Source organism: Pongo abelii, chromosome 16 (genome assembly GCF_028885655.2).
Source record: "Pongo abelii isolate AG06213 chromosome 16, NHGRI_mPonAbe1-v2.0_pri, whole genome shotgun sequence".
Classification (NCBI taxonomy): Eukaryota; Metazoa; Chordata; class Mammalia; order Primates; family Hominidae; genus Pongo; species Pongo abelii.
This window is the reverse complement of record NC_072001.2, coordinates 42,246,392-42,318,480: the sequence shown is the minus strand read 5'-3', so window position 1 is coordinate 42,318,480 and position 72,089 is coordinate 42,246,392. Positions and strand designations below refer to the sequence as shown.

Here is a 72,089-nt window from a genome sequence, read left to right as displayed (position 1 = left end):
GACCAAGAACCCAAAAGCAAATGCAATAAAAACAAAGATAAATAACTGGGACCTAACTGAACTAAGAGCTTTTGCACAGCAAAAGGAACAGTCAGCAGAGTAAACAGACAACCCACAGAGTGGGAGAAAATCTTCACAATCTATACATCTGACAAAGGAGTAATATTGAGAATCTACAACAAACACGAATCAGTGAAAAAATCCTATCAAAAAGTGGGCTAAGGACATAAATAGACAATTCTCAAAAGAAGATACACAAATGGCCAATAAACATATAAAAAATGCTCAACATCACTAATGATCAGGGAAATGCAAATCAAAACCACAATGTGATACAACTTTACTCCTGCAAGAACGGCTATAATCAAAAAATTGAAAAACAGTAGATGTTGGCGTGGATGTGGTGATAAGGGAACACTTCTACACTGCTGGTGGGAATGTAAACTAGTGCAGCCACTATGGAAAATGGTGTGGACATTCCTTAAAGAATGAAAAGTAGAACTACCATTTGATCCAGCAATCCCATTACTGGGTATCTACCCAGAGGAAAAGAAGTCATTCGAAAAAGATAACTTGCACACACATGTTTATAGCAGAGCAATTCACAATTGCAAAATCGTGGAACCATCCAAATACCCATCAATCAATGAGTAAAGAGACTGTGGTATATATATATATATATATACACATATATATATATATATATATATATATACACACACACACACAATGGTATACTACACAGCCATGAAAAGGAATGAATTAACAGCATTTGCAGTGACCTGGGTGAGACTGGAGACTATTATTCTAAGTGAAGTAACTCAGGAATGGAAAACCAAACATCGTATGTTCTCACTGATATATGGGAGCTAAGCTATGAGGACACAAAGGCATAAGAATGATACAATGGACTTTGGGGATTTGGGGAAAAGGGTAGGAGGGGGCAAGGGATAAAAGACTACAAATAGGGTGCTGTGTATACTGCTCAGGTGATGGGTGCACCAAAATATTACAAATCACCACTAAAGAACTTATGTAACCAAATATCACCTGTACCCCAATAACTTATGGAAAAATAAAAAGTATAAATAAAATAAAAAAATAAATGCACACCCCAACCCCATGCCAAAAAGGAAAGAATAAAATATACAGTCCTATAGACTTAGATTCCCTAGAATTCTGTGTGATCATAGCCTTCTGATAATATGTCCATTTTAGTCCACCTGTGGTTCAGATTTCTCTAGGCACGGATCCATCCACACCATGCACCCCTCCTTCATGTCTGCTCTGCTTGCCTTCATCTGTCAAATGGAAACACAGGGGAGAGTGAAGACCCAGGGACAGGCAGCTTTGCTTCTCCCTGGACATCCCTCAATTCACCTGGGAGAGAAGTAAAGAAAATTTTTTCCCTCCAACACTTTTGTTATGAATAGTTTACACAAAACCTGCAAGGCAATTGGCTGCTATCTAGTTCTTTAATCTGCCTATTTAGACTACTAAGGACCATTGCCAAGAGGTGCCCACGATCTGAAATGTTTGAAATGTTTCAATGCCAATGCAGAATGGCTCCTCAGAGAACCTGTGGTCACGTGGGGATGGTTGGATCAGGTCCCCATGTGCAGAAAGGCTGAGTGCACATCGCACTGCTCCAGCAGCATTCTGGCTCTCCACAAGATGGAAAATGCATTGTTGCTGAATTGCCAGTGATAGGATGAGGGTGCAGTAGGGGTTCTGTCCAAAGTGGGGGTCATTCCGGGAAAACTCTGCTTTCCGAATTAAGTATTACGAAGCTTGGCATTTGATTCAACAGTTCTCTTTGTTCTATTGTAACACCTGCCAGAGATATAGTGAATGATCATCTTTTTTGGAGTTTATTAATTCCATAAGCCTCTGTTTATAAATGGCTGCTTTAAATAAAGGGCAAATAGATAAAAGTGAGAGCTGACAGATGGAGCATCAATCCTTTGATGTCATCCTTGGATCAAACAGGCAAGTCCTCATGAGTAACTTTCCAAATTAGCCCAGCCAGGCTTGGTGGAGCAGGGCATTTGGGCCTTTAGGGAGGATAGCTAGGCCTGTTGTGCAGGCCCACATCAAAGCCCAACTCATACCCACTCTCCGTGGACCTGTTGAAAATTCAAATTTAGCAACCTCTTGGACATAATGTTGGGGGCTGTTTTAGACTCTTCTGGAAGTCAAGGTAGGTTTGTTGGTGGTTTGTGAAATATTAACCTTTCACAGAGTCGAGAAGTTATACAAATTCATCAGACACACACACACACACAGAATCTAGAAGTTATATCTAGGTTGGCAGAGAAAACTTGCTGTGTCATCTTTGAGGTGTGGTCTGCCTTGACATCTGGAGGTTTTTATCTCTTGCAAAAAATTCTCTTCAGGTCTTTGGAAAATCCATCTGCTCATTTGTCTTGAGCCTTATCTTCCCATCTAGACGATAGCCTTCTTGAGGAACAGTGATCTTAATCTACATTCTCCAATGAAGCAAGCATAGTGCTTTGCAAAGAAGATGCTAGGTGATATAGTTGAGGCACAATAAACCTGCTGTTTCTTAGTATCCCTAATGAGTCCATGCAGATGTACCAAACAGATAACTCAGACATGTCTTTGACACTGTGTCAGCTGGATTCCCTGGGAAGAAAATGCTGAGATGGAGCTAGAGGTTTATGGAGTGGAGGGATAATGCCTATAAAACGGGAAGAACACAGGATTGGGCAGGGGATGTCTTCAGAGACCCATGCGAATATCATACCTGTGGAAGGAAAAGGGGGAGGAAGTAGGACTAAGAATCGGGAGTCTTAAACTATAATGCAGATCTTACAAAGTCTAGGGAAACCCAAAAGGGAGCTCCAGAGAAAACGATTACGGGAGTCCTGCCTTAGATAGAAAGGAATGGGCCCTAATATCCCTGCTGTGTGCAGTCATTGGCTAAGAGCTTCCTGGGGAAAGTGCAGCTTCAGCACAAAAGCTGAAGCAGATCCTGAAGGTGCAAATGGCTGGAGCTTATCAGCTAACTGCACTTCCTGCAGCAGAATAGCAAGCTCTTGAAGGGACACCTGGTAGCATGCCTCCATGGACACACAGGCATCCTCCCGTATTTCCCCATCTTGCTCCATCATACCCATTCATATGAAATCCATGATATGAAGTCGTTTTAGCTCCCAAACGTTTTTCAAGTTGGTTTATTTCTTCATATCTTAGACACTAGACCAAGTTACTATCCTTTCTGTCCTGGACCCACGACCAACGTGATAAGCATGTGACCAGTGCAGTCATACAGGGACCCTTACTCTAAAGGACTCTCAACTTAGGGTTTTATGCTCTGCGTGAGCTGTCTTGCACTGCTTAATGCCAATTTTATCTCAACTTACATTTTGTAAGAGGAGGGTGATGGGACCATGTGCCTTGGCTCATACACTGTTCCATCTCCTGCTGCCTCTCTGCTTCCCTTGAGGGTTCTTGGCTACCCACTCCCTGGTTCCTGGTGTCCCAGTCTACATCTAACCTCCTCTTGCCCGCCTCCATGGCTGCTGCCTCCTCCTGCCTCTAACAGGTACCTGGCCACAGGTGTGAGGGGGGTTGGGGTTGGGTGTGGGTTCTTGGGGCCGAACACGGTGATGACCATCCCCGCCAGGGACTGGCAATGCCGTGGCACATTTGGCACATGACTCAGCAGGGGTGTGCTTCTTGCACATCCCAGATTTACTTCCTAATGTGGGGGTTACAATTCCTTGTGAGTTCCCCTCTCCTGTGGGTTGGGGAGGCAGGCCCACCGGAACGGGAGACATCTGGCTCAACTTCCCTACTTCCAGCTGGGGCAGGGAACTTCAAGCTGGTGGCTGACCCTGGAGCAGCTGGGCTTTGTCACAGGGTGGTACTCCCTCCTGAGTGCCAGTGAGAATCTGCACTCACCCCAGGAGTATCCCTGTGCCCAAGAGAGCATAATACTAAGTAGCAATTTAAAAACCACAGGACCCATTAGCACAGGAGAAAGGAATAAACTTAATGTTTTCCTACCTTTAAAAGCACTTTTATCCTGCTTTGTGAACAAGGAGCCTTTCATTTTGCTTTGCACTGGTCTTTACACGTTATGCAGCTGGTCCTGCCTGTGGTAACTTCTAGCTGCCTCTTGACATCCGCCCTTCCCTCCCTCCAATCTGTTGTCCACATTGCAATGTTCCAGACCTAAATCTGATCAGGATACAGCCTCACCCCAGGTAAGGTTGCTGCATAGCTCCCCATCACTCTTAGAGTGGAGTTGCCTAAGGCCTGTAGCACAGGCTGACCATGCTCCAGCCTCACAACATGTGTGGCAGTTCCCCCACATGCAGAGATCTCCTGCCCTGGCATTCTTTCTCCCAGGAGGCACACTGGGGTCTCCAGGAGCACCCCTGAGCCTGGGGCTTGGGGATGAGTGGCCCACCTTTCTTGTCCCTCAGTGAGACAACTCTGAAGTATGTTTTACATGGGATCTCAGAAGTCCTAGCGGGATTGAGGCCCAGTTGCTCAGGTGGAAATCCACTGTTACTGTCCTCTTTTCTCTCACTTTCCTCCTCCCTTACTGAGTTCTCTGAAATCATCTGCTAATTAAACTATACTTGAACCCAGTCCTTGTCTCAGAGTCTGTGTCTAGGGAACCCAACTCAATCTGGCCCCACCTGCCCTCATCCTGCACTCCCTCTCGAGGTCCCTCTGTGTTTGTTGACTGTGCCACACTCCTTCCTGCCGTGGCCTCTGCAGGTGCTGCTCATTCTTTCTGAGATGTTTCCCATCTTCTGTCCCTCCCAATTCTGCATTAATTCCTAACCACCCCAAGCCTTTCCTAACTTCAAAGTCATAGGTAGGTTCTTCGATTACATATTTTCAGAGCCTCTGTTTCTTGTGCATCAAGAAACAGTTTGTACATTTAGGGTCATTATGAGAATTTGATTAACATCTACCTTGTCCAGTAGCTGTCAGCTTCCTGAGAGGAAGGACCACATGCCTTATTGCTTTCCACTTTCTCTCCAAAGCCATCACAAAGCCTGAGTCATTACTGGTGCCCAATAAATATTTACTAGAAGCTGGATGAATTCAAAGACATTTAAAAATTGTCACAGAGGCCGCTCGCAACTTACAAAACCTCTGAGTCATTTAAGCTGTGTGACATGGGGCAAGTTCCTTAAATTTTCCAAACCTCAATTTCCTAATGTGAACATGGAATAATAATCATACCTGTCTTCTAGGGCTCTCTTAAGAATTAAATGAGATAATGCATGTAACGGGCTTAGCAAGGTGAATGCTAATTAAAATGCTGTTTGTTTCTCTATGTATACAATTTGTGAAGATATTAGGGATTATATGGAAGGATGACTATAAAGCAGAAAATAAAACCTATGATAAAAGATAAAAATGAAGGAATCAGTGTGTCTGGCAAAAAGGATTAGGGACTATGAATTGCTATACAAAAATATATAGACTTATTCCCCAGAATTGGGGCTCTTCCCCATCTTCACTGAATACGGGCTACAAGAAAATGTTGACAAACTGCAGCATATTAGATAAAAATTAGCTGTAAAGTTGAGTTTCCACTACGGCCCCCAGTTTACTGTTGTCTCCCAGTCAATTCTCTCTATTCTTAAATATTGTCATTATAATTTGGTCATGTTTAGCCTGCACTTTGTGTTGCAACAGGTTTGTGATGTGTCACTAGAAGCTGAAATCAGTGTTTCAGGGCAGTATATTAGTTTCTACTCAGGCACAACTAGCAACACATTCTGTCTTTGCGTGTTTTCTGTTTCATGTGCTCTCCAGATGAGCAATTAACATTTAAATGCTCATTTTGGTGTTCTTTTTAAAAATGAGGAACTGTCAGACATTGAAACATACTTGCGACATGATTCTTAGAAGTAATTGAAAATTGAGATGGGTGAGCTGTTGCCTAGGACTTGAATTTCTACAGGCCAAGCCTTATTTGTGTATTTACTTAATATGTAATACATGTATTTTTGTATTTACATATTTATTTAATATTTCTGTTATACTCTATGTGTATTGACTTAAATGTTTAGACATATAAGCATTGTTCATTAAGCACTTTCTAGGCAGAAGTGATACATGATTCAGAGAAGAGCTAAAGATGTTTCCAGTTCCAGGGAACTTTGATAGGAGAGTGGTGAGTTTACATCATAAATAAATCCTCATTTGATCAACAAGTATTCATTAGCACTTGCTATATTCCACTCTTCTAAGGTACTGGCCATATAGCCTTGAACAAACAAGAGTTTTACTTTCTTAGAGCCTATAGTACATAATTCCAGATAATGGTGATAAATGTCATAAGAGAGGACTAGCAAAGCACTCTGTAAATTTAGAAAGCAAGGAGCACATCCATCCAGGAAGCTTTCAAGGAGAAGATGGGCCTTAAAGTAAAGGCAGGGGTCTGCCAGCTAAAGAAAGGGTCTAAGGCTTCCAGGTGGAAGGAGGGCAAGGATGATGTCCAAGGGTTTGAACTCATAAACCATGTCTAGGTATAGGGGATTGCAAATCATCTATTAAAGAATCATTTGAAAAAACAAAACAAAACAAAACCACACAACCACAGAGGAGTGGAGAGAAGCCTGCAGAACAGGATTCCTTAGCCTCGGCAGTACTTATATGCTGGACTGGTCAATTCTTTGTGGCAGGGGGCTGTCTCATGCATTGTAGGATGTTTAGCAGCATCTCTGCTCTTTATCCATTAGGTACTACCAATACCACTAGCATACCTGGAGTCATGACAAGAATGTACCCTGGATGCAGGCACAATGCACCTTCCCTTCCTCTTAGGGACCACCACAATAGAGTGGGACCAGATTGTGAGGATCCTTAACTATCACGGTGAGGAGTACTGATTATAACTGGATGTAAAGGATCCACCAATATCAGCTGAAAGATTATGCTGTTAGCTTTGTGCATCAGATTGGAGTTTGAAGATATTGAAAGGGCGAGGGGAGATATTTGAGGGAGAACTATTAATAAGAGATTAACCAGGTAGTGAGAGAAAGGACAAAAACAAAGAAGATGGTAGAAATTATATTATTAATCTGCCTTTGCCACTTGTTTCCAGGTCTTTTGCATCTCTTGTTAGTTTGTTTTATTCTTCTGATTGTTGAAGTGCTCAAAGCCTAAACTTGCTCTTTGAGAGGTGTTATAAAACTTCAGATCATTTATTTGTCATAGATGAAACAGGTTCCTCAAAAGATAGTTCTCTCTGGGGGAAGTGAAGGATATGAGAAAACTTGTAATAATCTTGGTTGACTTTTGGATTATGGAAAGTTGAAATGCAAGAGACTTAGCTCCTTTCAGTGCTCCCTCGAGATAGTTTCATGCTGGCAAGAACTGAAACGATATACTCAAAGATAAGAGAAATAGCTAAGTCTTCAGCAAGTTTATAGAGGAAAGAACACATTCATCCAGGAAATTTTCAAGGAAAACACTGGATATTTATGCAGTTTTATAGACGACTTGGGAAGGGCAACTTGATGCCCACATTTATCAGTAGTATGTGGGGTGGGTGTGTGTGTGAGAGAGAGAGAATGAGAGAAAGTGTGAGTTTGCGTGTGTGATTCCTTCCTCCTACCTTACCATCAGTGCTTGAGTTTACTCTGTATGCCTCTTGAGAATTGTCACTCTTAGTGTGGTTATAGGCAGGAAATGGAAACCTAGTGGTTTCCAAGCCCATCGCTTTTGCTGATACACTGTGGGATGTTGGGCAAACCATTTCACCTCCCTGTGCCTCTGCTTTAGGTCATTGAGAATGAGGAAGCAAGATTCCATCAAACATTTAACTTTCAAAATCAGTTGTGGTCCAAGAGGTTGAGTGTCCTGGCTAATTGGCTTCCTCTTAGTTAATCTCCCATTTCTATGTTATGATCAAACTTTGATTGTGGTAGAGTCAATGGCTGCTCTGTGTCTTTCTGTGGTTTTAACGCAAGTCTGATCTTGAGTCTGGGTATGTGCATAGGTCTAAATCTTAGCCTGTAATAAGCCCTCTCCAAATCCTTCCTGAGGCTCTGGGCTAAATATGGCCTGGAAGTGAGAAGCAAGGTACAAGATGCCAGGGCAAAAAGAAAACACCACCTGAATAATCTAGTAGGTAGAGCCAGCTTTTAAAGATAAGTTTGCCTCCCTGCTCAGACAATTGATCTCTGCACTCAAAAGCAAATAAGTCTGTCTTACCCATTTTTTTCTTTTTTTGTTTTAACTCAAAATATGTCGATGAAATGCTTCCTAGGTCTGGGAAATTGGGCAATTGCAGAAAACAAAGTTCCTCTTGCCAGGGAGGTTACATTCAAGTGTAATCTGGGAGGAGACAGAAAATAGAGAAATACGTTTTTTCAGGTGATTAAAAATGATAAAAAATAAGATAGAGGAGTCAGGGTGATGGTGAGATTTTAATCTTTTAGATAGGGTGGCCAAGGGGAGCATTTCTGAAAAGGTGGTGTTTAAGCAGCCATCTGAATGCAGTGCGGAAAGGAATGCCACAGCCGTTTTTTGGGGGAGCACCCCAGGCACAGGGGAGCAGCAAGTTAAAGGTCGTGAGGAGAAGTGAGCCTGGAGTATCACAGAGCACAGACAGCCTTTGCTTGAGGTTAAACTGTCCAGAAATAGGCTGAGGAAGACCCGGTGGTGCTGGGATACAAGAAGAGGTGTTCAATTATTCTGTTGTATCTTTCTGCTTTTATCATTTCCAACTCAGAAGTGCGCGACAATACTATTTGCCCTATAGTTTACTAGAAAAAGCTAGATTGTACTTCTGGATAAATCAACCATCTTGAAAGGAGAAATCTGCAGGGAAGAACTTGAGTGAGGTAGCTTTACACCTACTGGAATGGGAGCCAATACAAATGGATTGTGTGATTGGGGTCGGAGCACTGGGGCCTAAAAGATACTTGAGAATCGTAGTTACTATCTATGATATCAGCTCCAGGACACTGTGAGGCTTTGGAGTGTCCTCTTGACCTAGGGACTCCAGAGAAGGTTAGCAATGATTAACACGTGGCTCCAAATCCATGATATTTCATTTCCTTCCAGATGGGAACTGTGTTGTCATTTATTGCCATTCCTCATTGCAGAGAGCACAGCAATAGGAAAATCATGTGCACGTAGTCAATATTTATTGAACATGTTGTAACTGAGTCATAGACCTAGGAATCTGGTGATACTGGGAAAATCTTGGAGGAGCTTCAGGTCCTGGCCCCTGCTGATGAAAGTATGAATTTCTTCAAGACCAATATGGAAAACATCTTCTAAGCTCATATCAGGATGGACTTAGCGGTCATAAACCTATCACTTGCCATAAACCAGTCAGTAAGAGATATTATTCTGAAGGAGATTTGTTGCTAGAGTTGTTGTGGTCACAGAATTCTAGTGTCATATTAACAATGACTTTTTGATGACCATATCCATAAAACATCCATGTACTTGCCAAAATTGAGAAACACATTAGAGAACATAGCTTGTTCCATTTGCGTAGGCTGTGAGATCTCACTAAGGTATTCTAGATAACATTCGTTGGAGTTGAATATCTCTATTTCACATTTACCTATCTTTTTTGGAAAAATCTCAAGGAGATTCCACAAAGTCACTTGCAGATGTCTAAGGAAATACTGGCTCTTCTTTATTTCCCTTAATTCCTCTTGCTATCATCATTGTTATTATTATGATTCCTGCTACTATTATTTAGAGTTTTTATTGCTTGTAGTGACCTTTTCTTTATTTTCCTTCCAGATAAGTTACTGAATATCCTATGCCATGGGATAGGTTAGTAGATTTCTAGTTTTGTTTCAAAGGAGAATTAATGATTCAAGTTTTATTTATGGGGATAATAGTCCATAGATACTTGATGATACTATCATCCCACTGTCTTGCAAAAGTAACGATGCATTTGTTTGCTATTGTTTGAAATATCTTACTTGCTTTGTGATTTGGGGCATATTTCTTAGCATCTTTAAACCTCATTTTCATCATATGTAAAATGAGGGAAAATTAATAGTAACCATGTTAAAGGTTGTTCTTAAAATTACCTGAGATTTTATGTATATTTATATCATTTTATCTATCTGTCTGCCTATCTACTTATCCATCCATCTACCCACCCATCTACCCACCCACCCATCCATCCACCTACCCACCCACCCATCCACCCACCCACCCACCCATCCACCTACCCACCCACCCATCCACCCACCCACCCACCCATCCATCCATCCATCCATCCATCCACCCATCCACCTATCCATCCATCCACTCACCCACCCACCCATCCATCCATCCACCCACCCATTCATCCACCCACCCACCCACCCATCCACCTACCCATCCATCCATCCATCCATCCATCCATCCATCCATCCATCCATCCATCTATCTTACCAAGCCCTGTGTCTGGCAGAAGTTGGGTTCAGTAAGAAAGAGCTGGAATCATTAGCTATGCTAATAAATAGAGCTGGGAAAAAATGGAAGGTAACTTTAAGATACAGCATTACTACATCAATAAGCTCACTACTTAACTTTGTATAAATTCAAAGAGCTCCTAGGTAGACTAAGTTCTTCAGAAATAGGACTCATTTCCATTTGTTTGGACCAGTGTAGATTCAGTGATTTAAACATTTTTTTTCCTTCTAAACAGTCCTCACATCCGATATCCCAGTTACATATTTGTCCTTTTTTAGCATTATCATCCAAGGTATTTAATTTTTAAAAACTTTACATAAGAAAAGATGATCTCTACAACCATGATTAGATGGTCACTTGGATAATCTAAGGGCTGCCCAACTACGAGACTCTATAAGCCTCAACCCTTATGTAGTACCATTGGTTGGTATATTCAATCATAGCAATTATTATACCCATTTTATAGAAAAGCACACTGAGATGTAAAGAGGTAAAGTAATACCTCACAGTGCAAGTTTGAATATTTCTTAAGTGATATTCATACTGAAGTTTACCTGATAACATTATTTTCTTAAATACAATACTGCCTATACCAGTGGAAATTATAAAACCTCAAAAACTCTCAAACAGTTCAAAATAGCAATATAATCTTAAGTCACAAAATAATAGAGATTTAGAATAACATAACATATTTCATATAATACCTGGAGATAAGGATGTGGGGTTGGACAGAAGTAGACAAACCAAATAATATCAAGATTTTTCAATAATGTTGTCTTTTATTACTTTAGGAACAAATTGACAACCACAAATTACAAGCTAAGAAGAATAAGCAGTTCATCTTAGCATTGTCATTTAATAAAACTAACAATTTTGTCACATTAAAATATACATTACTTCTGTTGTATTTGGCCGTACATTGATGGGTGTATGGTTATATTTAGTATTGCAATGGTTACATTTAGTATTACTTTTATAGAAAAAATAGAACTTTTTTTCTCCCATCGTTTAGTCCACTGGTACTAATAACTTGTCTCATCATGAATAATTTCCCCTGATGCTGCGTTCTTTTTCTTTGTTATTATCACCATGTATATGATCACACTCAGATTCTAGATCTTACTCCCAGTGAGGTTCTCTTGTCCTTGATGTTGGCTTTCTTTTCCTTGAGCAGGGCTGGGTTTTTGTACCCCACCCTAATGCTTCAAGCTTCCTGGTCTTCTACTGAGTTGGAGCATGCCCGATACTGTGATGCAGGCATAATTTCAAATATTCTTTCAGGTTTTTTTTAGATTATGGGTCAGCCCATGGATCTCGTGCGGAAAACTAGAGTCACCATATCAGATTGGGTTTAGTCCTAGAGAACTAGGTGATCAGGAACCTTAGAAGTTGAGCTTCCCTAAGGAATAATGTTGCAAGAAAAGCCCATGACCCTTTTTGAGGGAATTGGGTTGCCCTATACTGGGATAGTGGCCTCAGGAAGGGTAAAGGGCTCAGTCAGAGTGAGCCCTGCACCCTGAGTCTGGCCATGCAGGAGCAGGAAGATAGAAACAGGCCAGGCACCTCCTTGTTCCTTTCAGGTAAGCATTCTGTCACTTCTTTTTGCACTCCAACCCCTAGACCACAGGGCACTGGAGAAGTTTGTATAGGAAGTTTTGGTTTAAAACCAGTTTTAGGTGTAGTGAAGTGTTAAGGGTATGAAGACCTCTCTGCCTTTCACTGAACTCTCCTGCCAGAAATCTCCCCATCTGTTTCCTGTTGTCTGAAATTCCTGAAACAAGTCTTTAATTGCACAAGATTAAAGACTTAAACATGCAAATATGGTAAATGATGAGTCTTTTGTTGAATTTGGGAAGGAGACTGGAAAGAGAACTTTGGAGATATAGAAACAAATGCCTGACCTTTGCAATGTTCTTTGGGCTAGTACTACCTATTTTTATCTTGCTGAGAACCTCTGTGTAGCAACCGGGTTTTTTTGTAGAATGTTTCTTCACCTTCTGAACCTCAAATCACAAGTCATCACCATCTATCCTGATGCTCTTTTCCAACAGTGATTTTTGTTGTCATCAGTGAATATATCTGACACATTGTATTATTCATATGTTCTTTCTAAAGGTCCAGTTAGATGACTTGTATTATCTCTGATAGGTGACAGTGGAACTTAAAGCACCAGCCAAGTAAATCTGGTAAGGGGGCAATTGGGGTATCATCTAGGAAGCTGAGACAAAAATGAGGGAAAAGAGGGACATTGTCTTACATTATATGAACTAGCTGTATATTTTGGGTTGAACTTAGCATTTTATTTATTTGAGTGTTCCTACACTTAAAAATACCCATTTCAGTGCCTGTTATATTCTAGAAATTGTACTTGGTGCTAGATTTACAACAGAACAAGAAAGATGTGGTTCCTCTTTGCATAGAGCCATGGTCTAGTGGCTAGAAGTGTAGCCACAAGAGACTACGAGATCATCTAGCACAAACCACCTCATTTTACACATTAGAAAATGGAAGCACTGAGATGGAAAGGAAATCGCCCTTTGTTACGGCTGATTAGTAGCAGAGCCAGGATTCTAACTTGGCTCTTAGGACTCACAGCCCAATTACCTGGTTAAATTAACAAAGTGAATTAATGCAGGTCTGCAGACATTATGGCTACAACGCCCTCAACAGTCTCCTGTCTGTGGCCTAAAAGTCTCTGCCCTTCCCCTAGCCTCACAGATACCAGATAGGGACATAAATATCAAGGTGAATTTTAGTTGTGATGTTAAATTAGATCATGTTCCTGTGTGATGAAGTAGCAGAGTGATGGAGCATTGTTCCCTTTGGGTGAAAGTCGTCTTCTCCCTCTACCCCTCAGTGCATTTCTGGGCCTGCCTGGGCAGATAATTTTGGCCAACTACTGGATTTTTATTAAAACTGATAATTAAAGAGGGAGCTGGAAGGGAGTATGTTCCAATATGATCCAGAAGAGTCAGCACTTGCTCTGGATAATAAATTCTTTATGCTTCAGGTTATTACTCAACCTGCATTTCAGGTTCCCTTCTGGAATCATTAAAGGGACATTCTCAATCTGTGGATTTAATGACTGACTTCTTGCTTATAGAGCTAATATGCTAGAACCACAGGAAGGTAGGTGGTGGTCTAGAATCATCCATAGTGTGTACGCTCCTGCTCTTTGTAAGACTCTTGCAGGCAACTTTTAACCTTCTTTCAAGGTTGTCTTCAAGAGAGATCCATATTTCTGGAATGTTCCTAGAAAATAAGAGTTTTAAGAATGTACTGGGAGTTTTTAGACTTGTTTTATATGACTTTGGACATGCATTTTAATATGGAATGCTGGCGTTGTTCATGTAGGCCTCCCAAAGTCACCAGAAAGAAGCATCCTTCCTCAAGGCTCCCGACACATTTCATTGATGGTCTTAGCCTGTGTGTGGTGCCCACCCTGTGGTGAACCCAGGGCTCCTGCAATGACTGGACTGCAGCTGCTATTCTCCTCCTTTCTCTCCCATTCAAGGAAGCATATGACCATGTTTCCCAAACTCATTTTACCTGGAGCCTTTTTTTTTTTTTCAGGGATTCCCTGTTAATAATTCTTGGAACTATTCTGTAGAATAAAACTTGGGAAACAGTGACATATAGACAGGAAAATGAGTGAATGCAATGATGTTGCAGGGTTAATCTTGCCACAGTTCAATGTATTAAAGCAAAATGTGTAATTCCTCAAATTCCATAATTTGTATTGATAATCCAGTGCTGGAGTAAACATATATTTCAGGAGTGAACAGAGTGTTGGTTCTATTCCCTTGGTTCTGGCTTGAGAAAGGGCTGAAGAAAATGGTGAGCCCACTCAACTGAGGGTAGTGTCTACTTCTGCCCCAGAGAATTTGTCCCAGGGAGGATGCACCTCAGAACAGCAGGTTTTTCTTAAGTGTGTACTTTCATTGATGCCTCATTTCTGGTCAGCGTGAGGGGAAAAGCGGCAAAAAGATAGTCACTCAAGTTAGTCATGTTGGGAAACTTATCTGTTTTAGGCAGTGGTTCCTCTCAGCAAGGGGTGGAAGATATGTGGTCCAGCCTCAGGCTAAAGTCGTTTCCCAGTACTATCACTAATACTAGTCTTGTGCTATTTCCAGCTCGTCATTTGTCTATTGGCTTGCGAAATTACCGTCTAAGAGGGCAAAAGCATTTCTACTGCCTTGGGCCATTTCCTCCTGACATTCTTTACTGATGACCTCTGAAGCAGCTATGATCACTTCTTGGCATGTCAGACCATCATCTATTGGCTCTTTGTCTCACCAGAAACAGGCCAGCCCCAGCTGGTCCCAGCGATATGCATGTGGGTTAACTTCAGGGATACAGGGTCCTGGGCCGGTTCCCAGCTAGTCTGCATTTAACAAAACAAAATTGGGAGTGGTGATGATCTGGAGGTGTTCTGAAGGGGTGAACTGGCGGAATTACAAATTACTTAGTTCATCCCCTGCCCTCTAGTAGAAATGAATCTAAACTAATCCAGACTGGTAAGAAGAATAGACACATAGTATTAAAGGCCTATTGCAAAGAAGAATCTATAGCCACTTTCCTTCATTTTGGTGACCCCAAACTTTGATGTTTCTTGGTGATGGAAGAACCATGACTGTCCCTCTTCCATAGAATTTTCCTTAGGGTCCACTGAATTAATGAACACATGCACACGCACACACACACTCACACAGTTTACTATTACCATTAGGCACTATGGTGCATGTGGCTATGTGTGCTGAGGGAATAAAAAAAATGCATAATAGCCTGCCTCCAAAAAAATGTATCAGATATGAAACATATGCAAAGACACATATGATAAGAACCATGTGAGTATGGACCATGAGTTAGAGTTATGAGTGTGGGGTATTGTGAAGGAGGTGCATCTGCAGCTGAGCATCACAATACAACAACAACAACAACAACTACTACTACTACTACTTTTTAACGTTTATTAAACAGTTACTAAATTCCTGGTATGGTTTTAAATACCTTGACACACTCTTCTAAGTGCTTTATATATGTGTTTAATCATTGCATTCCTCAAAGGAAGACAGAGGAGGAAATTGAAGCGTTTAAGTAACTTGCCCAAGGTCACACAGCTGGCTAATGGTGGAACTAGATTTGAATCCAAAGCAGTCAGGTTGCACAGCCTTGCTCCTGTCTCCCAAATATGCTGTCAATAATTGAGGAATTTCAATATGCACAGAGAAGAGCAAAGGCTTTCCTGCTGAGAAGAGACTGGTCAGTAAAGGAGTAGGGGTAGTAACGTTTTAGATGGGAGCAGCCTGGCTTGTGGGTGCTTAGTGTAATGACTGGCACAATGCCTGGAATGGAGTAAGTGCTTGTTTGTTGAATTATAGGAATTTGAGTTATTGACTGAATGGCTAGAGAGAGATGTTAGAGAAGTAGGCTGTTATCAAATTGTGTAGGGTTTTGAATTACAGCTTAAGTGCTTTAAACTTAGTACTGTGGATGATATCTTCTCTACAATGCTGGATTTCTGAAGAGGCCAACACACTAGTCTATAAATGTGCTATTCTATACATTCTTCTTTGCATTTTCTCTTTTTCAGTGCTTTGTGTACAATTGCTAGAAAAAAATGGAAACCATGCTAATCGAGCCTATTACCAAATGCTCACTAAATTTTGCTGAGTATTTAACTATAGAAGTTATATGTTAGCTCTAACTTGACAAGTCAGTCTTTGCTTGTGATGCCCATAGTCCCTTCTAAATATATGCTAATGGACAAGTCTTTAGGTAGCCCAGTTATATATGGTGTGACCCTACTCTCTCTGGCTTCTGGTGGGCATTGTGACATGACAATGCACTTGTTTTCTAAATATCAAGAATACAGAAGCATTAGCAGTGGATGTAGAAACTGAAAGATTATGCTGACGATAATAGCCAAAGAGGACACAAAGAACTACATATATAGTGAAATTATGAGGGAGTATAGGTAATACATAGGGAGAAATTATTTTATGTATCTTGAGCCCAGATGTTTTGATTTCAAATTCAGTTCTGGATGCTTCCTGAAATTTTCTATAAAGTTAAAAGTCCTCCCACCCCTTTTCAGTATTCATTCTCCTTGACTTTTCTGCTGCATTTTACATAATTGCTTGTTCACTTTTTTTGGAAACCCTTTCTACTGAAATGCAATATTCTCCTGGGTCTTCCCCCTTCCCCTACCGCTCCTATTCTCCTCTTAAACACCTCTCCTTCTATGCTCAAGCCTTTGATGAAACACATATCTTTTCTGACTTTCCCTCTGCATAATGTTATCCATGTCCAGGCTTTAAACTTTCATCAATTTTCATATGGTGCCCCAAAGTATGCAGACAACAGAGACATCTTTTCCAAGCCATCATGGGAGGGCTCCCATTTCTAATTCTTTGCACAGTGCTTCCAACTGGATGACACTAAATCGAGAACGTTCCATGTAGTTCCATGGATGCCCCCTTGGTTCAAGACTTTATTACCTTTTACCTGGCATCTTTATTCCCAAAGGATTTTATATGCTGCTGCCAGATGGATCCTTAAATCACAGCTGTGATTTTTGTCACTGAAGATTTTGGGTCCTAAATCTTCAGTGACTCCTGATCTACCAGAAAAAATTTACATTCCTTAATGTCATACTTCAGTGTATCTTCAATATGGTTCCACCAGACAATGCCAGAATATCTATATGTTTATGCTTTTGCAAGTAGAATCCTTTCTATTCCTCCTGTAGCTTTTGAAATTCTATTGGTTTTCTCCAGATTTCCAGAGTGCTGCCTCTTTCATAAACCATCAGCCTTTCTAAGTGGAATTGATATATCTTTTTTCCAAATGTCATGAGGTTATTATTATTTGTTGTTGTTTGTAATTCAGTTAAGGCAATATTATAAGGTTATTGAATATTTATTTTACTTTCCTTGTGATAGCACTAATTTGAATTCGGCTGTTATACAGTTGTCAAAGCTCCCCATGTATGGCCTGCTTGCTCTCAAACCCTGGCCTTTCCCTGCTCTGTTCTGTATCACAAGGGCCGACCCTAGGGCTAAGCTGCCCAGACTTTTGTGTCAACTGGTTTCCCACTGGGTGGTAACAATGGCAGGTGCTGGCATGAGAAACCAGGGTCTTCTCCCACTCCCGTCTGCCTTTTGGAAGCTGTGTCAATGGAGCTGTATCTCTTTTGAGACTCCACCTTGCACCTGACAGTTCCAGCCTCTAATGGTGGTCCCTGCCCTTGGGTTCTGGGAGCGCAGTCTCCTGTTTTCCTGCCTAGGGATGACAGTGGTGCCTGCTCTTGTTTATTTCGGGGCTCCTTGTTCTTGCAACACATGTGTAATCAATTCCCATATATTAAATTTCTTTTATTTTGAAATACAAATGGTTTCTGCTTTTCTAGGATAGGCGATGATGAATGCACTCCCCTTCTAATTTTCACACCAGATGCTGTCTTATTCTTACGCATGTGCCATGGTGCCTGGTTCCGTGATTTGCATACTGTAGGTGCCAAAAAATATTCAATAAATTCATAAGTAGAGGAGGAATATTGCTGTTTAAAAATAGCTGTTAGTTTTTAGAGAAATCACTCAGAAAAATTTAGGAGGCACTAACTATATTAGTTGCCAAGGAGCAATACCAAAAAAACAAAAAATTGAAGACAACATCCCTGTCATCGAATATTTAAAAGGCCACTGGAAGACTTAAAAAGGACATTCAATTTTGCAATAGAAAATTTAGTGGACTGGAAAATATCTACTTAAAATATTTCTTTGTCATGTTTTCTTTTCCTGAGCATTGAGGAATGCTTGTGAAGTTACGGGGCTTGAATTGTTCTTAAAATTAGCTATCCAGTGTCTTTTTCTAATCCAAATGTTGGTATTCTCCACTTTGGCCCTAGGAGATTAGGAAGGTGTTAATATGGTTACTGTGTTACATATTACATTGATTTTGAGTGTTTTGTTTCTTGAGGTCCTTGAGCCTACAAGAACTCATGTATTCTCTGAGTCACTGTCATCGCCACTGCTCAGTAGGTTTGCCACTCCCAAGAGCTGCGATAACAGGGATGACTATGCAGCAATGTGTGGATCGCAGCTGGAGTAACAATCCAGCACTTTCAGACCCATCCTCATGGCAAAGGAAGGTAGCTTTGTGCTTTAAGTTCTTAATGGAATTCCCTACTCTGCCTTTGGACTGACTCATGGCCTTGAACCTTCTCTCCCAGTTTTAATTTCCTTACTCTTAAGAAAGTACACGAGTGATGGAAAGAATTCTGTGAGGAAATGACTTGATAGAATACAGGATGAGCTCTGAGGGAGGGAGAATTTAACACTGCCATAGATAGGTGCTGCCACACAAAATTGTTGTGAGAAGTAATTAGTCCGGTGGATCTGGGGAAGAATGTTGATTTGTTAACCAATCCAGTTTTTGCATTAGGCTGTTGCCTTGTTTCCTTCTCAAGCTACCTTACAAAAACTGACTGTTCTGCCATCTCCAATGGAGCCCCTGTCTATTTTGTAGACGGGATGCTGCCTGGTTCATGAATCACTAGTAAAAGCCAATTAGATCTTTAAAACTCAATTTGTTGAAATTGTGTTCTTTGACACAAGTGTCATGAGTAATTTTTTAACTTAACACCAGTACTGTGGTTGGCAGTAAGAATTCAAAAGAAGTTGCCAACAAGCTTCTGCTTTTATCATAAGAAAATATATTATTCCTGTTTTCCTATTGTTAATCTTTGAAGAAAAAAGATCAGAATAACCTTTTCTGTTTGTTCAGATTCTTGGAGTTGAAAGCAATGGGGAAAAGCACACATTTGGTCTATTGGAGTTAGTATCTCTTACTGCTTTGCATGCAGATGTGGTTAACTTTTTATTCATGTAACAATGCATAGTGTCTAAAGTCTCCTTAAAATGTCTGCCTGCATTGACAGGGAACACAGACATTTAAAAATAAGTTAGTTTCCACTTGGGAGGAGGGTCCTGAGGGAGTGAAGTCAGAACCTCTAGCCTGGAAGGCTGGCCTGGTAATAATTTGTTCATTGCTGAGTGTGTTGGAAATCAGCTGGGACTTTAGTTTTACTAGAACTTTTTTCTTTTTTCTCCCAAAGGAGAATGTGTCCATGACTATTCACCTTAAAGGCATATGGTTTTGATATTAGATATTTCAGAGAGTTTGCTCTTCCCCACAGCAGAGAAACCTCGGCTGCCCTTATCATTAGAATAGGAGGCTTAGCTCAGCCTGGGACTCACACCTTGTTTGGAGTCTCTGCTTTTTCCCAGGCAAATTTGGGAAGGGTATGATTCCCTGTCTAGCACAAGATACAGCTTGCATGTGCTCATGCAGAACTGTTTGATTAGAGGTTACCGGATCTTCATGGCAAACATAGCTCAAGGGAGGAGGCTGAGGGTCTCCAAGCACCTGGGCATGGCTTAGCTTTTCCTCTGCCAGATCACTCATTTATTTAAGCAACATTTCTTGAGTACCTATCATATGCCAGGCCATTGCTGCTGTTAAAAACAAATAAATGACAGGTGTTAGACTCAAAGAATTGTGGCTATAAATATATACGGCTTTTAAATTCCAGTCAGGTAATTTTATAATTTTTAACATGAGCTAGAAGATGACGGATTTTAAAACTTCCTCTAAGAATACTCTTCATATGGTAAGGTCAACCTCATGGGGAGGTAACCCCATAATGGGAAGAGGATGGATGTCACTGATAAAAGATCCTGTTCCCAAAAGTGACTCCCTTAGATTTCTCAAGTTCTCAGTATTTTTTCAATTTCTGTTTTGGGTAACAAAGATTTTAAATCTGCGGATATCTTTGAGTGACCAATTCATTAAGCTTATTACAATGGCAGTTTAAGTTTAACTTGAAACTATTATAAGTTAAGTTTAACTTAACTATTAAAATGTCAGTTCATCAGTTTAACTTCCTCTTAATGCTCTAGAATTTTCCTTTCTGAGCCTGGAGAAGTTTTCTTTTTCTTCTTCCTGCCCTGTGGCTCTCTTTCTCCTAGGTGCCTACTTTCTGCTAGGCAAGGGAACAAAAAAACTCTAGGCAGGGGTGGGAACTCCCAGAATTCGAAGTGGAGGAGGAGAAAATTGAGACAGTACCCCGTGTGGATTTGGTCACAGTGGGGAGAATTGTGACCATCTGCTAGCAGTGAGTTAGTTGCTTAGTCAGGTGCTAAGACCAGGTTGGGGTGAATGGGTTAGCAACATCAAGGGCCCAACTGTGGTTGCAGAAAATGGAATTTGTGGTTGAGTCAGTACAATTTGATCATTTCTGATACAAACAGGTAGCTGGCTGATGTCTGTGTAAGTGTATGTCCAGGTTTCTGAGCACGCGCTTATGTGTGTGTGTGTGACAGAGACAGCTAGCTAGCTAGAGAACAGAAAAGGTGTAAGATGCCTGGCCACTACTTATCCAGCTGTGGGAGCCTCAAATAATGGAATGACTCAAATAATGGAATGACTCAAATAATGGAACTTTCAAGTTAGAAAAGAGAGGAGGTTGTTGACTTGCCAGGCTGGTTAGGAGGTGCTTATGGAGCAGTTGTGACTTCATGGTGCCCTGAAAATATTGCTTGAAGTCCTCTGAGAGCTGGGGATACCTGAATGTTTTCTAGATTGAAAATGAGGAGGAGGATCATGTTGGACCATCTCAAAACCCTTGGGCCTAACCTAATGTAGGCTTTGAAGAGCTTGTCTGAGCCCAGTATGTTGGAGTGATACCAGCAGAGCTATGGTTGCCATATTGCAGGCCAACTGCATGGCACACCCCAGACTAAGGCTTGTACTTACATGATTTCATTGAATCCTCTCAATAAGTTCATGAAGTAAGTATTATTAACCTTGGTTTATGGATGAAGAAGCTGAGGCTCAGAGTGTTGAGATAACTGCTTAAGATCTAAAATCAGAGGGTTTTGATGCCTCTATTCTTTATTGACTTGTGATTTTGCTTTCGTGACTGGATTTATGATAATGATTCCCTATTCTGTCCCATGAGAAAAGGTCACAGGGCCTCCAGGTCTCGGAGCCGAACACTCCAATATGACGCAAACCAATGGCCTGAACTTCCACATTGCTGGCTCTCCTTGCGTGTTAGCTTGCTATCGTTGGTTCTGTGACGCAATGTCCATCTTCTTACTCTGCTCATAATTTGGGTGATATCAAGGCAGGGGAGCGAAACATCTGCCCTTCAAAGACCACAAAGGAAGCTATCATGTTCTTGATGACAGCACAAGTGGCAGTGGAGAAAGTCAGGAGCTGCCGCAGCCTGTGGAATCACAATGTTAAGTATCAGAGAGGTTAAGAACGAATTTCATTGCTTTTGGTATAGAAGTTGCTGGTTTTGTCAATTTTGGCTTCCCAGCTGACTTTTTATTCTATGTAAAGAATTTGTCTTTTGTACAGAGCTTGCATGCGTTTTCAATTGCTGAATTTGCACACTTAGTTGATAACACTGAAAATGATCCATCTATGTAAAACAGCAAAAGTCAACCCATGTTCACATTCACAGCTGAAATTATACCTCTTCTCATATTATGCCTATTGTCCCATCATTCATACAAAATTATGTGCTACTCTTTATTCTGGTATGACAGATTTTATTTCTCTTTGGGTTGTACATCTTGAAAATTGTTTTAAATGTAACAATAGCCACATTAGCAACAGTAACAATAAACTCTCTCTGGTCCCATTCTTTTACCCCTGTGTCCATCATCAATTCTTCCACCCCAATCTTGGAACTCACTCTCTACAAACACTATTCTGGAGCCTCTCTTTTTCAGTCTTCCAGCATTGCTCCCTCCTAGGTTTTCTTATGATATTTTATATTGGGATAAATGAAATATTGATAGTTCTCCCCTCCCAATTGCACTTGAAGCTCTGTATCAATTAGCGGCCTGCTGCAAATAGAATTCACTCACATGGTTGAACAGAAGAAATTTTAATGAAGACTATACAGCATGCTTTAGTGCAGGTTTAAAGGAAGTTGAGGTAGACACTAGCAAAGTGAGCAGCCACTGGCACATGTGGGTCTAGAGGAGCAAGTGGGGAAAATGGTGTTACTGAATCACAGAGAGGTCTGGAGCCACAGAAAATGGGCTGCTGGGCAGAAGCTGTACCTGTGGAAAGAGGCTGTGATCATCACAGCCAGCCTTGGAGATGGAGGGCACTTGGGCTGCTGGAGAAGGATTGAGAATGGATCTGACCCTTGGGAACAGCAAGTGGAGAAGAACCAGGACAATATATTACTCATCTTTGAATCCCCAGTGTCTAGCACGGTGCCCAGCACTGAGTAGAAGGTTGGCAAATGCTTTTAAAACTGAACAGAACTGAAAGAGATCTCAGAGCTCAACAGGCTTAGCTCCCATATTTTATAGAGGAGAGCACTGGAATTAAGAGATATCGAGATGACTTACTGAAGGCCATGCGAGCAGCTAGTGGCTAAAGGAACATGGAGGAGTCTTTGGATTCCATATCCAGGGCTCCCTCTATGCCACCTGCTATGCCATGGCCAGTGCTGGTCTTGATTATTTTCCTCATCTCATGCCTCTGCTCCTCATATATTCATCTCAGCCTTCTTCATTCTGTGATCCTTCTTCTCACTCTCACACCTGGACAGCTTTCCTTTCCTTCCTGTTCTCAATCACACACATTACTGAGCACCAGATCTGAGTGTATCAGGTAATGCACTCATTCCTAGACTCAGAATTGAGGAAGACTGTGCCAGCTGCCACATTCTGTTCCCATCTGTTCCTTTGTACCAGCCCTTCCCTGTGCTTGGAATGGATTTCATCTCTGTGACCTCCTGGTCAACTTCTGCCCACCACTCAAGGCTCAACTGTTGGTCCACGCCTTCTGAGAAGTAGCCTTGACACCCTCCACCCTCTTCCCTGGCTTTGAACTCATTGCAAGCTATTCTGTATGCAAGTCTTGCTCCTTTACTTAAAGATGAGCTCTCAAACTCTAGCTTGATTCCTCTCACATAGTGAGTGACTGAATAGAGGCTGAAAGAATGGGTCCATATAGGAGCTGCATTTGAGACCATTTCCTTCCTCTTTCTCCTTCCATTGTTACGCTCTCAGAAGATCAACACATTCCATTTTTAGTGGTGTCTCTGCTGATTGTGGAGCACCTATGCCAAAAGCTGCTGTATTCCCCATTTGACAGGTGCAGACACTGCGCTGCAGAGTAAACCAGCTTGCCCAAGGCCTCATGGCCCAGGGGTTTGTGCTGAAATTTGATTGTAAGACTGCCTGACTCTGAACATATTAACCATGCTGCGTTGTCTCATATGCTTGATGTTTATAAGAATATATTCATTTATTACTTTAACATTGAAATAATTAAATGATACATGAAGAACATTTTCTTCTCCAACTCACACTCATCTCTTCTGCTGTAAATGTAGGCAGCTGCCTTTCACTGCATTTTTTTATGGCACCTAGATGCTTACCATGCCCCTTGCTAAATTACTTTCAAACATTAAAGGAAATACCATGTTTTATATTTTCTTAAATTACATTTGGTACCTATATGTACACAGCAGATTTTATGATCTTGTGATATTGGCAATAGATTGAAATCTCTGTTTTTGGAAGACAGCCAGATTGAGCTTGGTGCAATTAAGCAATCCACCCAAGGTCTCACAATGAATAGTGGCATAATTTTGACCACAACTATGAGAAAAAATTGGAAGTAAACACAATTTGTTTCTTGATCTCCTTATCTCAGTATCAGACCTTTCCAGGTTTCAATTAAACACTGAATGAAGCTGTGAGGTGTGGTCCCTCCTAGGACAAAATGCATTTTTTTATGGGTATTTTTAAGACTGAAAAAACATTAAAACTCAGAAGTGTTAAACCACAATGGTGGAAATAGAACGACAGGTAATTCCATCAGTAATTTGAGCAGCAACCAGCTGCTGGTATTGTGGAGTGATAACATAGGCTTTCCTAATAATAAGATCCAAGTTTCTCCAATTATCCGATTTCTTAGTAACCTCCAAGGGGATGATGATGATCCCAGTTTCCACTCTTGATTCTCTCTTCCCGCCTCTGTCTGGATGTACACCGGTGCTGAGGGGTGACCTCCAAAGTAAACTCAGGACTGTGCATGGCCTAACCCAAGAGACCTAGCTTGACTTGGGCTTGGAGGAGACATGAAGCACAGTCCTGCAGGAGCAAACTGCAGTGTGGACAAAGTTTACTTCAATAGTTTGATCCTGACTGTGACTGATATTTTATGTGGAAGACAAACCCAGAGATAAGGTATTTGATAAGAACTTGCTTTGATATATTCCGAAACTGTAGTTGGTTATATAATTCCAGGAAAAGCAAAGAGACTCTTCAGGTTTTCTGATGTGTGTATCCTTAGATTGAGAGAGAGCAAGATAGAAAAGTCAAGTCATTTTTGATCAGTACTCCTCTGGTCCTTTAACATTGAGGTATTATATTGTCATTTTGGTGGGTCTCTGACAGCTGCATCAGACACCAAGTCAGCTGGTGCTGTGCAAGGATGATGCATCTGTGAAAATTCACAGAGGGGGTTCCCAACCATACCTCTGGAGCAGTGGACACTCAGGATTGGTTGCTGTGTGGGGAGGACAAGGGAGTCTGACGTGGCTGGAGCAGGAAAGGGTTTATATGCAGGTGTGAGCTATCACTGACTTGCTGGCCTGTTTGTTCTCTGTGGCATGTGCGCATGTGTGTGTGCGTTTTGTCTTTCTTTCCCTTAATATTTTAAGTGATTTCTTGTGTATATTCTGTCCCTGAAACTGCCACAACACTAAGCTTATTTTTCCATATCTCACCTGCACTTCACATTACTAGGTATTAGAAAATAATAAAAATACAGGCACTGGTGTTTATTTACTCAGCTTGGTTACTGCCTTAATGCTTTTCGGGGCTTGTCCTTTATTTATTTGCATTTCCCCCTGTCATTTTTATGTCATTGTTTTAGCATCTGGCAAACTCTCCTGAACACTTGTAGGATATATACTAAGAAGAAAATGGTAAATATGCTCTTAATTGATGTTTTCATATTTAAGTGCTATCCCTCCATCATTGCACTACAATGGTGTATCTGCAGACTATGGCTATGGTTATCACTAGGTACATGGACAGAGCAGAGATCTGTGGGCTAGAAGCCAATTTCCAACAATGTCCACACCTTCTCTGGGACTCCAGATTCCTGGAGTACAGACAGAAACTTTTGCTTCATTATATATAACTTAAACCTCTCAGAGTGCTGTTTTATTTTGGTTTGGTTTTGATTTGGGAGGTTGGAGAAACATTCTAACTAAGATCATTATATTTTCTCAACCAACACAGTAAAATGCACTTTTTAAAAGTCAAAGACACATACTACTTTGTAAAAAGTGGGTTTCAATATTTGAAGTCATGAACTAAACTTTTAGGCATAAATGCAGGACTTTTTCATAGGCCTTGTTCAATTCTCAGATTATAATACAACATCTATTGAATGGCTCTTTTTATGCAAGGCAAGCAATTTATTTCTTATTATTTGGTATCATTTCCTGAGGAGATGAGTTCTGGGCTTATAACCCAGATTGGGGGTTATCTTGCAGATGAGGTGCTGCAGATGCATGTAACCCAGATTGTAGGTTATCTCGCAGATGAGATGTGAGTCATCTTGCAGATGAGATGCTGTGACACTAGGCTGGCATCTGATAGCAGATGGGAGTATCTACTCAGAGCAATGGGTCATTCTGTGCTTGGGAGTGAAAATTTGACATGCAGGGATAAGCTGTCAGTCCAGCAGGAAACCTGTTTTGAATTCTCTCTAGATTTTTAGAATTTTAAAACACATTTTTCAGAGAAAGGTTAACCATGTTTATCCATTCTTGTTTGCTCAATAAGTATTGACTGAACAATTTAAATGTACAAAACAGGAATAGAGCAATGAATAAGATGGTCATTTTCTCCTGCTCTTATTGTTTATGTTCTAGTAGGAAAAACATACATTAACAGAGATCTGAATACTTAATTATTACATTCTAATTGCAATTGTCTTGAAGGTGAAACACTGAGTCGTATGGGAAAATATAATAGGAGACAATGTATTCACAGAAATTCACAATTCTGAAAAAGTGACATTTAGGCAGAAATAATGGTGAGTAAAAAGAAATGAGCTAAGATGGTGGGGTGGGAATGGGGAGGAAGATTGTGATTCAGGCAAGGACATGACATGTGATAAGGTCCTGATGCATGCAGGTTTTAGGTTAGGGACCTAAAAGAAGGATAAAGTAGAGCTTAATGGGTGCAAGGGAGAGTGGAGTGAGATGAGGCTGATGAGGGCAGCTGGTCATGAGTTTTAACTTTATTGTTAGAACATCAGGAAACCAAAGACGTTTTTGAGCAGTGGCATAACACAATCAGATCTGTGTTTCAAGAAGAGGGGCTGGCTGCTGGTGGAAAGTGGGTTGAAAGGTGGTAAAGAATGAAGGGGTAGCAGCAATGAGGCTATTTCAACAGTCTAAGCTAGAGATGAGGTGGTAGTTTCTTTGTGATTTAATGCTTTAAATGCCTACTGTATTTGGGGTGTTGGATCAGCCCTAATTAGTACTAGCTAAGCTGTACATTTCCTGGCAGTTTCTCAGTGTTAAAGTGAGGGCACCCAGTCCTCCACACCAATTATGTATGTCTCAATTGGGTTTGTATTTAAGGATGGTATATGCAACGCTATCTGTTTCCATGGGCTTAGAAGCCTGTAAAATTGAAGGCAGCAGCTTCTATGAGCTCTGGCTTTTGTAAAAGGCAGTGAAAATTTGATTATTTAACAACCTTCTGGCTGCACCCATTCTTGCTCTTGTTATTTATTTATTTTTGACAGTTAGCGTGCCATGCTTTGGAAATGCCATATCTGTTGTGCAATATCTGGGTGACTAATTGAGGCAGGGTTTCCCACGCTAGGGGAAACACTCTCAGCTCGTGGGGAACGTGCCAGCGTACGGATCAGATGCATCCCAATCCTGTAGGTCAGGTGCCCTGTCTTCTTGATTGGGTGCCAGATGCTGCTGCTAATGATACGAGCTTCACAGTTCTGCTCCCAGAAGCTGCTGCTGAAGCCCCTGACATGCAGCTCTCTAGATACAGAGGCCGTCTGATAATGGGAAAGTCTTTTCACTTAGTCATTTATTACATTGCACCAGGTTTTCGCATCTTTTGGTAGGCTGTAGGAAACGTTAAATAGTGGAAACTTTGGAGACAGACATATCTTGATTCTACCATGTGGAGCTCTGTAGCCTTGGGCATGTTATTTAACCTCTGTGAACCTGATTTTCCTCACCTGTGTAAAGGAGATAATTATAACACTGGCCTTTTGAGATTCCCAAGGGAACTAAATGTGATGGTGTATATAAAGTGCCCTGCACACATGGGGCTACCACACTGTAGGCATCTGATAAGTTTCCTTCCCTGTATTAACCACATAATAACTAGCTTGTCTGATGTTACACAAGGGGTCCAGAGTCTTCCTGCAGTAATGGGATAATCACCACATCTCCATATTTTGTAGCTGATTTGGTTGTTTCACTTGTCTATGCTGTTTCTCTTTTCTGAGGGCACAGGTAACTAAATTTTCAGTAGAAGGATGAGGCAGGTAAGACTATAAGCTCTTAGTATACCTGACTATAACTTGTAGACAATTAGCAACATAATATATGCAGTCTGGTATTTGGTCTCGTACAAATTCATGAGATGACATGGTGTTGTTCTCAGTTAAGAGAGTGGATCCTTCATCTATGAATTTACTGAAACCTCATTTGAAACGTTGATGATCACCTAGTACATCTTTGGGTTAATAGGTCCATGAATGTCTTAACTACATTCAAAGAAGTGCTTTTCCATTGTGCTTTAACTTATCCTTTTGCTAACCTTAAATGGTGCTTCTCTGTTCTATTGTTTTTTTTGAGTTGAGCAATAAATTGTTTTCACCAATAAATTGTTTTCACCTTAAACCCTTGTTTGCAGTTTAGGCAGCTGAGCCATAGTGAAAAAGCACTGGACCTGGGCTCAGAACATTGGTGCAGAGTCTCATTTCTGCCACCTGCTTTTTGGATAGATGCCATTTCTTTGAGCCTCCGTTTTCTCATATGTGAAATGGTAATAATTCCACTGTGACCCCTTTCTGTTATCTGTGAGGATCAAAGGGTATCACTGAAACTTTCATAACCTGTAAAGCACCATACAAAGGTTTTCCTCCAGTTCTACTGAATTAGAGTCTCTGGTGATGGGACCCAGACACCAGTACTAAAAAAAAATTTAACCAAGTGATTCTTATGTGGAAGAAAGTTCAAAATCCACTGCCCTATAAAAATACAGGATGACATCCCCATTGACAAATTACAGACATTATTTGTCTTAAATGGACTCAAGTCATTTTGGTGATTTGATGAATCTGGTGTTCACTCCTGAATCTGGCTGTCCTTACCCCTTCAGTGATTGCTTTCAGGCCTGCCATTGTCCTCGCCTGTATTGTCTTTCCACAACCTGTTTCTCCAGCCACATCAGACTACCTGTAGTTGCTGTTCACTGAAAGTCCCATTCACTTCCCTGCCTTTGTGATTCTGCTCAGTGATTTCTCAGGAGAATATTCTTACTGTTGTGCAGGGACCTGGCCTTCTTATAGCACTGATAGAGACATAGACAGAGGCACATAGAAAGTGATCTTACGACCATTCAATTTATCTTCTGCTTTATAGAGGAAAACCTTGAGACCCAAAGAATGTCAGTGATTTTCCTGAGGTTACACAGTTGATGATAGAGTCAGTATTAGAATCCAGGTCTCCTGACTCTCAAGCCAGTGCTCTTTATACTATACATCCTTCTAAAAATACTAATTGAAGCCCGGCGTGGTGGCTCACGCCTGTAATCCCAGCACTTTAGGAGGCCGAGGTGGGTGGATCACTTGAGGTCAGGAGTTTGAGACCAGCTTGGACAACATGGTGAAACCCCGTCTCTACTAAAAATACGAAAATTAGCTGGGTGGGTGGTGCTCGTCTGTAATCCCAGCTACTTGGAGGCTGAGGCAGGAGAATCGCTTGAACCTGGGATGTAGAGGTTGCAGTGAGCCGAGATCGGGCCACTGCACTCCAGCCCGGGTAACATAGCAAGACTCCATCTCAAAAACATAAATAAAAATAAAAATACTAATTGAGCACCTATTATACACTGGGCACTGTCGTGTAGTTGTGCTAATAAATAAATATGCAAACACTCTTATGTATCCCATGCCAAATTTCAGCAAGTGCTTGTAATTTAGCACTTGTAATTTTTAAAACAATCTTTTATAGTATACTTAAACACAATCTTCAAATATTTTCAGGACAGTATACTTTCTCCTCTAGTATGTCCTTCTACCACCCACAGCCTGTGTGTCTTCCTTGTGCTCCACATCTGACCTGAGCTGCATGAAGTCAGGGCTTCCCTCCAGAGATTGCATTCACCCTCCTCCTCCAGGCTCAGAGCATGAGCAGGCTGCTTCATGCCTATTTCCTTCATCTTAGTGCTCATGTTTGGCTGCCTCACCGTGGCTCCCTTAGGTCTCCAGGGATAGTCTTTAGATGGATCCTTTAACTTCACATCTGATGTCCTGACATCTGTTCCTCAGGATGGTCATTTACCTGGGGTTCATACTTGGTGTTTCACTTTGGGAGATATTTTTAAGTTGTGATCTGATACAAAGATTTTGTTAGAATTTACAAAGTATGTGCTTGGGCCAACATACCCAGTCTAATCTTCAAAGTGTCCCTGTTTACAGTTACAGAGCCATGCAGCAATCTGATTCTCATCTAGCTCAAATTGCACCCAAAAACTCCTACTGAATATATAAAGTGTGCAGAGGGATAAGTGCAGAAAACTGCGATTCTCTTTTCTTCCTTTTTATTAAATTTGACTTAAGAGCAGAGATGCAGGGATTGGAAATGCTGATCACTAGAGAGTTCTTCCTGAAAATAAAAAGAATGGCCCAAACTTCTCTATTTCACAACCCAGTATCTGAAAGACTACATGAAGCAACATGAGCAAAGCTCATTGTCCTTTCAACATTTCCTCTGTTTCTCTGCATTTCTAAGGCCCCTTTATTTCCAGCCTATCAGCAACATCAGATTAGAATAAAAACAATAGTGATGGATCAGTACTCTATGTCATAAGATCAAATATTGACTAAAGTCTACATCAGTGAAGAAAAGTTAGCAAATTTATGATCTTCCTTGTTTCTAATGCCAGAGCCTATCATGTGTTGTTGAAAATAAAGTTCACTTTATGAAAACCACTAGAAATTGTAAGGAAATTATTATGTGTGAAATCTTTCAAGATCTGTATTTCCTTCTAGGGAATCAGAATTAGGCAAATATTGAATATTGATATAAAAAAAGGATATACTATCTTAAGCTATTATTTACTTTTTCTTCTTGAAAGAACCATGCATTTAGTAGACATATATATTTTTGCTATGGACATTAGTTAATGCTTGGTCTTTAGCTACTTCTTTCTTATGTGGCTAAAGATCTCCCCATCTCCCCTGCCTTTTAAGTCCAAAAAGCACGTATTGAGTATCTACAACATGCCAAGCATGATTCTAGGTGCTGGGGATACCGCAGTGAACAAATGTGTTCCTGCTAGTGCAAGAGACAAAGACTGTACCTTTAAAAAGGTTTAATGAAATTGAAAAACTTTTGAAAGAAGTGATGAAGGGAGAATAGAGGGAGTAAATGAAAAGGAATTATGACCACACATTCTGCATTTATTAAAGTACACTTTGTATACATATATACCATCAAATTAGAAAAAAACTAGATGAAATATATACACATAAATCTTTTTTTTTATTATACTTTAAGTTTTAGGGTACATGTGCACAACGTGCAGGTTCATTACATATGTATACATGTGCCATGTTGGTGTGCTGCACCCATTAACTCGTCATTTAGCATTAGGTATATCTCCTAATGCTATCCCTCCCCACTCCCCCCACCTCACAACAGGCCCCAGTGTGTGATGTTCCCCTTCTTGTGTCCATGTGTTCTCATTGTTCAATTCCCACCTATGAGTGAGAACGTGCAGTGTTTGGTTTTTTGTCCTTGTGATAGTTTGCTGAGAATGATGGTTTCCAGCTTCATCCATGTCCCTACAAAGGACATGAACTCATCATTTTTTATGGCTGCATAGTATTCCGTGGTGTATATGTGCCACATTTTCTTAATCCAGTCTATCATTGTTGGACATTTGGGTTGGTTCCAAGTCTTTGCTATTGTGAATAGTGCCACAATAAACATACGTGTGCATGTGTCTTTATAGCCGTATGTATATATACACATAAATCTTTATAAAACTATACTAAAACTAACTAAACAGAGAAAAAGTCTGAATAATACTGTAATTTTTTTTTCTTTTCTTTTTTTTTTTTTGAGATGGAGTCTTGCTCTGTCGCCCAGGCTGGGGTGCAGTGGCGCGATCTCGGCTCACTGCAAGCTCTGCCTCCCGGGTTCAAGCCATTCTCCTGCCTCAGCCTCCCGAGTAGCTGGAACTACAGGCGCTCGCCACCACACCTGGCTAATTTTTTGTATTTTTAGTAGAGACGGGGTTTCACTGTGTTAGCCAGGATGGTCTGGATCTCCTGACCTCGTGATCCGCCTGCCTTGGCCTCCCAAAGTGCTAGAATTACAGGTGTGAGCCACCGCACCCAGCAATACTATAACTTTTAAAGGAATTGAACTAATTATTTAAAGTCTTCCTACAATGAAAACATCATCGCCACTAGTCTTAGAGGTGAGCTCTACCAACCATTTAAGGAACAGGTAATTTCAAACTTTCAGGTAATAAAAAAGAGGAAATGCTCCCACCTTATTTTATGATGTGGGTAAAAATTTGGTGTCAAAACCAGATTAGGACAGACAAAGGAAATTACGTAGCAGTTTGTTTTGCTTATGAACAAATATAAAAATGCTAAATGAAAATGTTAGCAAAATGAATCCACAGTATATTAACAAAATATAATAAATTATGATCAAGTTGGATATTTTGCAAAATGCAAGGGTGAGTTAATGTTAGAAAATATATTAATGTCATTCACTGTCTTAAAGTGAACAAAAGTATGATTATCTTGATAAATATAGGAATAGTACCTATAAAGTCCAACAACCATTCATGATAAAGATTTGTGGCTACCTAAGAATGCAAATTTCCTGAACCTGTTTGAGAGCAGCTAAAAAAGATCTTCAGCAAATATGATACTTAATGGCAAAGTGTTAAAAAATATTCTGTTTAGGATACAGAAGAAGACAAAAATGCCAGGTATCACTGTCTTTATGCAAATTCTAAAGCAAGAAAAAATTAAAGGTATAAGGATTAGGAAAAAAGAACAAAAAGCCATTATTTGTGAATGATATAAATTTTTGCATAAAAAGGAATAGAATCTACACAGTTTATGGTTGTATTTCAGGCATATTAAGGTCCTTGGATTCTCAAATGTACCCTGGTTGATGGAAAGGTTAAGGGTTAATATATGTTGAACCTTAACAGTCATCAGGTTCAGTGCTAGATTGCTTATTTAAAATAGTAATAACAATTGTTATTGCAGCTACCATTTATAGAACTCCAACTTCCCTGCTGAAAACTAGATACATTTTTACAGTGAATATCTCTAATCCTCACACATACTTCAAAGTACTATTCAAGGTATCATTATCCTTCTTTCACAGATGAGAAAACAGATTCAGAGAAGTAAGGTAACTTACGAAAGTTCACACAGCAAGAAAGTGGCTGAACTGGAATTTCAAAGAGGGGCTGTTGGTCTCTGAGCCCATGTGCCTTACAGTACAGTTTTCCTAAGGTACAGAGCTAATGTTCTGCTGATGTCTTAGCTGCTCAATAAATATCTATGGACTGTTTCACCTGGAGGCAAGGTCAAACACCTGTCTCACAAAAGGATCAGGACTTCTTAAAAATTAGAAGTCAGGGCCATTACAGCAGTTATTACTTTTCTTGTTCTGCTGCTTTTCCTCCTGGGGCCAGAAGGGACATTTTAGGGAGTTTATGCTGCTCAGCACTAGAAAGAAATGGAGCCATCTGCATTAGTTTGCTAGGGCTGCCACTGCAAAATGCCACACACTGAGTGGTTTAAACAACAGGAGTTTATTTTCTCGCAGTTCTGGGGACTGGCAGTTCAAGTTGAAGGGGTGGGCAGGCTTGGCTCTCCTGAGGACTCTCTCCTTGGCTTGCGGATTGCTGCCTTCTCACCGTGTCTTCACAGGGTCATGCCTTTGTGTGTGTGCCTGTGTCCTAGTCCCTCTTCTCATAAGGACACCAGTCATCTCTGATTAGGGACCACCTTAAGGCCCCATTTTAACTCACCTACCTCTTTAGAGGCCCTGTCTGTAAATACAGTCACATTATGAGGTACTGGGGTTTAAGACTTAAAAATGTGACTATTGGGAGAAACGATTCAGCCTATAACACCATCTCAGGAGAACAACAGGGTAGGTTTGCAGTCTCAGAGAGGTCAGGCACTTCAGAGTGTGTGTGGTGATGAGTCTGCACCCACAGCCCTCTGTGGATGGAGAACAGCAGCAGGCAGCCCTACTGGGCTCCACGAGCAGTTAACGTAGGGTGGTTGCCACGAAGCTGCAGACTTCGAAGACCAGTCTTATGGGACTTCTTGATGAAAAGGCAAATGCAAAGTCTGCTCTCCAGTGAGAAGCACAGGAGAAACCAACAGGATAGCCCCTCATCCCCATTTTCCCTTCTTCTTTCAGGAACCTGCCAAGGCTTGCAGAGTGGGATCTGTAAAACGCCTACCCAGCTGGCCATGCATTAGTCAATTCTGATAGGACAATAGAAACTTAGAAGCGGTCTCAAATTCCCAGATGGATTTGTACAATAATAAAACTTTGACATTTCATGAGAATATTTTTAAACCTGTGTTTTGGCATTGCAGGGGCCACAGAGAACAGAACATGGGACAAAAATCTGCATAATCAAGCTGGACTTATCTTTCCTTCTGCCCTCCCCAATTCTTAGCCCCTCCCCATATTCCTTTCAGAAGAGAAACAGAGGTTTCTTTTTGGCAAATAAATCTAGAGGCAGCCTTGAATCCAATCCAAGGGCAATTTCCCAAAGAGCCAAGCCACCGTTTAGTTCCTTCCCAACCCTTCAATTGAGTGAAAATGTTGCAAGCCACCTTTACCTGATACATTGAGACTGCAGGTTTCTAGATTACTGCTGTGGTCATCACTTGAATTGCTGTTGACTTTACATCTGGAATTGATGAACTTGTATATAGTTGCATTTTTAAACTGCCTTAGCATTGTACTCACAAAAAGGTTCACAAAGTGTGGGGGAATTGGGGCTGAGTAACAGAGTAAGGTTAGAATAATATCATTTTCTAGCCTCACATCTCTGGAATACACCCACTTTTGTCATAATTCATTGTGTCTTTTGACTCAGGGCTAGATTCAGAATACAGCATGCCCCTGAATGTCACAATGATACTTAAAGCATCACAATGATACTTGATACTTAAAGCATCACAATGATACTTGATACTTAAAGCATCACAATGATACTTAAATAATCACAATGATATTAGAAGGGAAATGGTTACACTTTCGTTTGATGGCGAGAGCATGAAGGGGAGTTAACGTTTATCAAATATTTGCTGTATGCTTGGCACTGTGCTACTAATTTTAAATTATTTTATATAAAATAACATGGTGTTGGCAACATGTATCACTAAGACATACCACTAACCCTGGTTCAAGGCTTGGAGCAAGTCGCATGAATTGCAGGGTCCATGATCCACTTACATTTTCATGTCTCCCCTTTTCCCACCTTACCCACTACAATGGACTGAATGTTAGTGTTCACCTCAAAAAAATCCATATTTTGGAATTCTAATTCCAAGTGTGAGGATATTAGGAAGTGGAGTCTCTTGGAAGGTAATTAGATCATGAAGGTGAAACCCTCATGAATGGGATTAGTGCCTTGATGAAAGAGACTCCAGAGAGCTTTCTCACCCTCTTTCTACCACGTAAGGATACAAGAGAAGTCAACAGTCTGTGACGCAGAAGAGGACCCTCCAGAACATGATCATGCTGGCACCCTGATCTAGGATGTTTCATCTCTAGAACTATGAAAAATACATTTCTTTTGTTGATAAGGCTCACAGTCTATGGTATTTTGTTAGAACAACCTGAGCTAAGATACCCATGTTTCTCAAAGTATTGCCTTTTGGTTGCAGAATGTAATACCAAAAACTGTTATCTGCCTTTTTAGTTCTGATTTACTGTTCACAATGAGGAAGCCACTTGCTTAACCTGTTTTGTTCCCTCTAACACAAGCCTCTTGACCCCCCTTCTCCCCTTCCCCACTCCCTCTGCCTTTCTTCACTGGGGATATCATGAGGATTGCGTGAACACTTTATTATCAGAACTTTAGTTCCTTGGAACTAAAGATCTTTCAATATATAAGGAATAATAATTGTGTCTGTGAAATTTGTTTACTCAGAAATAACCTCTGAAAAGTCATTGGTTGTTATCTTTCTGTCTCTGCCAAACAGGTCACTTCTCCATGCCTCAGTTTTCCATATCTATAAACTGGGAATAATGATACTTATGCCATAGGGTTAGAGAAGATTAACAGAGGTGTCATATGTGAAGCAGCTAGAACAGTGCCTTGTGCATTTTAAGTGCTACATGTGAGTTTGATATAATAACATGTTTTTACTGCTGCTGCCAGATGTGAGACATGCAATTTAATATCACAGTGTTTGCCACAATACACAGTACAAGTGTAAATGTGTTATCTTGAATTAAAGCTTTGCAAGTAAAGATCAGATAAATATTTTATTAGAACAAATTTAGCTCAGTGGGAACCTTTTTAGGAGCACAGTCATGGTGGTCATACCTCAGTCACTCTTGAAAATAGTTCCTTAGAATAGACAGTCTATTATTTTTTTCTTTCCAATTTTTATTTTATGTTCAATGGGTACATGTACAGGTTTGTTACATGGATAAATTGTTCATTGTAGGAGTTTGGCATACAGATTATTTCATCACCTAGGTAATCAGCATAATACCCAATGGGTAGTTTTACAATCCTCACTCTCCTGCCACCCTCCACCCTGAAACAGGCCCCAGTGTCTATTGTTCTCTTTGTGTTCATGTATACGCACTGGTTAGCTCCCACTTCTAAATGAGAACGTGGTATTTGGTTTTCTGTTCCTGCATTAATTCGCTTAGGATAATGGCCTCCAGCGGCATCCATGTTGCTACAAAGGACATGATCTCATTTTTTATAGCTGCCTAGTATTCCATGGTGTATATGTACCACATTTTCTTGATCCAATCTACTGTTGGTGGGCATTTTGATTAATTCTATGACTTTTCTATTGTGAAAAGTGCCAGGACAAACATATGCATGCATGTGTCTTTGTGGTGGAACCATTTATATTCCTTCAGGTATATACCCAGTAACGGGGTTGCTAGGTCAAATGGTAGTTCTTTAAGTTCTTTGAGAAATCTTCAGATGGTTTTCCACAGTGGCTGAACTAATTTACATTCCCACTAGCAGTGTGTAGGTGTTCCCTTTTCTCTGCAACCTCACCAGCCTCTGTTATTTTTTGACTTTTGAGTAATAGCCATTCTGACTGATGTGAGATGGTATTTCATTGTGGTTTTGATTTGCATTTCCCTAATGATTACTGATATTGAGCATTTCTTCATATGCTTGTCAGCTGTGTGTATGTCTTTTTTTGAGAAGTATGTTCATGTCCTTTGCCCCCTCTTTTTAAATGGGGTTTTTTTTTGCTTGTTTATTTGAGTTTCTTACAAATTCCAGATATTAGTCCATTGTCAGAGGCATAGTTTATAAATATATTCCCCATTCTGTAGGTTGTCTGTTTATTCTGTTGATAGTTGCTTTTGCTGTGCAGAAGTTCTTTAATTAGGTCCCACTAGTCAATTTTTGTTTTCGTTGCAATTGCTTTTGGAGTCTTTGTCATGAAGTCTTCGCCTGGGACAGTGTCCAGAATGGTATTTCCCAGATTTTCTTCTAGGATCTTTATAGTTTTAGGTCTTACGTTTAAGCCTTTAATTCATCTTGTGTTGATTTTCGTATATGGTGAAAGGAAGGGGTACAGTTTCAGTCTTCTGCATATATCTAGCCAGTTATTCCAGGAGCATTTATTGAATGGAGAGTGCTTTTCCCTTTGCTTGTTTCTGTCAGCTTTGTAAAAAATCAGACGGTTATAGTGTATAGCATAATTCCTGTGTTCTCTATTCTCTTCCATTGGTCTGTGTGTCTGTTTATGTACCAGTACCATGCTGTTTTACTTACTGTAGCCTTGTAGTACAGTTTGGAGTTGGGTAATACGATGCCTCCAGCTTTGTTCTTTTTGCTTAGGATTGCTTTGGCTAATTGGGCTCCTTTTTGCTTCCAAATAAATTTTATATATTTTTTTTACTAATTCTGTAAAAAATTTCATTATTAGTTTGATGAGAATAGTATTGAATCTGTAAATAGCTTTGGGCAGTATGGCCATTTTTTACAATACTGATTCTTCCTATCCATGAGCATGGAATATTTTTCCATTTGTTTGTGTCATCTCTGATTTCTCTTAGCAGTGTTTTATAATTCTCATTGTACAGATCTTTCACCTCCCTGATCAGCTGTATTCTTAGATATTTTATTCTTTTTGTGGCTATTGTGAATAGGATCACATTCTTTTTTTTTTTTTTTTTTTTTTCTGAGACTGAATCTTGCTCTGTTGCCCAGGCTGGAGTGCAGTGGCATGATCTCGGCTCATTGCAAGCTCTGCCTCCTGGATTCACACCATTCTCCTGCCTCAGCCTCAGCCTCCTGAGTAGCTGGGACTACAGGCTCCCGCCACCATGCCCGGCTAATTTTTTATATTTTTGGTAGAGACGGGGTTTCACTGTGTTAGCCAGGATGGTCTTGATCTCCTGACCTCGTGATCTGCCCGCCTCGACCTCCCAAAGTGCTGGGATTACAGGCGTGAACCACCGTGCCCGGCCAATCGCATTCTTGATTTGGCTCTCAGCTTGGACATTATTGGTATATAGAAATGCTGCTGATTTTCATACATTGATTCTGAATCTTGAAACTTTGCTGTAGTTGTTTATCAGATCTTGGAATATTTGGGCAGACACTGTGGGGTTTTCTAGGTATAATGTTATATCATCTGTGAAGAGAGATAGTTTTCCTATTTGGATGCCTTTTATTTCTTTCTCTTGCCTGATTGCTCTGGCTAGGACTTCCAGTACTATGCTGAATAAAAGTGATGAGAGTGGACATCCTTGTTTTTTTTCTGGTTTTTAAGGGGAATGCTTCCAGGTTTTGTCCATTCAGTGTGATGTTGGTTGTGGGTTTGTCATAGACGGCTGTTATTATTTTGAGGTATGTACTTTTGATGCCTAGTTTGTTGAGGGTTTTTAACATGAAAGGATGTTCAATTTTATCAGAAGCCTGTTCCGCATCTGTTGAGATGATCATGTGGTGTTTGTTTTCAGTTCTGTTATGTGATGAATCATGTTTATTGATTTGTGTTGTTGAACCAATCTTGCATCTCAGAAATAAAGACTGTTTGATCGTGGTGGATTAGCTTTTTGATGTGCTGCTGGATTCTGGTTGCTAGTATTTTGTTGAGGATTTTTGCATATTCATCAGGGATATTGGTCTGAAGTTTTCTTTATTTACTGTGTCTTTGCCAGGTTTTGGCATTAGCAGGATGATGACCTTTAAAAGGTGTTGTGAATTTGAAAATCACCTCTACTGATAGGCTTTCCTTGTCCCCTATCTCTAAAGAAGCCACCCAGTATCACTCCACCAAATCCTTCCATTTCATTATCTATGTAGTACTTTTCACAATCCTGTATTTTTCTTGTTTGTTACTATCTGGATCCACTTTTGGAATGGAGTCTACCTTGTTTTCTGCTGTATCTACAGGGCCTCGAACAGTGATGAACACAGAGTAAGTTTCAATGGTTATTTGTTACATGAATGTGTTTATAAAAAGGCAGAAAAATGATAGTAACCCCGCTAACAGCTGACTGGTTTGGATTAGATTATGATATTTGAAAGAATCAAAGCTCTTGCTGATGGTGGTAGATATCTCAAGTTTTTCCCATGAATTCACAATGATATAAGACTGAACTTACTTCTGACTGCCATTGTAATGCACAATGTATTATCAGCTCGCTAAAATATGCTTTCGTTTTCTTGTAATTAATATTGAGTAGGGCAGTAGCACCAGAAACAGTGCAAGGCACTGCAGAAGCGGGAGTAAACTGGTAAAAGGGCTAACATTTATGGAGCACTTACTATATGTCATGAATACTTGTGTAAATTTTTCTGCTTGGATTTTACCCAATTTATTGATCTATTCTTCTTTTGATGAACATTTCCTGTTTATACTGATAAACATTTTAACTCATGTCTCCTCGTGCACACATGCAATCATTTCTCTTAGGGTATTGGTTCTTAATTTGTGGTCCTTGAACAAGAGCTTAACCTCCATTAGATTACTGAGTCAGAATCTCTGTGGATGGGACCCAGGGTCTGGGTTTTAATAAGCTCTCCAGGTGATCATGATGCACATTAGAACCACCTGGAGAGCTTTTAACAAAACCTAGGGGTTGAGCCCTACCCGAGAACAATTACGTCATGATCTTGCAGGATGGGGCGCTGTGATTCTGTGGTGTTGCCGGAGTTGAGAGCTATGGCTATCAGTTAACGTAAGTAAAAGTTGGATTTTCAGGTCCTAGGGGATGGGGTTGTTAAATTTTACTAAGTGAATTCAGATTGCTTTTCCCAAATGGTTGTTCTGATTTATGCTCCCACCAGCTCTTGATGAGTATTCTTGTTGGTCCACGTCTTTACCAAAACTTGTATTGACTTTTTAATTATTGGTGTTTTGATAGGTGTGAGATGGTATAATTTTAATTTGTGTTTGTTTGATTAGTAATGAGATTGAGCATCCTTTTGTATGTTTAAAGGCCCCCAATACTTTTTTCTTCGTGAAATGCCTGTTCATGGTCTTCTGCTATTTTTTCCTACTAAATTGTCTTCTTATTGATTTGTGGTAAATCTTTATGTGTTCTGGATACTAATTCTTTGTTCATTATGTACGGTGGAACTTTTCTACATTTTGGCTTTTTATTTTCATGAGGAGGTACTTTAATTAACAGAAATTGTAAATTTTAAGTAACTGAATGGTTTTTTGTCCTATTAGTGTTTGTGGCTTTCTTCTTCTTTTTGTTTTTTTTTTGTATCCTGTTTGAGAAATCTTTCCATATCCAAAGTTCAAAAGAGATTCTTCTACACTTTCTTCTAAAAGTCAGACTTTTACCTTACACATTTAAGTACTTATCCATTAGTGGTCTGAAGTAGGTCTCTGTTTTCACTTATTTTCCTTATGGATTAAAAACTGTTAACTAATTGTTTACTAATTAACCTATCTTTTCCTTACCAAACTACCATGCCAGCTTTGTTTATGTATTTGTTTTAGATAAATGCACGGGTCTGTTTCTAAACTATTCTATTGATCAATTTGTTCACCCAAGAGCTAGTGCTTCATTATGTTACTTATTATAAATTATGGATTATAATCAGCCCTGACCCATGATAGAGCAAATCCAACTACTTAGTTTTTCTCCAAGAACATCTTGCATTTCTTTTCTTTTTCTTTTTTCAGAGACTGGGTCTCGCTCTGTCACCTAGGCTGGGGTACAGTGGTACGATCATAGCTTACTGCAGCCTTGAATTTCTGGGCTCAAGTAATCCTCCTGCCTCAACCTCCCAAATAGCTGAGATTACAGGCATGCACCACCACATCTGGTTAATTTTTTAATTTTTTGTGAAAATGAGGTTTTGCTTTGTTGACCAGGTTGGTCTTGAACTGGCCTCAAGTGATCCTCCCACCTCAGCCTCCCAAAATGCTGGGATTACAGTCATGAGCCAGCATGCCCTGTCACATCTTGCACTTCAGTGGCTTAACGATTAGCTTGCCAGGTACCATGAAAAGTATTGCTAGAATTCTGATGAAAAATGCATTGAATCTTTAGTTCAGTTTGTGAATATACGTCAACTCTAAAAATGTTGAACCTGCCAATTAATGAGGATAGTATGGCTCTGTTTATTTAGGAGTTCTTTAATGTCTTTTCATACAGTCTTACATTTTTCTACATATAGTCCTTCCAAAATTTCTGTTGGATTTGTCTGAATTTCTTATATTTTTGTTGTTACTATAAATAGTATCTTTACTTTTTAGCTGCAATTTCTAACTGCTGGCATCTGTATATGAAAATGAAATCGATTTCTGAATTAATCTTATGTGTGGCAACTAATAAATTCTTTTATTAATTACAATAGTATTTTATAGATTATTTTGAATTTTCTGTGCAAACAATTATATCATCTGTAAATAACTGTTTTCTTTCTAACCCTTATACAGTGTGTGTGTGTGTATGTGTGTGTGCATGTTTTGCTTTACTACTTACTGGAGTAAATAGGAGTCATAAAAGTAGCATAAATGCAGTAATAGTGAACCTTTGCCTTGTTCCTGATTTTAAAGGCACTGATGTTTTCAACATTTTATCATTGAGAAATATATTTGTGGCAGGGTTTTTTGTTATTTTTTCTTCTCTTGTTCTCTCTCTGTTTTTAGCTAGTCTTGAGCAGTTTAAGAAAGTTCCCTGCTATTCCTAGTTAGCTAAGAAATTTATCTTCTGTGGTTGAATTTCATCAATTGTTACTTCTGCTTGTTTTGAGATAATTATTCAGCATTTCCCCCCACCTTTAGTCCATTAATAGGTTGAATTACCTTAATAAATTTCTAATGTTGACTCAACTTTGCATTAGAATACACCCCCACCTGGTCGTGATTCATTTTCTCTTTTTACATTCCGCAATCAGTTTTTCTAATGTTTTCGTTGAGGATATTTTTACTTTATTTTCACAGATCGGATCACCATGTAATTTTTCTTTCTTGTACTGTTCTGTCTCATGTTGGTATTAAGGCTTTACTCACCTCACAAAATATTTTAGGAGAGTAGACCATTTGCTACTCTCTGAAAAGCTGGTATAAGATGGAAATTATCGGCTGGGCACGGTGCCTCATGCCTATAATCCCAGCACTTTTGGAGGCCAAGGTGGGTGGATCATGAGGTCAGGAGATCAAGACCATCCTGGCTAACACGGTGAAATCCCGTCTCTACTAAAAATACAAAAAATTAGCCGGGCGTGGTGGCAGGCACCTGTAGTCCCAGCTACTCAGGAGGCTGAGGCAGGAGAATGGCGTGAACCCAGGAGGCAGAGCTTGCAGTGAGCCAAGATTGCGCCACTGCACTCCGCCTGGGTGACACAGCGAGACTCAGTCTCAAAAAAAAAAAAAAAAAAAAGGAAATTATCTGCTTCTTAAGGTTTGCTAGGATTCTCCTCTGAAATAATGTGTCCTGATACTTTATTTTTGTAAAGATTTTGCTTTTGCTCATTTTACTAAAGTATCACATATACCCAGAAAAGTTTAGCATTCAGTGAATTATTATAAATTGAACACACCCCTTTAACTAGCACCCAGATCGAGATTCCAAACACTGCCAGCACCAGAGAATTGCCCTGCCGTACCCTCTTACGTTCAGTCCTTCCTCAATCATAGTTTGAAGTAACATGAGTTTTAACACCAGGTATTTTTAGTTTCGCCTGTTTTTAAACTTTACATTAATGAAATTACATAGTTTGCATAAGTCAAGATGTTTTGAGAACTCACAAATTTCTTTAATGTCTATGGAGCTATTCTTTTTCTTCTTTATCTTCTTTTTGATAATGTATGTTTTTGCTCACTAAGTTTTCAAATTTGTGTGTGTACAGCTGTTCAAAGTATTTTTTTAATCAACGCATTATCAGTGGTTTCCATTTTATTTCTGCCATTTATTTTAAAAGATCAGTTTTGTTAAAAGTTTGTCTATTTTTATTAGTCTTTTAAAAAGCCAACTTTGGACTTTCTTTGCTGTATAGTTTCTACTACATTAAATTGTGTTTGATATATTTTTCTTTCTACTTTCTTTAGGTTTATTCTATTACCATTTTTGTCTCATTAATTTTAACTGTGTATTTTCTGCATAAAGATAATTTTTAAATGAGGTTTTCTAAATATCATTTTAGCTGCATCCAAAGGGTTAAGGAGTATTTTTATTATAATTTAGTTCTGTGTTTCCCCTCCTCCATTCTTATCTCACTAATTTTAATTCTGTCTTCTTTTTTACATACTTAAAGATAATTTTAAAATGGGCTTTTCTATATATCATTTTAGCTGCATCCAAAGGGTTTTATTAAGGAGTATTTTTATTATAATTTAGTTCTATGCTTCCCCTCCCCCAAATTTCATTATATGTTCTTTGACATATGGTGTGTTAAGACATTTTTTTTCAAAATAGAATTATCTTTTGGATTTCTAATTTTATCATGAATATGTGCAGGCTGTACAATACTGAAACTGCAAAATTTTGGGACTTGCTTTGAGATCTAGAATGTATTTAATTTTTTAAAATGTTTATGTCTACTTATGTAGCATGTCTGTTTTCCAATTGTTGAGTGCGGTGTCCTAAATACTATATTCACTAGATTTATCTTTTCAGTTTTGTCACTTAATCTCTGTCCTTACCGTAATAGTGAGAATGGGTTAGGTTATGCAGCAGTAACAAACTCACAATTAAAGTTTATTTTTGGCTCATGTTCCATATTATCTTTATTGAGGAACCAGCCTGACAGAGGATCCCATTCTTTGCTTTCAGCAGGGAAAAGACTTCTGCAATCTCACCCCAGTCACTAAATGCTTTTTTCTGGAAGCAGCACATATACTTTCTGCTCATATTTCATTGGCCAAAGCAAGTCACATAGCCACAAAAGCCCCATCTAACTTCAAGAGGGAGAAAAGTATTTTCCCGCCATGTACTATGAAGGAGTAATTTTTGTGAATAACACAAGTGACTACCACGCTTTCTGATTTATTGTGTTCACTTTATCTATTGATTACTGAGAAAAGGGGTTTAAATCTCCATATCATGATGATGGAATCATGATATTCTTATATATTATTACATTTTTTTCTTCATATAGTGTAAAACTATATTATTGAGTTGCTATAAGTTAAAATTCTACAACTTTCATGGAGAATTGTATAATGATCATCTTTGCCTTTCAAAATGTTCTTGCTTTAAATCCCATTTTGTTTGTTATTAATAGATACCTTTGCCATTTGGTGAGCTTCATAGCTACCTGGCATATAGTTCCCCTCTTTCTATTTTCAATGTTTTTATTTCCTTTTGTTTTAAGTGTATATCTTGTTAAAAAGTAATAAAAAATAAACTATTCTTGGATTGTTTTATTGTCCTAAAAATCTCTACCCTTCAAGAGAAAGTGTATTTCATGTACATTGACGGGTTTTGCTGGTATGTTTAGAATTTTTCTACCACCTAATTTTGTTTTCTATTCATCTAGCCTTTACTTCCTTTTCTTCTTAATTCTATTCTCCCTCCCTCTTCCATCTTTCCCCCATTTTCCTGTTCGTTTTCTTTTCTTTTTCTCCTCCTTCCCTTCCTCCTTTCCTTTCTGACTACCTGTCTTCTTTGCTTTGTTTTGGATTGATTGAGATCTTTTTGTTTTTTAAAATGTATTAAGTTTTCTTCATTAGTTTGGGAGTACATAGTATTTTAATCTTTTAGTGTTTACTGTATTTATTTTAGCATGCTTATATGCTAACAAAGTATGAATTTAACAATCTTGTAACCATACTCTTGACTAATAAAAGGATCTCAGTACCTTGATAGTCAAAGTTTGAGTCATTCACCAGCAGCCTGGATATATATGGGAAGTTTATAGAGATAGACAATTTCCACCCTAGACCTACTGACTAAGAATTTACATTTTATCAAGATCCCCTAGTAACTTGTATGTATATTACAGTATGAGAATCTCTGCTTTAAAATATATTAACTCCAACTGTAGTCCTTCTAATTTAGATGCTTTTGGTGTCTAGACTTTAACTCTATCTGGATCATTTTTCACTCTCAAATTAGACTTTATTATTTCCACTTTATGCAGTTATATTTGTTTACCACAAGTTTGCCATTTTATTTGCTCAGTATTCCTTTTTGTCACATTAGATCTTCCTTCTCAGAGCCTTCCCTCCTTTCTAAGGCACATCTTGTAGTCATTCCTTTCATAAGGTGTTATTGGTATTGAACTCAGTTTTTGTTTACTGAAAATGTCTTTATTTTTCTATTGTTTTAAAAGTATCTCTTACTGGATAACATTTCAAGGTCAACAGTTATTTTCTAATTTTATTTATTTCTCAGCATTTTTAATATATTTTGATTGTCATTGGACTTTCTTTATTGTTGACAAGTCAGCTGACAGTCTAATTGTACTTCTTGGTAATTAATCTCTCTCTCCCTCTTCCTGCCCTCTTTCTTTTTGCCTTCTTTGAAAACCTTTATATATATATATATATATATATATATATATATATATATATATACACATACATACACACACATATATATACACATATATATACATATATATACATATATACACATATATACATATATACACACATATATATACCTATATATATGCACATATATATATACATATATATACACACACACAGTTTTCCATATCTGATGAAAGATACCAATTCCAAGGTTTAAAAAAATGAATAATTTGTAATTGTAAAGCCAAATATAGATATCCATTAGCTTTCCTGAACCTAAGCATAGGTATATTTCATTGATTCTCGAAAGTTTCTAGTCATTGATATGGTTTAGATCTGTGTCCCTACTCAAGTCCCATGTTCACCGGTAATCCCCAATGATGGAGGTGAGGCCTGGTGGGAGGTGATTGGATCATGAAGGTGGTTTCTAATAGTTTAGCACCATCCCTCTAGTGCTGTTCTCATGACAGAGTTCTCATGAGATCTGGTTGTTTAAAATTGTGTAGCACCTTCCCCGCTGCCTCTCCTGCTCTGGCCATGAAAGATGTGCCTGCCTTCCACCATGATTGAAAGTTTCCTGAGGCCTCCCCAAGAGCTGAGCAGATGCCAGCATTATCCTTCCTAACAGCCTGCAGAACTGTGAGCCAATTAAACCTCTTTTCTTTATAAATTACCCAGTCTTGGGTATTTCTTTATAGCAGTGCGAGAATGGACTAATACAGATAATTGGTACTGAGGAGTGGGACATTTCTATAAAGATACTTGAAAATGTGGAAGCGATTTTGGAACTGGGTAATGGGCAGAGGTTAAAAGAGTGTGGAGGGCTCAGAAGAAGACAGGATGATGAGGGAAAATTTGGAGCTTCCTAAAGACTTGTTAAATTGTTGTGGCCAAATTGCTGATAGTGATATGGACAGTGAAGTCCAGGCTGAGGAGGTCTCAAATGGAAATGAGGAACTTACTGGGAACTGGGGCAAAGCTCACTTTTATTATGTGCTAGCAAAGAGGTTGGCTGCTTTGTGCCCCATTCTAGGAATCTCTGGAATTTTGAACTTGAGAGTGATTTAGTGTATCTGACAGAATAAATTTCTAAGCAGCAAAGCACTCAAGATGTGGCCTGTCTGCTTCTAACATTCTACAATTTATATGTATGAGCAAACAAATGATCTGAAATTGAAACGTATATTTAAAAGAGAAGTAGAGCCTAAAATTTTGGGAAATTTGCAGTCTAGTCATGTGGTAGAATAGAAAAACCACTTTCTGGGAATGAATTCAAGCTGGCTGTGGAAATTTGCATAAGTAAAGAGGAGCCTAATCTTAATAGCCAAGACAGTGGGGAAAAGGCCTCCAAAGCACTTTAGAAACTTTCACAGCAGCCCCTCCCATCACAGGCCTACAGACCTAGGAGGAAAGAATGGTTTCATGGGCCAGGGCCCGGGAGTTGCTGCCCTGCACAAACTCAGGACACTGTTGCCTACATCCAAGCCACTCCATCTCCAGTTGTGGCTCAAAGAGGCCCAGATACAGTTTGGGCCACTGCTTCAGAAAATGCAAGCCATAAGCTTTGGTGACTTTCATGTGGTGTTAAGCTTGTGGGTGTTGTGGGAAGTCAGGGACCCCGAATGGAGGGACTGGCTGAAGCCATGGCAGAAGAAAGTGGATTGTGAAGATTTCATGGACTTTTATTAGTTCCCCAAATTAATAATTTTATAATTTCTTATGCCTGTCTTTACTGCAATCTTTAAACATAAATTGTAAAGATTTCATGGACACTTATCACTTCCCCAATCAATACACTTGTGATTTCCTATGCCCGTCTTTACTTTAATCTCTTAATCCTGTCTTCTCGTAAGCTGAGGAGGATGTATGTCACCTTAGGACCCTGTGGTGATTGTGTTAACTGCACAAATTGTAGATCATGTGTGTTTGAACAATATGAAATCTGGGCACCTTGAAAAAAGAACAGGATAACAGCAATGTTCAGGGAACAAGAGAAATAACCTTAAACTCTGACCACCGGTAACCGGGTGGAACAGAGCCATATTTCTTTTCTTTCAAAAGCAAATGGGAGAAATATCGCTGAATTCTTTTTCTCAGCAAGGAACATCCCTGAGAAAGAGAATGTGTCCCTGAGGGTAGGCCTCTAAAATGGCCCCCTTGGGTGTGGCCATCTTCTATGGTCGAAACTGTAGGGATGAAATAAGTCCCAGTTTCCCATAGCGCTCCCAGGCTTATTAGGATGAGGAAATTCCCACCTAATAAATTTTGGTCAGACTGGTTGCTCTCAAACCCTGTCTCCTGATAAGATGTTATCAATGACAATGCGTGCCTGAAACTTCATTAGCAATTTGAATTTTGCCCCAGTCCTGTGGTCCTGTGATCTCGCCCTGCCTCCATTTGCCTTGTGATATTCTATTACCTTGTGAAGCATGTGATTTCCGTGACCCACACCCTATTCGTACACTCCCTCCCCTTTTGAAAATCACTAATAAAAACTTGCTGGTTTCACGGCTCAGGGGGCATCACGGAACCTACCGACATGTGATGTCTCCCCTGGATGCCCAGCTTTAAAATTTCTCTCCTTTGTACTCTGTCCCTTTATTTCTCAAACTGGCCGACACTTAGGGAAAATAGAAAAGAACCTACATGAAATATCGGGGGTGAATTTTGCCCGATATCTGGCTGAATTTCCCCCTATATGTGGGTGCACAGAGTGTAAAAGTTGAGGCTTGATAGCCTCTGCCTAGATTTCAGAGGATATATGGAAAAGCCTGTATGTCCAGGCAGAACCCTGCTGCAGGGGCAGAGCCTTCATGGAGAACCTCTATAGGGCAGTGTGGAGGGGAAATGTAGGGTTGGAGCCACCACACAGAGTCCCCACAGGGGCACTGCCTATTAGAGCTGTGGGAAGATGGCCAACGTTCTCCAGATTCCGGAATGGTAGATCCACGAACAGCTTGTACCATGTGTCTGGAAAAGCTGCAGGCACTCAAAGCTAGCCTGTGAAAGCAGCTGTGGGTGCTGTACCCTGCAAAGCTTTGGGGGCAGAGCTGCCCAAGGCTTCAGGAACCCACCCCTTGTACCAGTATGCCCTGGATGTGAGACATGAAATCAAAGGAGATCGTTTTGGAGCTTTAAGATTTAATGACTGCCCTGCTGGGTTTCTGACTTGTGTGGGACCTATAGCCCCTTTCTTTTGGCTGATATCTCCCTCTTTGAATGGGAGTATTTACCCAATGTCTATACCCCCACTGTATCTTGGAAGTAAATAACTTTTTTTTAAATTTTATTTTACAGGCTCATAGGCAGAAGGGCCTAGCCTTGTCTCAGATGAGACTTTGGACTTTGGTCTTTTGAGCTAATACTGGAATAAGACTTTGGGGGACTGTTGGGAAGGCATGATTGTATTTTGCAATGTGAGAAGGACATGAGACTTGGAAAGGGGAAGGGGTAAAATGATACAGTTTGGATCTGTCTTCCCACTCAAATCTCATGTTTAATTGTAAACCCTAATGTTGGAGATGGGGCATGGGGGGAGGTGATTGGATCATGAAGGTGGTTTCTAATGGTTTAGCACCATTCCCCTAAGGCTGTTCTCATGATAGAGTTCTCACAAAATTTGATTGTTTAAAAGTGTGTAGCACCTTCCCGGTCCCACTCTCCTGCTCCAGCCGTGTAAGACGTGCCTGCTTCCCCCTTTGCCTTCTGCCATGATTGAAAGTTTCCTGAGGCCTTCCCAGGAGGTGAGCAGCTGCCAGCATCATGCTTCCTAATAGCCTGTGGAACTGTGAGCCAATTAAATGTCTTTTCTTTATAAATTACCCAGTCTCAGGTATTTTTAGAGCAGTGTGTGAACAGACTAATAACAGTCATTATATCTTTGAATATTGTCTTTCCCCCATTTTTTCTCTTCTCTCCTTCTAAAATTCTCATTATGTGATTGTTGACTCTGCTACTCTAGTTGCCATGTCTCTTACTTGTATATTTTCCATCTCTTTGTGTGTAGCTGACTTCTGAGTTATAGCTCATATTTGTCTTTCAGTTTACCAATTCTCTCTTCACCCATATCTTCTGAATAGAGCTTGTAGCCCCATTCAAATGTGCAGGTACTCTCAAAGAATATGTCAGCCCTAGCCTTGACTTATTCTATAATCTCAATTTCATGTCACTTGGGGCAATATTTTCCTGTTATTTTATGTCCCAGTTAACCATGACTTTGAGAAATGTTTATTATATTTTATCCAGTATTTTTTTTTCTTTTATTATTATTATTATTATATCATTATTATACTTTAGGTTTTATGGTACATGTGCGCAATGTGCAGGTAAGTTACATATGTATACATGTGCCATGCTGGTGCGCTGCACCCACCAACTTGTCATCTAGCATTAGGTATATCTCCCAGTGCTATCCCTCCCCCCTCCCCCCACCCCACAACAGTCCCCAAAGTGTGATGTTCCCCTTCCTGTGTCCATGTGTTCTCATTGTTCAATTCCCACCTATGAGTGAGAATATGCGGTGTTTGGTTTTCTGTTCTTGCGATAGTTTACTGAGAATGATGATTTCCAGTTTCATCCATGTCCCTACAAAGGACGTGAACTCATCATTTTTTATGGCTGCATAGTATTCCATGGTGTATATGTGCCACATTTTCTTAATCCAGTCTATCATTGTTGGACATTTGGGTTGGTTCCAAGTCTTTGCTATTGTGAATAATGCGGCAATAAACATACGTGTGCATGTGTCTTTATAGCAGCATGATTTATAGTCCTTTGGGTATATACCCAGTAATGGGATGGCTGGGTCAAATGGAATTTCTAGTTCTAGATCCCTGAGGAATCGCCACACTGACTTCCACAAGGGTTGAACTAGTTTACAGTCCCACCAACAGTGTAAAAGTGTTCCTATTTCTCCACATCCTCTCCAGCACCTGTTGTTTCCTGACTTTTTAATGATTGCCATTCTAACTGGTGTGAGATGGTATCTCATTGTGGTTTTGATTTGCATTTCTCTGATGGCCAGTGATGGTGAGCATTTTTTCATGTGTTTTTTGGCTGCATAAATGTCTTCTTTTGAGAAGTGTCTGTTCATGTCCTTCGCCCACTTGTTGATGGGGTTGTTTGTTTTTTTCTTGTAAATTTGTTGGAGTTCATTGTAGATTCTGGATATTAGCCCTTTGTCAGATGAGTAGGTTGCGAAAATTTTCTCCCATTTTGTAGGTTGCCTGTTCACTCTGATGGTAGTTTCCTTTGCTGTGCAGAAGCTCTTTAGTTTAATTAGATCCCATTTGTCAATTTTGGCTTTTGTTGCCATTGCTTTTGGTGTTTTAGACATGAAGTCCTTGCCCATGCCTATGTCCTGAATGGTAATGCCTAGGTTTTCTTCTAGGGTTTTTATGGTTTTAGGTCTAACATTTAAGTCTTTAATCCATCTTGAATTGATTTTTGTATAAGGTGTAAGGAAGGGATCCAGTTTCAGCTTTCTACATATGGCTAGCCAGTTTTCCCAGCACCATTTATTAAATAGGGAATCCTTTCCCCATTTCTTGTTTTTGTCAGATTTGTCAAAGATCAGATACTTGTAGATATGTGGCATTATTTCTGACGGCTCTGTTCTGTTCCATTGATCTATATCTCTGTTTTGGTACCAGTACCATGCTGTTTTGGTTACTGTAGCCTTGTAGTATAGTTTGAAGTCAGGTAGTGTGATGCCTCCAGCTTTGTTCTTTTGGCTTAGGATTGACTTGGCAATGCAGGCTCTTTTTTGGTTCCATATGAACTTTAAAGTAGTTTTTTCCAATTCTGTGAAGAAAGTCATTGGTAGCTTGATGGGGATGGCATTGAATCTGTAAATTACCTTGGGAAGGATGGCCATTTTCATGATATTGATTCTTCCTACCCATGAGCATGGAATGTTCTTCCATTTGTTTGTATCCTCTTTTATTTCCTTGAGCAGTGGTTTGTAGTTCTCCTTGAAGAGGTCTTTCACATCCCTTGTAAGTTGGATTCCTAGGTATTTTATTCTCTTTGAAGCAATTGTGAATGGGAGTTCACTCATGATTTGGCTCTCTGTTTGTCTGTTATTGATGTATAAGAATGCAAATAAACTAGAAAATCTAGAAGAAATGGATAAATTCCTCAACACATACACCCTCCCAAGACTAAACCAGGAAGAAGTTGAATCTCTGAATAGACCAATAACAGGAGCTGAAATTGTGGCAATAATCAATAGCTTACCAACCAAAAAAAGTCCAGGACCAGATGGGTTCACAGCCGAATTCTACCAGAGGTACAAGGAGGAGCTGGTACCATTCCTTCTGAAACTATTCCAATCAATAGAAAAAGAGGGAATCCTCCCTAACTCATTTTATGAGGCCAGCATCATCCTGATACCAAAGCCTGGCAGAGACACAACAAAAAAAGAGAATTTTAGACCAATATCCTTGATGAACATTGATGCAAAAATCCTCAATAAGATACTGGCAAACAGAATCCAGCAGCACATCAAAAAGCTTATCCACCATGATCAAGTGGGCTTCATCCCTGGGATGCAAGGCTGGTTCAATATACGCAAATCAATAAATGTAATCCAGCATATAAACAGAACCAAAGACAAAAACCACATGATTATCTCAATAGATGCAGAAAAGGCCTTTGACAAAATTCAACAACCCTTCATGCTAAAAACTCTCAATAAATTAGGAATTGATGGGACGTATCTCAAAATAATAAGAGCTATTTATGACAAACCCACAGCCAATATCATACTGAATGGGCAAAAACTGGAAGCATTCCCTTTGAAAACTGGCACAAGACAGGGATGCCCTCTCTCGCCACTTCTATTCAACATAGTGTTGGAAGTTCTGGCCAGGGCAATTAGGCAGGAGAAGGAAATCAAGGGTATTCAATTAGGAAAAGAGGAAGTCAAATTGTCCTTGTTTGCAGATGACATGATAGTATATCTAGAAAACCCCATTGTCTCAGCCCAAAATCTCCTTAAGCTGATAAGCAACTTCAGCAAAGTCTCAGGATTTATCCAGTATTTTTATATTGTATACTAGAATAGATTTTTCTACAAATCTTTTTCACCATATTTTTATAAATGAAAATTTAAATTTTGCTTGTCACTTATTCTATTATACTTAGTATATTAATTTCTATTTTGAGACAGGGTCTCACTCTGTTACCCAGGCTGGAGTGCAGTGGCACACATCACAGCTCACTGCAGCCTTGACCTCCTGGGCTCAGGTGATTCACCCACTTCAGCTTCCCAAGTAGCTGGGACTACAGGTGAATGCCACCATGCCTGGTTAATTTTTTGTATTTTCTTGTAAAGACTGGGTTTTGCCATATTGCCCAGGCTGGTCTTGAGCTCCTGGGCTCAAATGATCCACCCACCTTGGCCTCCCAAAGTGCTGGGATTATAGGCAGGAGCCACCATGCCCAGCCTATTAATTATTTTTATACTGTGATTTATTATTTTTGTTCAGTTTTATCTCCTTGTTGGCAAATTCCTATCTGATTCATTTTGAGGTTCCCAAGTTAATTTACTTAAACAATATTTGTTAAATGAATGATGGCAATAGTTGATTGAATCTTGTTATATTATCTAAGACTTCATTGTGGGGAAGTACGCAAAAAGGTAGTCCCATAAATGTAACCATTAAGGACTCAAGCACACAGCCAGTATGGTGGGAGGAAATGCCAGTTCAAGTCCTAACTTTTTCATCTCCTGTTGGACATCTTCCTAGATTGCAGAAAATTAGAAAAACAAGATATTTTCTCTAGATGCTTCCAGAACTGTACAAAAATTGTTTTCCATGAATTTTTTGTCTTGAATTCTTTTTAAAGGACTATTAAAATTATGTTCAAGTTCCAGACCACAAAAATGCAAATGCAAATAAATAATGTGATCAAAGAAGACACTGAAGGATAGATGGCAAACAGTCTTAGAAAATTATCCTCTCTCTTTTACCACTCTTATCACATAGCAGCTGTTGGTCATATAAATTTTAGTTGAATATCGACTTTCCAATTTTTCCACATTTAATCAATTAAAGAGTAAAAACTAGACATCTACATAATATTTGAGCCAAATATGAAAATTTATTATAGTCAAGAAAGGACAACTTACTAACATTATCCAAAGATGACTAAGCCACTCAGAAGACCAGGTGCGTCTCTCTCCTTATTCCATGATTTAGAGGCTTAGATAAGTCTTAGTTCAAAGTGAGTGTCCACCCTCAATCTCCAAAGACTGCCACTCTTGGAGGTCATTTCCATGCATGAAGAAACAATTTTCAAGGCTACAGTTATGGCAAAAATAAAAATTATATACATTCCTTAAGATTGGCAAGTGTTTTTACCCAGTTTAAGGATCAATCCTTGACATAAGTGGAACACAAGGTGAAGCATTCATTAAGACTGAAGAGACATCAAAATAACATTGATGAGTCTGATAATAATGATATTTATGTTTCTACATATTTCCTTCTGGCTAATTAGAATAGATTTTAGGAAGCTTTACCAAGTGAAGTTTAGCACTCCACTGACAATATTGAATCTTTGATCTCTCCTTCTATTCAATTTCTGCAGTATCTGACAATACTGGCGAAGACCAGCTCATCAAAGATACTCGCTTTTTTCCTGCTTTCTATGTTGGTAAACTCCCCTGGATCTCCTTCAGTCTTTCTGTTTGCATCTTCCCCCACCCCGCCCACCCCTCTCTCCACCCCACTCCCAGCCTTTAAATTTTGGGATAATAGGAAATTTTGAAGTTGGCCATGAATCATTTCATTGGATATCACACTTGAATTAATTCAAAATTTTTACCTCTATATATTATCTCTTTTATTTCTCTAGGTCCATGTTTCTAATAGTCTACTTAATACTTCCAGCAGGACATCCCCCAGATAACCGTAGTTCACTGCACAAAACAGAAACCATAATTTTCTCATTTCATACCTATTTGCCCAGTCTAGAAATCTTAGCTTTCTTGATGTCTTACCTAATGTTCCTTGCCATTCACATATAATTATGAACAAAATCTACTTAAATATACAACCAACAGTTGTATTTCTCTATTTTGCTTATGGTATTTCTTCCTCTTGATACTTTAATAAAAATCTAGCTCATTGTTCAAGAGTTAACCCCAAAACTGATAGTTCTTAATATCCCTTAATGGAATTAATCACTTCTTATTTTTAGTTTTCCTGTTTTTTTTTTTTTAAAAAACATATCCCTCTTATTAAGTAAAATATAATTGACCCCCTTTAGGTATGCAAGCACATATAAATCCTTTCGGATAAATTGTAAGATTAAAGTCTGTCTTTTATTTGTTTGTGGTATGTAGTATTAGGCTTTCAATAAATATTTTTTAGGATGAAAAAAGAGGTATGCATGGAGTTTTTTTTCTATTTCAACCTCAACTAGAAAAATCTATCTCTACCGAAAAAATAGAAGACAGCTCTCAGTGGGAATTACTACGTGACTCCTGCTTTTAAAAATTCCTTTATTTACTATGGGCTCTAAAGTTAAATAGAAAAAGGAAGTTTAATATGTATCAGCTTTTAAACAGTGATGAAGCAAAGCAGGTAGAAACCAAAACTCCACCCACCCCCTCCCCGCCCACACACTCTTAGTTTGGCCAGTGCAAGACAGACCAGTATCAATTTCAGTTCAATGTAACATCTGCTTAGCATTTGTTATATACAAAGGCAGAAAGTACAAATGAGACACTTTTCGAAAGAGTTCTTCTTTTTTACTCTTTTTGCTTTACCATTTTTTTTTCTTTAACTCAGAATGACTCTTGTCCTCAACCAAGCAAATTTTGACATTATATTATTGGCTACTGACAAGATTTTCATTGATAATGTTACTGGCTACTTGCAATATAGTTGCATTTTCACGAAGACAAGCTTGAAGGTGTCATTGAAACAATGTATAAGGACAGAAATCATATGGATAGTTCCGATAACCTTAGGAATATTTCAAGGTAATACAGCGTGATAAAGATTCATTTATTATTCATAAAGGTATCCCAAATATCAAACTTAATTGAACTTGAATACTTTTTAAGTAAGTTGTCCAAAAGAAGTAATCCACAAACTTTCTTTAATGATTCCTAAAGCATGGGCACAGTAATCATGAAGTTCTCATAAATTCTCATAAAATTCTAAGTTACATGCAAAATCAGAAACAAAAATAATCCTTTTAAGTTTACTGTTTGTATTTGCTACCTACTTTCAGGATCTAGTAACATAACACATTTTTATTGCCTCTGTGAACCACAATGCACATGCCGTACTGTCTACCTCCAACAGGAAAAAACTACTTCTTGACACATGCAATTTAACAATAATTGCAGGGACCATTCATGTCTGAGTCCTAAAACTGGAATTTCCTGCATTATGGATATTTCATGTTGGAAATGTTGCTGGTTTGGCAGAGTAAAAAATAGATGGCTTTGGCTCTGTTGGGAAATAACACCCTGAACTGGATCACTGTGACATTCTAGAGGTTTAACCTCTAAATTTGGTGAGCTGAATTCTGGAGGATGAGAATCTTTGGTAGATATCTGTAGATGTGCTATAAAAGAAAGTTATAAATTGGCTATACATTTTAAAATCCTTTTTAGGAAAAAATGAGGAAAAAGCATCTAAGCTGTTAATTTACGTAACAATTTATCTTACATGATGGTGGTATCAGTAGTTGTCCAAGAAGAGACAGCTATGTCACATGTTATGCCTATCATTAACCAAATAATTCAGTCAAATGCTTGTGATATGATGGGCCTGTGCTAGGGATGAGAACACAGTGTCCAATAAGACAAAGGGCTGTGCTCCAAGAGATGATACACCAGTGAGTTTAGCCTCAGCAAATCTTTTAATAGTCATCAAGTTAGATATTGCTTGTGAAGGTGGGTTGTATTTTAAGTTAAAAGATAATTGAGCTCCTAAACTTGCATACTAGTGTGGCAACTTCTACTTGGCAGATATTTAGAACTAGGGTGATCGTATAAGTTATTACCTAAACTGGGGTAGTTTTGGATACAAAGGAGGGGCTGCTCCTAATTATTCTGGGGTAGGAGGCACAAACCAGGAAAGTACCAACTTATATATGGTCACCCTATCTAAAACCAGAGATCTTTGTTAAGTAATATACACTACTCAATTTGAAACTTTCAACAGGCAGCGAAACAGCAATTTATCTGCTTTCCTTAGTGACTGGCCAACAGAAGTGACATTTGATAGAAGTATGATATTCGTTCTTCCAGGTGTCTCAAGTTCATCATTTCCTGATGATCAGGAAAGATCAGAAATCCACATAAATAAATCACATTAGCTGTCTTCTTAGATGATACTTTCCTGCTTGGAGCCTGTATTAAATGTCAGTATGAGAGAGAGCTGTGCAACCATGTGACTTTGCCTCTCTGTTTCTGATAAAAATATTGTTGAAGATTTTTCCCATTGTGTCATTTAATGGCACTTAAAACAGTTCACATGATTTCTCCTAGAATGTTTGTTCTCTTTTCAAGAATAAATGAGCTTCTTTCTGTCAGATAATGATTTAGATAGGCTTCCTGTTTGTCCTTTAATGGCTGGCTCCCAGTGTTCACTCATAAGAATCCATTGCTGAGGTGAAGCATTCATATTTTGCTAATTTTTGTGTTTGGCTCTATTTCTTTTGTTATGTGTCATTGCGTTTGTTCTGAATTAGTTACATTCCTGAAACTTGACCTTTAGTATTTAATGTTGCTTCATCATCAAATAAAGTTTGAACTTTTTGACCTGGTACTCATGGTCCCATGTGTCTGATCCCAAACTCCTGGTCATTCTTATTTGCTGCTACTGCTCCTCATGTGCCCTTTCTCCAACTGAACTATTTGCTCTCCCCAGTACATGCCTCATATTTTCTTGCCTTCGTGCCGATGTTCATGCTATTCCCACTATTTGGGGACCTGAGGAAAATTGAAAAGTGTATTCACAGCTATAGCGGGGTGTAGAGCAGAAAGTTTATAGGGGAAGAATAAGATTGTCCATCAGAACATTTGGAACCCATTGGAAGAGAAAATGTGAAACACCCTGAGTCCTTCTTTACTGCACGTGCTCTGGCATGATGCCATTATCCTTTCCATATGGGAAGACTTGTCTTTGAAAATTCACCTTTTGAATGTGCAGACTCATTTTTGTTCTTATTTGTCTGGGGTGTGGGAGAAAGGGAGTGGCACGGAGATGGTGTTGAGAGGGCAGGAGTCACACAGATCATGTGTTGGGCACAGGCCTGCTAAAGCCATCTGCTTCTCTTTGGATAGTCATTCAAAACCTTTTAGGCATTTGCCACCCCACACCCCACCTCCCAAAGCCAAAAGCTTGGGCATATGCCCCAAGGAATAGGATCCCAGGAATTTACCTCATGTTTATAATCCTATAATCTTCTTGGGTGGGGAGGAGAGAATGGGAAGCCATTGGAGTTATTCCTGAATATGACCAGGCATTTGGGGTCTGAATGTTTTTGAGAAGTCATGAGAGAAAAATGTAAAAAGAAAATATGTATGGGGCAATATTCACAAACCCTGATTTTTTCCATGACCCCTTCTTTATTTATTTCCTCCTTTTTTGTTTTTCTTGTGCATTTTGTAGGATAAGGCCTTGGCTCTATTTCAAGCACATTGCAGAGGAATGGTGGAAAGGGATTGCGGTTAGCTAGGTTATCCTGAAAAACAACAAAGAAATTGAATACTCAACTTGGCAGTGGCCCAGACGTCTTCCAGTGGATAGTGGTCTGCTATAAGCACAAAAGACCCATTGGGCACAGGGGCTTGAAAATGTGGTTAGGCCTATTTACTTTTCAGCACAGAAGGAAATTAGAAACAGAAGTCTGGATTGCCACTGAGAGGCAATTTTGAGTTAATTAATGAAGCGAGGGAATCCAATGGCAGTAACAGAGTCAGTTTTCCACTTTGGGCTTGGAAGCAGGACCTCAAGTGATTCTAGTAATCTGAGTCTTGTGTGCCTGCCCAGGGAGCTGTCTGCCATTTCAACACACCTGGTTGCAACATTGTAGAATGCAGACCTCCTTACCTGTTTTTGTATTGTGCTGTCACTAGTGGTTAGAAAATATTTTGCGAAGGTAGCTGTACAGTGACAATGGCACTAAGAAATATTTACATGTTAATTATGATGACAGTAGTTAGGGTAATGGTTAAATGTTAGAGAAAAGTCATAAAGACCAAGACTGTGAAATAAGATGACAATATTGATACTGAGAGATAAATCTTAAAATAATCTTTCTGCTAGTTGGCAAGTTCACTATAGATAGAGGTCGTGTCTTGCTCAGCTTTGAGCCAACAGTGCCTAGCACACTGAAAGCGTGAATAAATGAATGAAACTCTCCTCATTCGTCTCCTGGCCCTTGAATTGTCCTCTTACAGGTGTGCATCTAGTGGTTAAACTATCTTTTTTTTTTTTTTTTTTGAGACGGAGTCTCACTCTCTCTGTCATCCAGGCTGGAGTGTAGTGGTGCTATCTTGGCTCACTGCAACCTCTGCCTCCCGGATTCAAGCGATTCTCCTGCCTCAGCCTCCCTAATAGCTGGGATTACAGGTGTCTGCCACAATGCCTGGCTAATTTTTTTTTTTTTTTTTTTGGTAGAGACGGGGTTTTACTATGTTGGCCAGGCTGGTCTCTAACCCCTGACCTCGTGATTTGCCCGCCTCGGCCTCCCAAAGTGCTGGGATTACAGGCATGAGCCACCATGCCCGGCCCGGTTAAAATATCTTAAAAATATCTTTGAGAGAATATTTTATAGCCAGTTCAGTAACTTCTACTCCTGATGCTTATATTCTTAAAGCATTCATTTTGCATTTTAACCTACATCCTACCTGCCGTTATTCAAAACTTGTTTTGTTCTGTCCTTCATGAAACTAAATCTGTCCATCTTCCATATAAAGTGGTCTCCTAAGTTAAGTAAATGGTCCAAGTGAGCCACTGCTGTCCTCAAACAGTGAGAGGACTCACCATACGTGAGTCACAAAACCACATGAATGACAGACAGACACACACACACACACACACACACAGTGTGTTCTAGAGAAGCAACAATGAAAAACATGTACATGACTGTGAATATGTGGATATTTTCTTGGCTAGTATGTTTTTCTGTTGATGCTTTGCTTCTAAATAATGTTGAACTCCTAATCTTGCATAATAGTGTAGCAACTTTTTAACTTTTAGAGGTTAGTTTTTAATTTTCTTGTATCTTTTTAATTTGAAAAATGTCCAACTTGAGGAAATTCCTATATTCTCTTCCTCCCCCCAGGTTATCACCGTTTCATTTGATTTTGTTCTCTCTTGTCTCTGTCTCTTTCTCTGCACGTGTTTTTCAATCTTTTTTTTTTCATTATTGCTCCCTCAAGGAGGCATTTTAGACATTTTTTTCCCTAATTACCCCATGGAAGTTTAAGACCACAGACATATTATATATCTGTTTGTGTAGTATGGCCTTTTGGGGAGCCACAAACCATTGTATCTAAGAAATTTCTATCCCATAAGAGCCAATGTTTACCCTCTAATTTTTCTGTATCACTTGAGAGTAAGTTGGAGACATAGTGTACTTTCCTCTAAATATTTCAGTATTTATTTTCTAAGAAGAAGAGCTGCTTCTTACATAACCAAAATACAAATATCAAAATCAAGAAATTGAACATGGACATAGTATTGACATAGTATTATTATTTAACCCACAGTCCATATTCAAATTCTGTCAATTGTCCCAATAATGCCCTTCATAGAAATTTTTTCTCAGCCAGGATTCAATCCAGGATACATATGGCAGTTAGTTGTTGTGTCTCTTTAGTCTCTTTTATTGTAGAATATTTCCTCAGTCTTTCTTGATCTTGACATTTTAAAAGAATACAGAGTATTCTGTAGAATGCCCCTCAATTTGGTTTTGTCTAGCATTTTGTCTGGATTAGATTCAGGTTATACATTTTTGGTGAAAATGCCATTAAAATGATGTTATGTCTTTCTCAGCACATCAGGAGACACATGATGTCAGTGTGTCCCATTACTGGTGATGTTGACTTTGATAATGTGCTTTAGGTGGTGTCTGCCAGTTTTCTCCACTGCAAAGTTACTATCTTCCCCTGGTAATTAATAAGTAATTTGTGGGGGAAATACTTGGATACTGTGTAAATATCCTGTTTCTTATAAAACTTTCCCTGCTGGGTTTAGCATCTATGAATGATCTTTCAACCCTGCCATCCTTCTATAGTTTTTAGGTGGAATTCTGCTGTAGGAAAGAACTTTCTCTTTGCCCTGCTTATCTACTGGACTCCTGAATTCTAATTTTATTCATTAATTCATGATCTGGAACAGAAACCTATAGTAGTGAACAGAGGCTAAAGGCAATTAGCTCATAAGAAACACACAGAACATATCCACACATACATACTAAATGTGTATACACACACAAGACATATATATATATATATATATATACACACATATACTAAGCGTGCACACACACACACGCAGATACAAAAACATTGGAGACAGCTTCTAAGACCATTTGCTGATGAAGGCATTGCTTATTCCACAAAAGGCAGAACACGTGTGATGGACTTCTCAGAGAAAGCTGAAATCAGTATGCACAGCTTCTAACAGTAAATTGAACATGAAAAAACTCCACTAACTACCCATCATTGGGCCTGATTGCTCGTGGTTCTGGGAGAGAGAAGAGACATCTGCACAGGAATTGGAGCCAGGCCCTGCTGCATGCAGCCATCAGCCTCAATGTGGCACTATCAGCGTTGGCTGGGAATAAGACACTACATCTTGGCTTGGGGACACAAACCTGGAGTACTACCAGGGTAAGGCAACCAACCCAAAAGCGACTTGACAGGCAGAGGAGTCTACCAAAAAGAAACAAAACAAACAAATTCCCTCCCAAACAAGGTAAGCTTTCAAGAAAAATTACAAAGCACACAAGAATATTTTCTGGCATGAGGATAGTCAGCAGACCCAAGAATCTGTGGACTCCATGCATGAAGAACCAGACATAATGGTGCAATATAAAAGAAAATTAAGGATTCTTGAATCATCAAATAAGTAAAAGAGGGAAGGGGAACAAAGAATTCTTAAGAATAGATAGGGATTAACATATAGAAACGTTGGAAGTGAAAAGTGTAGTCATTGAAATAGAAATTGCAAGTGATAAGGTGAACTGTAGACTAGACATCTGGGCCAGTCTAGGGTGAGGCAAGGAAGGTATCCAGGGCGCAAAATGTAAGAAGGCACTAACTGTTGCTGCCAACCCTGAACTAGTGCAAGCCCAAGAGTGAGTGACTTCTTACATTGTACACTCTGAGTACCTTGCTTGTCTTACCCTTGTCCCATCGCTGATTGACATGGTGGAAGGGAACATTATGAACTGAAGATAAAACTAAAGGAATGACAGGGATAGCAGATAAGGAGGTTTAAAAATGACAAGAGCAGCTGAGAGATCTGGAAGAAAGCTCCAAATTATATTTTTTAAATCCCAGAGAAGAGAAAAATAAAGAGAGAAAAAAAATTGAGAGATAACCTGAAAAGTTTCTAGAAGTAAAGATGTTAACCCTTTGGTTGAAAAATTTCATCCTTATAAATGAAACTTTAAATGATTTATGATTCATTGCTGAAAATACGAAGGGCCCAAATTCCTAATGATCCCCTGACCCTGGCCAGTTTAATTGGGTTGAGTAAATTCTATTTAATCTCAGGGCATTGGCTAATTAGAGAGAACTATGTATGGTACAAAGATTATATTCTCAGTTCTACTTGTCTGGTTGGTAAACAGTCTGTGACTGGTTTCTAGTACTCAGCCACTTCCTAGCAGCAGTGGCTCTATGGTGACTCGACTGTATCATCACTCACTGAGGGGAGGTAAAAGCCTTTTGTTGGCAGCTGTAGTTCAGAGTTAGGCTAGATGCTTGTTTGAAACCACCCACCTACAGGTCTTTCTTCCTTGCTACTGTGTATGAAATGTTTTCAGCTCCCTGTGTCTCTGCTCTGGTAATAGGCCTCCTCTGGCAAGGGAAATGTGTTTTGCTTATCAGACTGCAACACTAACAGCACAAATCATTCAGTAGAAAGTATGCTTTAGTCCTTAAGCTGTTTGGTTTTCTTTGCTCCTTATCACAACTAACTATGTAGCTACAGGCAGGAAGCCTGACCATTTGGGCCAAGTCAGTGCACACTTAGCCAAAGAGAATGGGTCATTGCTTATTTCTGGGTTCTCCTTAGTCCTCAGGCCAATTTAGGACTAGAAATAGATGCAAAGTTTACCTCCCCATTTTTATGGGCTTTTTATCACATGGGTGGAAACAAAGACTCACTTTCCTGAAGAACTTTAGGGCAGGTGGAAATCCTTGGGGAGGGAAAATTTTGAAAGAACAATTTGAGTAACCCTTGTAAGCCTCCTTGTTTACTTCAAGATAATTAAAATGTCCTGGTTGAAGGAGAAAAATATGCTTTGAGAATTACTCATTTGGTGTTTTTAAATTAAGGGTTTGGCATCTCTTTCCACGAGTGAGTAATTTCTTTTGCCGTGAGTGTCTATGTACAGATAACACACCAAAATAATACAGAGCCTGCAGCTGAAACGTGCCTGGGAAGAAGTGCAGAGTGTCACATGTGAATTGTGGCTCAGCAGATGCTAAGTCAAAAATCTCACTGGAAGGCTTAGGATCTGAATTAAGACACTGAAGGATTGGATCAGGGTGTGTGTGTGTGTTTGCATAAGAGAAAAAGAAACAGTAAGAGGAACAGAGACTGGGAAGCCGAGAGATAGGGAGACCAAAAAAACAAGAGACAGGAATAAAAACAGATCACCCTTGAGAGTTCAGTTAAGAATTAGAAGACTGAACTAGGTGAGAGGAAAATTTCCTGGTCATCATCAAAGTACAAATATAAACCTAAAATAAAAATCATCCATGTGTCAGCTGTACTAAAAATGTAGAAATTATACAAAGGGCTGTCCCCTGTTCTAAGCAAGTGGAATGGGGCATGGAGAGAAGTAAGGTTTGTTGTGGTTGTGTAATACGGTAGCACAGGATTACAGGGAAACGACTTTTTCTAGTGAGATCGTGAGACCTTACTTATGAAGTCTCAGGTGCCCATTTTGTGCAGCTTCACTGAGTATCATCTTGATGCAATGGTGTGGTCTGGAGAGCCTCAAAATACTTTAGAGATGAACATTATTTAAATGTTGGCCTTGCTAACTTATCCCATCTCAAATAGAAAGTGGATATATGCCAACTACACAATATATTCATTTGGACTGAATACCATGATCAGGATATTAGGATAAAGCTTTTACACTTCAAAAGTTGCTTTCACTTATAGTATCCTGTTACATTTTTAAAACAAGTCTGTGCCGGGGAGGTATTAACCTTTCTCAGACAAAGAAACTGAAGCACAGAGATGTAAAGTTACTCGTCTAAAGCCACAGAGCTAGAAAATGGCCAAGCAGGACTTGAATCTAAGTTCACTATTCTGCTGTGCTATGCCTCTGATTGCCTGCCATGTGAAGTGCTGTTTGTGGTTCTGCATTTTGTTCAATTTTCCATTACAACTATGTTAACAAAAGAATGTTAGCATCCAGGTTTATAGAAAATTACCATATCTAAATTCTCTGCTAGAAGTTGAGGGAGATCCCTAATTAATTTTTCTTCTGCTACACCTGTGGCTGGGGGGCAAAGAGTATGCATTTGGGAGGAATTTTCTCAGTGTTCTAGGCTGAACGAGTAAATTCTAAGGTTTGGTGACCTTACATGTTGAAAATCATTGCTAGATTAATGATTTAAATTTAGTAGGTTTTAGGGGGCATCTTCTGAGATCCATTTAAGATAGTTTCTTGTCAGTTTTGTGAGAATTCATTGGACTTTCTTTTAAACTTCATCCAACCGTGACAGAGTGGCCAGTTCCTGGCTAAGCAGAGTGGTCAGGCTGGGTTTAGCTCATCTCTGGCTTATTGGTATGGTTGGAGGGAACATGGCTCAGAACAGAATGTGAGGAGAGAGCTCCACATGGTTCCACTTCGAGACGGTTTATTTGAGGATGAGAACGAGCTTCATTCCATGTTACACTCCCTAGTTCTATAATCTCAAAGTTCATTTGAAACTCAGAAATAGACTCAGAAACAGATATTTTTGAGGATCAGAAGAGGCTTAATGGAGACATAATCATCTTCAATTTGGCCTAGATCACACATCTTAAAGAGGGAAGTAATAGATGAAAGAATGATTGGGTGATTAAAAACTAATGTTGGCCTATTGTGTGGCATTACAAACGAAATTCCCCCAAATACTTATTCCATGGGCTATGGCTTCATATTGATGGATACTGATGATAAATAAAATTGGACAATTATCTTTCTTTTTGATCCAGTAACTGATTTTGGATAAACGGCTCTCACAGAAACAGGTAAGAAGCAATCTTTTTTCAAATTTCCTGTGTTTAAAGCTTTGGCAGAGTCGTCACTAACCCTGACATTCAAGTCCCCTAAAATCATTTTGCTTGCTATGGGGTACTTTTTAGAAGACAAGATTTCAGAAGGCTTGACAAATTGGTTCCATGTATCTGAGGAGTCTGCATTCATATTTTTAAGAGGGTTATACGAATGTTAAGGCATCTCAGGGTTGTCTTGCCAGAAAGCTGGCTCAGGAGGAGTAAGCTGATGCTTTTGTTTTCTTTTTTTTTTTTTTTTTTTAAGTTCTAGGGTACATGTGCACAATGTGCAGGTTAGTTACATATGTATACATGTGCCATGTTGGTGTGCTGTACCCAGTAACTCATCATTTAACATGAGGTATATCTCCAAATGCTATCCCTCCCCCCTCCCCCCACCCCACAACAGGCCCCTGAACAGGTGTGTGATGTTCCCTTTCCTATGTCCCTGTGTTCTCACTGTTCAGTTCCCACCTATGAGTGAGAACATGCAGTGTTTGGTTTTTTGTCCTTGCGATAGTTTGCTGAGAATGATGGTTTCCAGCTTCATCCATGTCCCTACAAAGGACATGAACTCATCCTTTTTTATGGCTGCATAGTATTCCATGGTGTATATGTGCCACATTTTCTTAATCCAGTCTATCATTGTTGGACATTTGGGTTGGTTCCAAGTCTTTGCTATTGTGAATAGTGCCGCAATAAACATACATGTGCATGTGTCTTTATAGCAGCATGATTTATAATCCTTTGGGTATATACCCAGTAATGGGATTGCTGGGTCAAATGGTATTTCTAGTTCTAGATCCCTGAGGCTCAAAATAAAGGGATGGAGGAAGATCTACCAAGCAAATGGAAAACAAAAAAAGGCAGGTGTTGCAATCCTAGTCTCTGATAAGTTGATGCTTTTCAATTCAGTAAACAGTAATTCAGTATCAGTTATGTGTCTGGATCTCTGTTAGGTGATGTGATATTTCATTTTCTCATTTCTTGTTGGTATTTTGAATGATATCACTGCTTCCATTTCATAGAGTAAGAATGTATTAGGCCGTTCTTGTGTTGCTATAAAGAAATACATGAGACTGGGTAATTTATACAGAAAAGAGGTTTAATTAGTTTACAGTTCTGTAGGCTGTACAAGCATGGCACCAACATTGCTAGACTTTTGGGGAGGCCTCAGGGAACTTTTACTTGTGGCAAAAGGCAAAACAGGAACAGGCATATCACATGGTGAAAGCAGGAGCAAAAGAGAGAGTCGGTGGGGAGGTGCCATATACTTTTATACAAGCAGATCTTCTGAGAACTCCCTCACTATTGTGAAGACAGCAGCAAGTCATGAGGGATCCACCCCCATGATTCAAACACCTCCCACCAGGCTCCACCTCTAGCACTGGGAATTACATTTCAACATGAGATTTGGGCGGGGATAAATAAACTATATCAAAGAGCAAAGAGGCTCAGCGATGAGTCCTTCCTGGCATAGCTTATAAGTGGCAGAGGCAGGATTCAAATCCAGCCTTTGGACATGAAGCCATCTATACTCTCTGTTACACCCCTGTGGACACACAAGTCAGGGGACTCTACAAGGTTTCAGGCCAAATGAGCTCTAAATCACTAGAGAATCCTTATTTCTTCCAAAATTATTTTTCTAGGCTGAAGAATAAGCATCTCTAGAATTTGTGCATCATGGCATTCTTTTTCTATAAAACAGGCTTCTGATGCAAGGCCTGGGAAACAGGTTTACACGTCTTTACCTTTATAATCAGGGGAATTCAAGTCACTGCCAAGTATGATCTAAAATGCTCCCCAAGGGATGCTTGTAGAGAAAAAAATAGAATCATTTGTTTTTTTAATTTATCCAAGCAGAAAATGAAATTGAGAAGCATTTTACAAAACAGTTTTAGGGTATAGGAAGACTTTGTATGTGATTCAAATAGCCAAATAAGGTGGGGGGGGAAAAAGAGTTAATTCTGGGAGGGGAAGTCTAAGAAACCAAAAAAAGCAATCATCATTTGCTCCCTGGTTCAGCAATGGACTAGGTTTACATGGTCATAATAATGATGATAAAACTCTATTAGGAAGATGTGTGTAGAAATGAAGGTGGGGAGGTGACATGTGGGTCCCTGAAGTGGCTGCTTTTATCCAAAGGACTTGGACTGTGAGTATGGTTTTTGGGTAAAATCTCACCCTCAAAGAGTCAACAGTCTAGTCTCTTCGTGGCTCAAGAGAATTATTCTCCTTTATTTTTTAATACTCTTCAAGGCCATTTAATTCTTAGAAAAGGATCTATAATTTTTAACTTATCCTCTGAAGCTAGAAAAATGCCTATAATGTAATTTCCCTGCAACTTCCATTTTCAAAAACTAACCAGAGATCTTACTATAAAGTTTGTTATTTTTTTATAAAATACTAGATCTTTAAATATTAAAATGGGTACAAACTCCGATTTTACAAATATGCTGGTTCTGATGAACTTTTCTGATGGAAATTTGAACCATGAAGTAGCCAGGACAGTGACGGGAGACATGGCCTCTGCCCAGGCAGGTCATTTCCTCTTTCCTGGACTAATTTCCTCATTGGAGGAGCAGAGGAGCTAAATTGAAAAACTTTACACATCTTTCCAGCATCACAATTTATGGTGGTGTAAATGGAGACCCCCCCCCCCCATGTTTCTGCAGGCCCGGTTCCCTGAGTGCCCCCTTAGTACACTTCTGTGGGGAGTACACTCTGGTCCTGGCAGCTCCCAGCCAGCAGGGCAGGGATTCCTCCGAGGGCCTATGAGGAGGAGGTATCCCATGAAAGTAGAGCTGGGTTCCTACTGCAGATGTGACTGTTGTCTGAAGGATGCTTGTGTCCTAGCAGGCCAGCCTCTGGGGCAGCACTTTTCTGGAGAACAGTCTTCCTTGTTATCAGGAAAAAGAGGCTAATGATATCCTTATGTGTTCATACTTGGCCTCCATCTGGATAAGTGAGTGATCCAGCTTGCTGAGAGTGTTTACAGTCCACAGAGACAAAAGAGTCTTTTGGAGCCTGAGGTGAACACAAAATAGCAAAAGGCAAAGCATTTCAGAATTCCATGGTCAAATCTGGGGCTAACAGATGCAGCCAGGAATGCTTCCACCTACCAAGCTGAGGATCTCAGTTTCTCAGCTCAATTCTTTCAACCGCTTGCATCCCAGCAAAGGCTCAAAGAAGCAATGTGGTCTATTGGTATCCAGGACTCTGGTGCTGTGCTGGCCCCAAGGCCCCCGAGCCTGCCATCATTTGAACTCTTTGGCTAATTTTGTTACTGTTTTCAAACTGTTTAACCAGAGGAGAGGGCTCCCTCCGGCGCTGTCTCCTGAGGCCTTGGAGAGCTGAGTCCCTCTCGGTTGCGGTGTTGATTTTCCACAAGTGATTGAGAGCTGGTGTTTTGGTTTGCAGGGTCATCCCTCAGCGGTGGGAGAAGATAGGTGAGAGCCAGGGGGGCCACTCCTACCTGCGGTTCTAGAACCAACCATCCTGACGAAGGACTCTATTTAGCTTGCTTCTTGTCTTTCATATCCACCATTTTCCTCTCCTTATCCTTCCCGTGCGAGCGTCATTAAAACAGGACGACTTCCTGTCCCCAAATGCCCTCGGCATTTCCCACGTTAGAACCTTTGCTCAGGTAGCCTCTGTGCCTGGAATGCCTGGAATTTCTTCCTCTGATTTCGAAGTCTCTGATTCCCTCCAAATTTTAACTCTTTTTTTGTTTTTGTTTTTGTTTTGTTTTGAGACAGAGTCTCGCTCTGTCGCCCAGGCTGGAGTGCAGTGGCACGATCTTGGCTCAGTGCAACCTCTGCCTCCCCGGGTTCAAGCTATTCTCCTGACTCAGTCTCCCAAGTAGCTCCCAATTACAGGCATGTGCCACTATGCCCAGTTAATTTTTGTATTTTTAGTAGAGAGGGGTTTCACCATGCTGGCTAGGCTGGTCTCGAACTCCTTACCTCAGGTGATCTGCCCACCTTGGCCTCCCAAAGTGCTGGGATTATAGATGTGAGCCATTAACTCTTCATGGAGGTTTAATGCTTCAGGCTGTTGGAGCTTGTGTCAGGCAGCTGGCCTGATGTCTTGTGCCTCTCTGCTTGGGCCCTATGTTGGCTTCCAGCAGTCCCTCAAAAGAACCACATTAATTCCTACCTTTTGTGACAGGTCCTTTATTTTATACATGCCATTCTCCCTGCCTGAATGCCCTACCCTCACCATCCCCACCACACCCCTTTTGCCTGGGAAATGATGGCTTGTCCTTCACTTCTTAGTGTCAAGGTCACTTTCTCAGGGAAGTCTCCTCTGAAGCTCCATCCTCCAGCTCTGTGCTTTCATAGGACCCTGTACTTCCCTTCATTGCATTTATCAGTATTTTAATGAATTACTTAATTTTGTGCCTGTTTGCCTGATGACTATGTCCCAGACTAGATTAAGCTTCATAAAGACAGTAGTATATTTTTCATGGTCTTCCCTGAATTCTCAGTTCCCAGTGTTTAACATGTAGTAGATGGTCAGTAATTTCTCCCTCAATTAATGGATGTTAAATTGTGTTTCTCCTATTTGAGCCTGAGTTCCTTCACAGCAGGTGACTGCTTCTGCTGCCAGGGCCAGGTCTAGGGGCTCCGGCTGGGCTTGGGATATATATATATATACATATATATGTATATATATATGTATATGTATATATATATATGTATATATATATGTATATGTATATATATATATGTATATATATATATATGTATATATATATATATGTTGTATTGTGATAATAAACATAACATAAAATTTACCACTTAACCATTTTTTAAGTGTACAACTTAGTGGCATTAAGTACAACCATGTTGTGCAGTCATCATCAGACCTGGATTCTGATAGCCAGACCTGGAAGAATCAGTATGGGAGAATAAGACCTATAAGACTCTGTATGGGAGAAGCTGGAGGCAAAGGGGAATCAGAGTGCAAAGTCAAAAGAGAGCTTTTGGAATTAAGGAAGAAGTGAACAATGCAAAACATTAAGTCAGCAAGATGGGCAGTGCATAAGAAAATCTAGATCTAGGGGCAGGCACCATGGTTCACGCCTATAATCCTAGGACCTTGGGAGGCCGAGGCGAGTGGATCATTTGAGGTCAGGAGTTCGAGACCAGCCTGGGCAGCATGGCGAAAATCCCGTCTCTACTAAAAATATAAAAATTGGCTGGGTGTGGTTGTGCATGCCTGTAATCCCAGCTGCTCAGGAGGCTGGGGTGGGAGGAGGATCACCCGAGCCTGGGAGGCAAAGGTTGCAATGAGCCAAGATCACACCACTGAGCTCCAGCCTGGGTGACAGAACCAGACACTGTCTTTAAAAAAAAAAAAAAAAGCTCTAGAACTCTACAGAAGTGGCTTGAAGTAAGGTCAGAGAGGTGAAGAAAGTGGGTTCTAGAGGGAGTTTATCCCCAGAAGGACAAATGTGGTGATGGGAAACGTGGTGATGGGAAACCTTCTGTGGGCTTGTAACTGAGTTCATGGGTGGATGTGCTGGGATGCCAGGGCTGCTGCGACACCAGAGGCCACTTCTTCACCTCTCTATACTTAGAATCTCTCTCGCAGAGTTTGGTGCTTGAGACGGCATGTAACAAAATGTTTTAATTAAACTTAACGCTTTATGGCAATTGCAAAGGATGGGGTGGATGTTTGGGATGTGGCTCCTGCCTCCTTAACCCACAGGTGAAGGGTATCGGAAATGATCAGTTGCCTCTAGCCTGTTGCATCCCTGAAAAGCTGTTCCAGCTTCTTGGCTTTCAGATGGTAATAATGCTGAGGGGATTGAAGAACCATTGTTGACAAAATACAGGTTTGCCAAATTCACAATTTTTACCCAAGAAGCAGGTTGGCTGGGGAATTAGGAAGCGAATGAATGCTGGTGTCCTTTTGCTAACCTCTGGTGTAGCAGAGTCTGTAAGCCTCCTTGCCCTTTTCCCTTCCTGCCCTGCTGAACTTGGGGGTTGTAGGGCGGTGCTGGACGAAGGACCTCTTTGTAGCCTCTGACAGTTTTTACTTTCTGCCCTTTGGCTCTGTTTGCATTGTTGACAGACTTGCGTTCAGTTGCCAAAACCTTAGGAGGGAGAGAGTACGTCCTTGCTCTAACACTGCGGGAAGGGAGGGGGCAATGAATGCTTCTCTGAGAAGGCAGGGAGAGGGATGGCTGTCATTCTGCAACTGCCCTCTTTAGTTGGAAAAGCTTGAGTGCAGAGTCAAGGCCCTCTGGATGGGAGGGAAAAGGCAGGCATTTCAGGCAATAGGACAGTGGGGATAAGTTAGTGAAGATGGGAATTAGCATAGAGTGAATAAATAAGCCTGAGGAATACAGAGGGAGCAGGTGGTGAAGAAATGGGCAGTATGGGTAAATAGACAATCTGTGGCCACACAAGAACTAAGCAGAGATGTAGAGGTTTGATGCAACAAGTTATAGGGAGATATTGAACATTTTCAAGCATTAAATAAATTTTCTTGGAAGCTATTATATTTCATATCCTGATATAGGCTCTGGGATATGATGGTAGGAGAGATTAATGTTGGCCTTCCCTTAAAGAGCATAGAGTTTAGAGAGGCGGGCAGTTAAGCACCAGG

General features: G+C 39.8%; 1 long non-coding RNA gene across 2 annotated transcripts; it reads left to right on the top strand.

The window, feature by feature from the left end:
- The first annotated feature begins 37,062 nt into the window (after positions 1 to 37,062).
- LOC129050081 (uncharacterized) lies at positions 37,063 to 65,855 on the top strand. Of its 2 annotated transcripts, XR_010137452.1 has the most exons (3): positions 37,063 to 39,462; positions 40,167 to 40,225; positions 61,588 to 65,855. It is a non-coding gene; the product is annotated as an uncharacterized LOC129050081 (long non-coding RNA). The 2 variants fall into 2 exon arrangements; XR_008513527.2 differs by lacking the exon at positions 61,588 to 65,855 and having other exon boundaries at positions 40,167 to 41,513.
- Positions 65,856 to 72,089: the final 6,234 nt, after the last annotated feature.